General features: G+C 47.4%; 1 protein-coding gene across 3 annotated transcripts; it reads right to left on the bottom strand.

Moving 5' to 3' along the window:
- Positions 1–20,543: 20,543 nt before the first annotated feature.
- OTX2 (orthodenticle homeobox 2) lies at positions 20,544–41,754 on the bottom strand. 3 transcript variants are annotated; one of them, XM_082222978.1, is made up of 5 exons: positions 41,512–41,754; positions 41,276–41,375; positions 32,619–32,870; positions 30,997–31,148; positions 20,544–22,584 (listed from the first exon to the last, which is right to left on the bottom strand). In XM_082222978.1, exons 3-5 carry the CDS (start codon positions 32,713–32,715, stop codon positions 21,964–21,966), a joined length of 870 nt encoding a protein of 289 aa, XP_082079104.1. In that variant the 5' UTR covers positions 32,716–32,870; positions 41,276–41,375; positions 41,512–41,754; the 3' UTR covers positions 20,544–21,963. The 3 variants fall into 3 exon arrangements, with proteins under 3 accessions (XP_082079104.1, XP_082079105.1, XP_082079106.1); XM_082222979.1 differs by having other exon boundaries at positions 41,280–41,375; XM_082222980.1 differs by having other exon boundaries at positions 32,619–32,867; positions 41,280–41,375.
- Between the last annotated feature and the right edge of the window lie 29,662 nt (positions 41,755–71,416).

The following is a 71,416-nucleotide window of genomic DNA, read 5'->3' as shown; positions in this document are numbered from 1 at the left end:
TTGGGACTACAACTCCCATGATCCCTAACTAACAGGACCAGTGGTCAGGGATGATGGGAATTGTAGTCCCAAAACATCTGGAGGGCAGATTTTGCCTATGCCTGATCTATACACATCCCTACAACTCTAAAATGATGCAGAACAAGGTGGCCCATCACTCTGGGGCCGGTTGTGAAGCGCTGGAGGACCCTCTGAGCTAAGTGGAGTGGGGGGGGCATTTCTTCTCCCAAGCATTAACCCTAAGAGAGACCCCTGCCTGAAATCCTGGAGAACTGCTGACAGACAGTTCAGGCAATATTGAGGTACATCATCTAGATCATGGGTAGGCAAACTAAGGCCCGGGGGGCCGGATGCAGCCCAATCGCCTTCTCAATGCGGCCCATGGATGGTCCAAAAATCAGAGTTTTTTTACATGAGTAGAATGTGTCCTTTTATTTAAGATGCATCTCTGAGTTATTTGTGAGGCATAGGAATTCATTCATTTCCACCCCCACCCCCCAAATATAGTCTGGCCCTCCACAAGGTCTGAGGGACAGTGGACCGGCCCCCCGCTTAAAAGTTTGCTGACCCCTCCTCTAGATAATCTCTAGGCAGGGCTGAGAGACAACCCCTGTCTGAAACCCTGCCAATTAATATCGATAATACAGAACTAGATGGACTCAGTATAATGCAGTTTCCTATGTTCCTAAATTATATTATGTTGCCTATTTATGAGCATTTATTCCTTTTATATAATATAATAATAATATATTTTTATTTATACCCCACCCAGCCACTCTGGGGGGCTCCCAATAGAATATTAAAAACATGATAAAACACCAAACATTAAAAACTTCCCTAAACAGGGCTGCCTTCGGATATCTTCTAAAAGTCAGGGAGTTGTTAATTTCCTTGACATCTGGTGGGAGGGCGTTCCACAGGGCGGGCGCCACTACCGAGAAGGCCCTCTGCCTGGTTCCCTGTAACCTCATTTCTCGCAATGAGGGAACCGCCAGAAGGCCCTCGGCGCTGGACCTCAGTGTCCAGGCTGAACGATGGGGGTGGAGACGCTCCTTCAGGTATACTGGGCTGAGGCCGTTTAAGGGCTTTAAAGGTCAGCACCAACACTTTGAATTGTGCTCCCAAATGTACTAGGAGCCAATGAAGGTCTTTCAGGACTGGTGTTATATGGTCTCAGCAGCCGCTCCCAGTCACTAGTCTAGCTGCTGCATTCTGGATTAGTTGTAGTTTCCGGGTCACCTTCAAAGGTAGCCCCACGTACAATGCATTGCATGGAGGTTCTGCAGTGTCATGTCAAGCAAATGTTATCCCACACTTTCCAGTACATCTCTCTATCACTTTCCTTACAGCAAAGAGTTCAATTTTGTAGAGGAAGCAGGTTTGCTGCACATGAGTACCAAATCCCCATTAATACCGCAATCTGAATTTGCCAGTATGTGCTTGAATTCCACCTGAAAATAGCAGCATTCTGAAAGCACCTTTGCGTTTAATATGGAACTTTTGCTATGTTCACTCGCTGTTCATAGGGTGTGCACACGACACAAATCATGGCCATCGTGCATTTCCCCTGTGGCTCTTACTTCTTTTTTTCAAGTTGCAGAAAGTCCTCCCCCCCCCCGAAGAATGGAAGAATAGCTCAAACTCCACAGGTGCAGGAGTCCCTTGGAGCTATTTTCCTGTTTCGTTTTGTTTAAAATCTTTATTTATTGTCAACACTGATCTAGGAACATGTACAGAAATGAAAGAAAAAAGAACCAGAAGAGTCGACGACCAGAAGGAGGAGGAATATCAGGAAGAATGGAATAAATTTAATGATTATTTAGTTAAATTTGTTAAACTAACTGAAAATAGCTTGCAGATACCTAATGGGCTAAGGATTTTATTTATGTTAAGTGATGAATTTATATGTTTAATTCCATAAGGTGAAGAACTAAGGATGTTAATGCTTAAGTTAAATTTTATAAAAATTGGGATTTGGAAAACCATTAAAAGGACATGCAATGAAATTCAACCAAAGGGAAGTGAGGAAGTCACTTAACAAAGTTAATAGCTGTAATTTTCAATAAGGCTATGATTTATGTTTGTTTGTCTTGTGTGTGTGTGTGTGTGTGTGTGTGTGTGTTTGTTTATAATATTGTGAAAACTAAAAAAAAATTGGGGGGGAATGAAATGAAAGAAAAAAGAAAACCACAGTATAAAATGTGTGACGTTCTTGGACACACTTCGCATTCCCGTCAGTATACCTGGATATGCAATAAGGATAATTAAAGACTCTATATTTGTTCCTTAAGGAGGTTCTACGGGAATATATTCACTAGATACAATTTCATACGTCAAAAGGACTTAAGAAGGGCGCTGCTCGAACAGGCCAAAGAAAAATCAACCACCCTACAAATTAGCACACGCAACATTTAATTACCTAGCACATACAGATGACCTATGAGACATCCCCATTTGGCAGAATCTTGCCAGATGACCCTTCCAGCCATTCCCAACGGCTTGTGCTTAGGGCTGCAGCTAAAAGACTTCCCTTTCTGCAATTGCGGGGGCTGCACATAAACTTTGCACAGCTTTAGAAAAGTGTGAATCAATACATGAGTTTAGGACTGAAGCTCCAGGTTTAAATCCAGCTGTTTGGCTTTTCTGGGTTGTTGTGAATAGAGTTTTGTAAAAAATAAAATAAAATAAAGGAGGTGGGGAGGGAGGAAGAATAACACGAGCACACACCTGAAAGCAGGTCCACAATTGAACTCGCCTAGCAAAAGAAAGGTAACGAAATGGCAGAAAATGCCTGTGATTTCCCACCAAATAGCTCTGATTCAATTCTGGAATTGAGGGCAGGTGATCAAAGTCAGTTTGTGTTGCTGAAGGTGGAAGAGACACGGTGTGTGTGTGTGTAGGTCTGTGTCGATATAGGTTTGTGTGTGCCCTATGGAGGGGCTATTTTTTAAAAAATAAAAAATAAAAAATCTTCCCCATCGCTACATCTACTGCCCTAAACAACATGGCCCAATTATGATGAATTTCCTCTCTGTATTAACCCCTTCCACCCCGCTATGAACCATATGCTGCTGTTTTGCACATCTGTTTGGATAAAAGACGGGGACACCTTTCTGTTCGCCTGCTTCTCTCAAAGGCTTTTCCTTTAGAAATCTGCCCCAGGAGAAGTGCTTAGCAGCAGACAAGCAAAGTCAGAAGCAGCTACCCCTGCCCTCCGCTGCTCCCCTCCTTGAACCTTTCCTTGCTGGAAACACTATTTGATCAAACGAGGCGTCCGTAAAGAGGTTGCTGTGGTCTCCCTCTTGAGAGTGTTTGAGAACCATATGGTGAATCTCACCCTACCATGCAAGCTTGGTGTGAGGTTAAAATGGATGGGGAGAGGAACACTGCTCTGAGCTCCTTGAGGGGTGACAAAATTATTATTGTTATTATTAATTATTATTATTATATATTGTTATTGTTATTATATTCTGCCATTTATCCAAAGATCCCAGGGCTGTGTACAACATTAGAAACATAATTTACATAGCACATAATAAACGACAATCAAACAATCACAGAAAAGCCATAATAACTGTCCCCCTACATCAGGGGTCTGCAACCCGCGGCTCTGGAGCCACATGTGGCTCTTTTACACCTTTGCCGCGGCTCCGGGGCGGATACTAGTGAGGGGAGGAGGCGCATTGTGTGCCCCGACACTCCCCACTGTGGCGGGCGCTGTACTGGCTGTGACACCACATGGGGGCGGTGCGTGCGTCAGTCACGCACCGTCCCGACGTCACCTTCCCGCCCGCCCGCTACATTGTAAGGGGCATGTACGCTGGTCACTGCATTGAAAGGGGGCATGTACGCTGGTCACTGTTTTGAAGGGGAGTGAAGAACACACATACACAAAAAGGTAACTTGTTAATTTAACGTTTATTTCTATGAGGAGGAGTAATTCTGAGGGGTCAAACAAAGAAATAATTTAAAAAGTGACAAAAAATTTATTTTTATAATGACGAGTTTTGCGGCTCTTTTTTTTCCTTCGGAAACGGGTCCAAGTGGCTCTTTTTGTCTTAAAGGTTGCAGACCCCTGCCCTACATAGATTGGATAATGGCCTAAGGCCTGGGTAAAGCGGAACGTTTTCATCTGGCACCTAAAGACATGTAAGGAAGGCACCAGGTGAGCCTCTCTGTGGACAGCATTCCACAAACAGGGGGCCACCACAGAAAAGGCCCTCCCCTTTTGGTGTTGTAACAATACCATTTTTTAAATTATCAATTTTTAAAATACCAAATATGTAACAATAGCATTTAAAAAAAATTACTCCTGCATGCTCTAGTGATTAGTGTTGGACTAGGACCTGGGAGGTAAAGGTAAAGGTAAAGCGACCCCTGACCATTGAGTCCAGTCACAGACGACTCTGGGGTTGCAGTGCTCATCTCGCTTTACTGGCCAAAGGAGCCGATGTTTGTCTGCAGACAGCTTCTGGGTCAGCGCACGGAAACGCCGTTTACCTTCCCGCCAGAGTGGTACCTATTTATCTACTTGCACTATGACGTGCTTTCAAACTGCTAGGTTGGCAGGAGCAGGGACCGAGCAACAGGAGCTCAACCCATTGTGGGGATTCGAACCGCCGACCTTCTGATAGGCAAGCCCTAGGCTCTGTGGTTTAGACCACAGCACCACCCGCATCCTGGGAGACCCGGGTTCAAATCCTTGCTCTGCCATGACACTCTCTAGGGCGGGTCACCATCTCTCAGCCTAACCTCCCTCACAGGGTAGCAACAAAATGGGGAGAAAAGGGACAAAATGGGGAGGAAGACAAAGATGGAGCCAACCTTGAGGTCCTTGGAGGAAAGATGGAGATTGAATGGATGGATAGTCCAATCCCTAAAGGGGAAATAACTCCAGCAGCGTTGGAACGTCCGCCTTTGTTTGCCGCGTTTGGGTTCCAGGGGTCCCCCCCATTCTATTCGCAGCATTCCGGGCACGTCGCGCATCAGCCGCAATGTTCCCCCACCCAAGAAAATACCTTGTGCTTCTTGACTATAGACCAAGGTCCTGAGAGGGGGGGGGTGGACTGCAAAAAAAGGAAGGTGGTGGCAGTGGCGTAGCGTGGGGGGTGCAGGGGGGGCGGCCGCACCAGGCGCAACATCTGGGGGTTAGGGTTAGGGGGCGCAAATCCACGGGTTAGGGGGCGCAAATTACTTGCCTTGCCCCGGGTGCTGACAACCCACGCTACGCCACTGGGTGGTGGCGGTAGAAACTATTGCAGCGCCCCGGGACAGCGTGGAGCCAGTGTGATCAGTGTCCGACGAAGATTTGGGTTCGAATCCAGCCTCCGCAACCGAGCTCCCTGGGTGATCTTGGCCAGTCCCTGTCTCTCAGCGTTACTTTTCAGGGTTTTTGTGGGGTTCAATTGAGGGGGGGAGATAAGAACCGTGGAGCCCACTTTTTGAGCTCCTGGGAGAAAAAAACATTGGGATATAAATTCAATCAATCAATCAATCAATCAATCAATCAATAAGACAGGACCTCCTCGCTGGCGTCTGATGAGGCACGAAAGCCCCGCGCGTCCCTTTGAGGCGCCTCCCGCGAGGCGTTTCGTGGGGAGATTCGCGAAACCGGAGCGCGGCTTTCGGTGACCTCATTGCCAGCTTTTGTTGCCGCGGCTGGGACCAAAGCGCGGCGCCTCCTTTCTTCTCGGTCGGTACTTTTGAAAAGAACTTTCATCCTCTGACAGGGGGGCGATGACAAAGCCGCGACCAGTAATCCCCTCCTCTCTTGCCCAGCCAGCTGCCCTCCCCCGCCCACCCACCCCCCACAACCCAGAGATCTTTAGGCTGGGGGGAGTCCCCGGATTCCGGCCTCCCTGACGCACGTAGTGGGTAGAGGAGAAAGGAGAGACGGAGGGGACGATTCTGCAGAACACTCTGAGCACAACTGCCAATCTGACTCCGGTTCTGTTTTGACTCCAGGGGGTCACCAAGCTGAGGGAGCAACGAGAAGAGTTCATTGAAAAATGCAAAGCCGAATATTAGTAGATTTGTCTCAGCCGAGTGTATTTTTTCAGACAGTCTGTAGATGAGCACACATTTCATTAGATCTACTGATATTTTTTAGCAGACCTGGCAATACAGTGGTACCTCGGGTTACATACGCTTCAGGTTACAGACTCCGCTAACCCAGAAATAGTGCTTCAGGTTAAGAACTTTGCTTCAGGATGAAAACAGAAATGGTGGTCCGGCGGCGCGGCAGCAGCAGGAGGCCCCATTAGCTAAAGTGGTGCTTCAGGTTAAGAACAGTTTCAGGTTAAGTACGGATCTCCGGAACGAATTAAGTACTTAACCCGAGGTACCACTGTACTGGAATAATTGCAGGGCACAAACTGTCCTTCAGTGTATCTGGAGGCCTCGTGTGCCTCAGTTTACCTAGTTCAGACTGTTCAGGGCCTAATAGCTGTCAGCCTGGGAGCATCCTGTCTTCCACTGCCTCCCGCAGTTTGGCCAGACTCATGCTGGTAGCTTCGAGAACACTGTCCAACCATCTCATCCTCTGTCATCCCCTTCTCCTTGTGCCCTCCATCTTTCCCAACATCAGGGTCTTTTCTAGGGAGTCTTCTCTTCTCATGAGGTGGCCAAAGTCTTGGAGCCTCAGCTTCAGGATCTGTCCTTCCAGTGAGAACTCAGGGCTGATTTCCTTCAGAATGGAGAGGTTGGATCTTCTCAAGGGCATCCTGATCAAATTTGCAGATGACACCAAACTAGGAGGGGTGGCTAACACCCCAGAGGACAGGATCACACTTCAAAACGACCTTGACAGATTAGAGAACTGGGCCAAAACAAACAAGATGAATTTTAACAGGGAGAAATGTAAAGTATTGCACTTGGGCAAAAAAAATGAGAGGCACAAATACAAGATGGGTGACACCTGGCTTGAGAGCAGTACATGTGAAAAGGATCTAGGAGTCTTGGTTGACCACAAACTTGACATGAGCCAACAGTGTGACGCGGCAGCTAAAAAAGCCAATGCAATTCTGGGCTGCATCAATAGGAGTATAGCATCTAGATCAAGGGAAGTAATAGTGCCACTGTATTCTGCTCTGGTCAGACCTCACCTGGAGTACTGTGTCCAGTTCTGGGCACCACAATTCAAGAAGGACACTGACAAACTGGAACGTGTCCAGAGGAGGGCAACCAAAATGGTCAAAGGCCTGGAAACGATGCCTTATGAGGAACGGCTAAGGGAGCTGGGCATGTTTAGCCTGGAGAAGAGGAGGTTAAGGGGTGATATGATAGCCATGTTCAAATATATAAAAGGATGTCACATAGAGGAGGGAGAAAGGTTGTTTTCTGCTGCTCCAGAGAAGCGGACACGGAGCAATGGATCCAAACTACAAGAAAGAAGATTCCACCTAAACATTCGGAAGAACTTCCTGACAGTAAGAGCTGTTCGACAGTGGAATTTGCTGCCAAGGAGTGTGGTGGAGTCTCCTACTTTGGAGGTCTTTAAGCAGAGGCTTGACAACCATATGTCAGGAGTGCTCTGATGGTGTTTCCTGCTTGGCAGGGGGTTGGACTCGATGGCCCTTGTGGTCTCTTCCAACTCTATGATTCTATGATTCTATGATTCTATGATTCTTGCAGTCCATGGGACTCTCCAGAGTCTCCTCCAGCACCATAATTCAAAAGCATCAATTCTTCGGTGATCAGCCTTCTTTATGGTCCAGCTCTCACGTCCATACATCACTACTGGGAAAGGACGACAAACCTAGAAGCCGTGAATGAAGACCTGGAGCCTGTCCTGTGATATTTTTCTAAACTAAGGCAACTAACAGAATCAAGGAATTGTAGAGTTGGAAGTGACCACGAGAATCATCTAGTAGTCCAACTCCCTGGAATGCAGGAATCTTTTGCCCAACATGGAGCTCAAACCCACAACCTTAAGATTACGATAATGTTCTACCAATTAAGCTATGGAGAATAGTGAATCCTCACTGTAAGAACTTAGCAGAACCTGAACTGAAGAGCTGAGCAGTTGCCAATGGCAGGGGCAACTGTAGCTGCTGGAGACAGTTTTTGGGGTTCCTTGCTGGCTGGGATAAGCACATGCCAAAGTCTGGATCTGACACTGTACAGGGCTTGTTTTTAATTAGCAACCAGGGTGGGGGACAGTGGGAGAGAGTGGTTTTCCTTCTTGCTTGCTTTTTTAACTGATATATATGCCCCTCATCCCTGAGCCCACAAACACCCAAATCATATGGTGCCAGCAGTTGTCCTGTTTCCACTTTGAGCCAACAGCAGCCAGTACTGAATTGTACTCTACTGACTCCAGTGTAGGATAGGCCAACTTAAGCTACCAGCGGAGTGGTGCTTAAAATTCATTTTGGCTGCACTTGTTTGATAAGGCAATAGGAATAATGAAATAACTTTCAGGATGACCCAATGGCTCTTGCACAGGGGCTAATAATAATAATAATAATAATAATTTTATTATTAATACCCCACCCTCTGGCTGTGTTTCCCCAGCCACTCTGGGAGGCTTACAGCACATACAAATGGTAAAACATTAGACATTAACAATTTCCCAGTACAGGGCTGCCTTCAGATGTCTTCTAAAAGTCAGATATTTGTTTATTTCCTTGACATCTGGTGGGAGGGCGTTCCACAGGGTGGGTACCACTACCAAGAAGGCCCTCTGCCTGCTTACCTGTAACCTCACTTCTTGCAGTGAGGGAACTGCCAGAAGGCCCTCAGAGCTGGACCTCAGTGTCTGGGATAGACGATGGGGGTGGAGACGCTCCTTCAGGTATACTGGGCCGAGGCCGTTTAGGGTCACTGAATTAGGATTTTTATCTTTCTGCAAAGGCCATTGGATTCTCTTCTTAGTAACTGTATAAAAAGGTAAAGGTAAAGGGACCCCTGACCATTAGGTCCAGTCATGGCCGACTCTGGGGTTGCGGCGCTCATTTCGCTTTATTGGCCGAGGGAGCCGGCGTACAGCTTCCGGGTCATGTGGCCAGCATAACTAAGCCACTTCTGGCAAACCAGAGCAATGCATGGAAACGCCGTTTACCTTCCCGCCGGAGTGGTACCTATTTATCTACTTGCACTTTGACGTGCTTTCGAACTGCTAGGTTGGCAGGAGCAGGGACTGAACAACAGGAGCTCACTCCATCACGGGGATTCAAACCACCAACCTTCTGATCGGCAAGTCCTAGGCTCTGTGGTTTAACCCACAGCACCACCCGCGTCCCTTAGTATCTGTATAGCAGACAAGAACTAGGGACTCCTGTGGAGAAACCAACATGGATACTTGGCGTAAGGAAAGCAGCATAGCATACTTGGTGCTCATTTGACTTCTTTTCTTTGTATTGTGGTGTTTCTGGTGGGGAATATGTACAGTTGGGAAATCTGCTTTAAAAAACAACAAAAAATAACCTGTCAGGGAACCTGAGCTCAGGTGAAAGTGATTTTTTTGGGGGGGGGGGCCCTGTGAGGTGGAAGGAACTTGGGAAGCTATGCTATATTGAGCTAGAACATTGGGTCTGTCTAGCTCAACAATGCCCACCCTGGCTGGCAGCAGCTCTCCAGGATTTGAGGGTCTGTCTCAGCCCTACCTAGAGATGCTGGGGATCTTCTGCAAGCAAAGCAAATGCCTTTCTACTGGGCCACATCCCTTCCCATAAAAGTAAGAATCATTAAGCTGGGAGGTACCCAAAGGCCATCTAGTCCAACCCCCTGTGATTCAGGAATCTCGGTTGAAAGTATCCATGGCATCTAGTTCAGAATTGCCAGGCAGTGAGTCTCTCTCTGAGTTCTACCTGGAGATACTAGGGATTGAACTTGAGACCCTCTGCATGGAAAGCAGACTTTCAACCACTGAACTACGGCCCTTCCGCTCATTTCTAACTGCGTCCAAGAACTTTCATTTCATGCCTCTTTCCTCTCTCTCACCCCCCCCTCTCCCTTCCTTCCTTCTTGCAAGCAATTCTAAGCCCTGCCCCGACGTGCCTCTGCTCTGAGCCAGGCATATCAGGATCCCAGTGTATATATACATTTCAAGGGTATTTCTCTTTCTCTCAAGTTGTTTGAGAACTGGGCTGGATGGTTTTCACGCACACACATTTTAACACACAAGCACGCTCTCCTTGAACCTGACAGAGGCAACAGCGACGGAGAATTATCACGACCTCTAACACTCAGTGACTTGGGTCTCAGTGAACAGCAGAGAACGTTCCTAACCAGTTTACATAAATAAATGTTTTCAGGAAAAGGGGACCCGCTTGTTTTCCGCTCTCGTAGCGCTTGTGAGAGCAGCCTTGCTGCGTAAGAACTCCACGGGAGAACCCCATGTCTAAATGTCATCCGGGAAAGCGCGCGCGTGTTTAAACACCCGTGCCAGACATTTACCTATCTAGATCAGGTCTCGATTCCCCATTTTCACTTCCGGAAACAAGAGAGATCTCCCACGGCTTGCCCGTGGAATGCAGGATCGGGCTCCTGCCCAAACACGTGTGTGCGGCAGGTTGGTCACGCCACACATTTAAAACATTCAAGGCGCATTTAAAGCTTCCCCCAATAGAATCACTGAAACTATAGTTTCCATCCCTTCAACACAGCTATAGCACCTAGCACCCTTGATAGACTACAGTTCCCAAGGTTCTTAGAGGGAGCCTTCAAATGCGCGTTGGATGTGCTTTAAAAATATTGTGTGGATCGGGGCCCTCTTTTTGCATTCCAGCGTGTGCGCGTGTTTGAAATAACTGGGTTTGTCTACTCGGCCTTCCAAACACGCCACACCCAACGGAGTATTCTGGGCTTGACTGACAAGCTTCCCTTCTCCTTCTGGAAGACTTGGCCGTCGCGTGTTTTGGAGAGAGCGGCTGGACTTCTTGCCAGGAGCTGCGCGCAGCGCGCCGGAGCCCAAATTATTTATCCCAGTAAATAAGTGGACTTTGCGTGCGTGGATATTTCACCCGCCTGTAACCCGTTTTCAGTGCCTGGGGAATAGATACCGTTAGAAATGTGGATTTTCTCGAGATATTATTATTACTATTAAATAACAACAACAAACAAACAAACAAACAAACAAACAAACATCAACGTCATTTCCCGTTGGCTAGATGTCCTGCAGAGAGGAAGCCTTTTTTAAAAAAATAGTAGTATTAAAAAATGTCATCTTGTGGAGATCAGATCTCTCTTGGTAGATCTCTGGCTAGGATCTGCAGTTAGGATTTCTGTGACTCCCAAACCGCAGCAGTGAAATGACTTATCTCTCTTCTCCAAATGCTGAAACGAAGAAGGTTTGGGGGTAAGCCAGTAGCTGTTTGAAGGGAAAGACAGGGAACCGGTACCCCCCAAACCTTTCCAAGTTTGCCCCAGCCTTCCGCTGGTGGATCTCGGGGAAATAAAGCGGATCCCTTGCTGCTTAAGACGATGAGTGGGTTGAAAAATAAGGCAATGTAGATAAATTGCCGAGGAAGCAAAGTCAGCTCCCAAAACGAGCAAGCGTGCCCGCTTCATTAACGTCTAACAGCTGCCGTCGATTAATCAACTGTAACTTTTTATTTAGAAAAAAGTTGATTCACTCCAGTCCCAGCTAGCAAAGCGATCCACGTGGCGCAGAATAAAGCTGGAATTAAGACAGGGTGGACGTTTTGTGGCTCAGCCAGCAGAGGGTAAAAGTGGGCCGGCGACGGAGGCGAGATTTAGAGACACAGCCCTATAGGGCCGGGTGATGAGCCATCCCTCTTGCTCCGTCGGAATCCGCGAAACTCAGCGGTGCCGGCAAGCGCGAAACGCTTCGCAGATACTCCGTCCAGCTCCGCGTGGGCGGAGCAGGAACACCCAGGAACAAAAGAAACGGCCTTATACGGGGTCAGACGGCTGGTTCATCTAGCTCAGTACTGTCCACACGGACTGGCAGCAGCACTCCAAGGTTTCAGGCAAAGGAGATTCCCAGCAGGAGCTGGAGATGATGGGGCTTGAACGCAGAACTTTCTGCGGGCGAAGCAAGTGGTCTATCGCTGAGCTATCCCCTTGCTTTAAAAACAAGATTCTGAAGAAACTTCTCATTTAAAAACGAAATGGGGGAGCCGCCCTAACCAAGACAGACGCTTGGTCCATCTAGCTCAATATTGTCTACACGGGATGGCAGCAGCTTTCCAGGGTTTCACACAGGGATCTCGAATCCCCAGCCCTACATGGGAGGTCCGGGTCATGCTCTGAGTCACAGCCCTTCCCCTTGTTTTTATGCTGTTATTTGAATTATTTTTTCTTGAGCGCCCAGTCATTCTAATCATTGTTTTATATTGCTTTTAATAGTTCCTTTAAAAATAAACCCAAAAGTATTTGTTTTGCTGTGGAGTCTTGGTATTTTGTGAAAGGGGGGTACTTGAATACTTTTAATTAATAAATAAATAAGATTTATTGTGCGGTCGCTGGGGTTGATTTCCACGAGGAGCGGTTTGTAAATTGAATACAATATTGGGGTGACTGGTTCGTGGGCATCATCGGCCAAGGACATCCATACCCGTGTGCGCATGAGAATTGCTTCTTTGCAAATGAATCGTGTTGTTGTTGTTTAGTCGTTTAGTCGTGTCTGCCTCTTCGTGACTCCCTGGACCAGAGCACGCCAGGCACTCCTGTCTTCCACTGCCTCCCGCAGTTTGGTCAAACTCATGCTGGTAGCTTCGAGAACACTGTCCAACCATCTCATCCTCTGTCGTCCCCTTCTCCTTGTGCCCTCCATCTTTCCCAACATCAGGGTCATTTCCAGGGAGTCTTCTCTTCTCAGGAGGTGGCCAAAGTCTTGGAGCCTCAGCTTCAGGATCTGTCCTTCCAGTGAGCACTCAGGGCTGATTTCCTTCAGAATGGAGAGGTTGGATCTTCTTGCAGTCCATGGGACTCCCAAGAGTCTCCTCCAGCACCATAATTCAAAAGCATCAATTCTTCAGCGATCAGCCTTCTTTATGGTCCAGCTCTCACTTCCATACATCACTACTGGGATGTTTCTAAAGAACAGAAGAGGCCACCTTATACTGATTCAGACTCCATCTGATTCAGTATTGTCTACACTGACTGGCAGTGACTCCCCAGGGCTTCAAGCAGGGGGCCTCCTCCTCCCAGACCTACCTGGAGATGCCGAAAATTAAACGTGGGACTTTGTGTGGGACTTTGTGTGTTCAAAGCGGATACTCTACCATAGAATTGCAGTCCTTCCCGGAAAAACCCCCCCAACACATTTCCACCCAACATGGAACTCGAACCCACGATCTTGGGATTAAGTGTCCGACGTTTTACTGACTGAGGAACGGCTAAGGGCATGTTTAGCCTGGAGAAGAGGAGGTTAAGGGGTGATATGATAGCCATGTTCAAATATATAAAAGGATGTCACATAGAGGAGGGAGAAAGGTTGTTTTCTGCTGCTCCAGAGAAGCGGACACGGAGCAATGGATCCAAACTACAAGAAAGAAGATTCCACCTAAACATTAGGAAGAACTTCCTGACAGTAAGAGCTGTTCGACAGTGGAATTTGCTGCCAAGGAGTGTGGTGGAGTCTCCTACTTTGGAGGTCTTTAAGCAGAGGCTTGACAGCCATATGTCAGGAGTGCTCTGATGGTGTTTCCTGCTTGGCAGGGGGTTGGACTCGATGGCCCTTGTGGTCTCTCCCAACTCTAGGATTCTATGATTCTATGATTCTATGATCTAGCCAGGCACTGGAAAAGCACCTTCGGAGAAATGCTTTAACTGTATTCAGGACCAAATCCACTAGATTTCATTGTTCAGATACCATATACAGGAGCGGGAGAAGTCTTGGACGCTCTTATTGTTGGGTGTGGCTGTGGCTGCGGGTTTGAGAATCCTAAAATTGTGGAGTTGGAAGGGGACTCCAAGGGTCATCTAGTCCAACCCCCTGCGATGCAGGAATCTTTGGCTGAACAGGGGACTCGAACCCATAACCCTGAGATTAAGAGCCTACCGACAGAGTTACCGAGCGCCCAAGAGCCCCCACTGTTTTCCTGCTCCATAAACAAAAATGTATGGACCCATTGCAAGCATACCTGTGCTGGGCTGTGTGTGACCTTGAATTGGGGAGGAGGGCTTTGTAATGTTGCCATCCTGGGGGGAGGGGACAGTAGGAAAGGACCTCAGGTCTTCGATATTGACCCAACACCCCTCCATTCTGCGCACAGTCTCTGGTTCCAGTCTTTCTTCCTGGCGTTCTGCCACCCTCAGTTTCTTTGCCCCACTCTGTATAATGGGCACAAAACAGGCCTTGCTGCTTTTCAGAGTTTTTTTGCCATGGGCGGGTATGGAAAGTGGAAAGACCTGAAAAGTAAGATTCAGGAGCCAGAGTCAGATACCAGTGAAAGGTCCCGAAAGATCTTGCCGCGCCTCTGTCCCTGTTGGAAACAAGGGTGTGCACCGATGCGGGTTTGCAATGGCTGCAACTCCCTCCGCTGAACCCTTCGGGAGCGGATCGAACGATTGCGGGTTCCCTTCGCCAGGAAAGGAGCAGCGGAACCTGCAACAAATTGTTGCAGTGGTTCCTCCCGCCTTAGAGGAGCGCTCCTGCAAAGGGCTCCAGGCAAGCGGTTTTCTCCGAGCAGGATCATCCCCTCTTCTCTCCCCTTCCTTTTCTGCCTCACCCCCAACAGTCAGCCAACATGCATAACTTGTCCAGCTGGAAGGGACCCCAGGGGTCATGTAGCCTAACCCCCCTACAATTCCCATGACCATTGAACACAGTCAGTCCTCACTGTGTATGTGTGGGGCATGTTTTATGGCTTCCCTCCTAAACTGCGATTCTGCAAACCCTGGTCTTCCTCGAAGATGCTGCCCCGCCCGCCCCGTCTTGTTTTTCAGGTTATGGCTATACAGCCATCAACACTCAGCACCTGTTCGCTCTTAGAAGGCTTTTCTCGCTGGGGGTTTATCCTAGATTTGTGTTCCCTTTAAGGTCGTGGTGCTTAAAGCGTGGAGATGTTGGGAAAGCAAAGGAATATAATAATCTCCATTGCTGTATAGTATAGTATAGTATAGTATAGTATAGTATAGTATAGTATAGTATAGTATAGTATAGTATAGTATAGTATAGTATAGTATAGTATAGTATAGTATAGTATAGTATAGTATAGTATAGTATAGTATAGATTGCATTGCATTACATTACATTATCTTCGCCTAAATTAATTTATTTGCTTCTTTATAACTTTGTATGTCGCCTTTCTGGCTTACTTGACTCTCCAGGCGGCTTACCAAACCCTCGGAATGACACCAGCCGCTCCCCACCCCTGCCAAAAACAGCTTGCGATCCTAAACACGGAGCAAGCCCTGATGTGCTTAGGATGGCACCAAGTACGGTGTACTTGGGAAGAATATGCGCTCCTTAGCAACAGCCCGCTGATCTTCACAGCACCGAAGCGTGTGTGCGCCTGTGCGTAAAAGCAGCCTGCAATAACCACCCTTGGTCTATTTGAGCTCTGTCGTCCTACCTTTCCCAAGCTTTTAATTTTCTCGTTTTTATAATCCACCAGTCCGGGCCTCCCCCCAGCTCTTTTCTCAGCAACCACATGCACGAGAGCGTGGTGTAGTCTCAGGGGGTCGCCCCATCACCACCTCCCCACAAGGGTGGGCTCAGAGATGACACCATACCAGGGGCGAGACGCTGCGGGGAGATGGAGTGAGCGAGAAATTCAGCACTTAGGCGTCTTCCACTGTTTCCCAGCGACTTCTTCCAGGGAGAAGGAGACCGGAGTCCTCGAACTACGGTGGTGCAAGTGGCAAAGCCTCTCCTGCAGACTAAAGACTGCGGGCAGTCAGGAACCTTGGAATCCGGGTTGCGCTTTCAAATAATCCAAAGCGCTTTCCCGCAGCCCGTACAACAATCGTGTAATGTAGACAGTGGCGTAGCGTGGGGGGTGCAGGGGGGGGGGGCGGCCGCACCGGGCGCAACATCTGGGGGTTAGGGTTAGGGGGCGCAAATCCACGGGTTAGGGGGCGCAAATCCACGGGTTAGGGGGCGCAAATTACTTGCCTTGCCCCGGGTGCTGACAACCCACGCTACGCCACTGAATGTAGATCAGTCGCATGATTCCCATATGCTGCGCCTTAGCTAAGGTCCCCTACGGAACACAAGTCAGAGGCTAAATCCGAAGGGCTCTGGGTGGGTGTTCCTGACTCCCTGTGTGTCAACTTTTCCTCCCAGGAGCTCAAGGCGGTGCGCATGGGTGTCCCCTCCCCATGTTATTCCTCTCAACACCCCTGTTAGGGGGCTAGTCGGAGACGCAGGGACTGGTCACCCGGTGAGGATTCGATCTATCTAAATTAACAAATGGAAGAGTCGGACACGACTAAACAACAACGTAATATAGTTTGAGCGTGTGCGCGTGTGTGCACCTCTATGCTTCACACAGACTTATTTTGTATTGCATCGTATGTATCCTATGAAACTTCTTGGAAAATAAGATGTTGTGCCATTTCTGCAAAAAGGCTCATCCGTAGGACATCCATTCCCTATTGCTTTAGGCGCCACTCTGTTTTATTTCTTCTGCCGGCTCTCTGGAATTCTTTCCGATGCCTGCTTCTTTCATTTCACAGATTTCTCTCCTCCGTCCTAGTCCGCTATCTAAGAAAGAAAGAAAGAAAGAAAGAAAGAAAGAAAGAAAGAAAGAAAGAAAGAAAGAAAGAAAGAAAGAAATTCTCTTGGAGAGAAAGCGAATGTGCGTGGAATCAAACTCGCGTCGCTTTACTGATTCAGGAATGCCCTGAACTCAAATTTCTGAAATCAGAAGGATAAATACAAGAAGGCAACAGCAGCGAGGAGTAAATAATACCGGATTTAAAATAAATAAATAGCTGTTCTTTGCGTCTCCTTGGAAACGGGCAATACTCCTTAGCGCTTGGTGGGGAGAAGGGATTTATGTCTCTTTTGTTTCAAACGAAAACAAATGATATTAAGGAACTGGAGAGAGAAAGAGAGGGAGTCGGCGAGGGGGCTGGGGGCAGGGAAATCCCTCCACAGGCTCTAGCAGAGCTTAGAGAGGGGGGTATTTCTCTTCTGCCGCCTCCCCCCCTCCACACACTTTTCGCCCAACGGATTTAAAGGCAATCCCCTTTTTAGATTTGAAAAGCTAGCCTGCAGTTTGAAATTGACCAGGCTGAAGGTGAATTTCACGTTTCCGCATTAGCTTGCGCAAAAAGAGAAAAAAGTTATTCTGGCCAAGTTTTTTTTGGGGGGGGGGCTGGGAGGCGGGGGAAGAGAGCAATGCAAGGGGGTAGATTTTAATAAAACACAGGTGGCGTGTGGTATTTGTTTGGATGGTTTCTTTAAAAAAATAATAATACAAAAATAAAGTGCCCAGAGGAGGCGCGTTTCAAAGAGAGACCATTTGCTTTACACTTCAATTCTTCTACTCGATCTTATTATCCCTGTTTACAGAGGAAATGCATGCTTATAACAGTATGAGATCGCTCATGTAACTACTCAAATAATGATGGTGATTCAGAAATGAAATATCTCTTCAGCCACAAACATATGAAAGCTTGCTCGGGAGGAACTCACGCTGTATTTCATGGGGTTTTACTCCCAAGTAATCATGGGGCCGCGTGATCCAGCGGGCCTTTCCACGCGCCCCCCTCCCCAAATCCACCTTTCCCCCCTTCTTTTTCCAGCAGAAACCTAATACAATCGTGTGTGTATATATATGCGCGTGTTTTAAAATCAACTCTCCGCGTTCGGCAACTTGTCATTTTGGAATCCAAGGGAAAAGGCAAAGAAACGTGGAACAAGGAAACGTGCCGAAGTGAGCGGGAATCAATAGCCTAATCCCCAGGCTCAAACTCCTTCGAATCTCTCTCGCTCCCCCAACTATTCAGATGATATATTTTACCAAATTTCAGCCGTCGAATCCGCAGGAGGGTTGACTATAATATACATTATACACGAAGGATGAGGGGGGGGGGAGAGAAAGGGGATATAGCCTTTTCCTGGGGGTCTGGGCAGGGTGGAGAGAAGGGAAATAACCCTAAAAATGAAATTAATTACCAAGACACACACACACACACACACACACACACACACACAAAGGCAATTGATGGTCACCTGTTCGATTCTATTTCCAGAGGGGCTAGAATTCTGCAGCAAAAGCAAGAAAAAGACTTAAGAGGTTAATCAGGGCAGCTTTCCGGAGCCAAAAAAGTCTGCTGGGTGTATTTGGCGCTCCATCTATTTCCCTGGCATTTAGCACTTCCCTTCCAAGTAAGTGGCCGTGGCCTAGGGTTACTCGGAAGTAAATCTCACGGAATTCACTGAGCGCCACTGTCCAAGATTATAGCCTTAAATTCAGACAGGTTAACCCGAGGCTAATTTACTGTTGCTAACTGCAAACTTTTGCTTTAAATCGTTAAAAACAAAACAGAAATTACAAGCGAGATGCCGAACCAGTCTTCCTTTAATCCGGTATGCGCAACTATTTGGGGAAATAAACCCCTTTGGTGAGAAATGCAAGTAGTAAAATATTCGGGGTGGCTGCGGATCGCCTATAGCGCGGGTTCTTTGGATAACTTTTGCTAAGCAGCACTGAATTCTTCATCTTTTAGACTTTAAAAATAAATTCTCTCTCTCTCTCTCTCTCTTTTTCCCAGCAACCGTTCTTAAATTGCTAGAGAACTCCACCCGACGTCTTCCTCGCGCGTTAAAATCTAACCGAACTGGTTAGCGAAAAGGAAAAATTAAAAAGGGATTTCGAGCTGCGCCAACTGACGTACGTTTTCTATCTTTTACGTTTTCCAGATAGATAATATCGAAAGGGACGCTTTCCTCCCCAGCCAGTGCCATCAACTAACATCCACACACACCCTCGACTGGGGGAGGGAAGCCCTCGCGCACCTCCGTTTATTTGCGATCTGATTGTTGGGGCTTTGTTTATTTGGAAAGGATAATCTGACTTGGGATGCACGGGGCACGCACCAGCCCAAAGGATAAATTCCTATTGCTTGGAAGAAAAGGAATCGTTTCCAATGCCTGCCTCTCTCTCTCTCTCTCTCAACCCCCCACATTTCCCAAAAATCTACCCACCTAATAAGTCGGGATTCTAGGAATATAAAATGGTTGCAAGAGTTTTTCCTGGGGCGCGCGCGCGGAATGCAATGGGTACGGTGGGTGTGGTGTAGGAATAGCAAATAAACAATTTGATAAATAACTTCGGCAAGAGGTTAGTCCCTACTGAAATTAATAATAATGGATTGAAAGAGATCAGGAAGTCTAAACTCATGTTAACTTGGAAGCCAGTTGTTGTTTTTAAAAAAGGGGAATCCACGGGAACTCTGCCTCGTGTGAACGCATTTAGGAGCAGCGCATCACGCCACTGGGCCCTTTCTGTGGATTTTCTCTTTTCTTTCTTTCTCTCTCTCTCTCTCTTCTCTTTTTGAAGGCATTAAAATGAGCTAACTCTTTAAATGTATTATATATCCCAGCGCAATCCACAGCCCATAATAAAAAGCTAACCTGCTCGGATTTCAACCTATTCATTCGGTGCCCTCCCTGCTTAGCAGCTCATTTGCCCTTTAATAAAAATCAAAATAAAAGATCAAAACTCGGCATTGATTCCATCGCCATCACTTTGCCCTCTTAATAAATTGCACTGGGTGTCCACCCCGGAAACAGGACGCGGCTGAAAGATGGCGAGAAGATCGCGGTCCTTAGGGTGGAGGTGGGGGACATTTTTGAAGGGTTCTCTCTCTCTCCCCCCCCCGTCTTTTTTAAGCAAACAAGAAAGGAAAGCTGGAAACTCGTTGAAACTTAATTTAAATGAGAAACCCGGGAAGACAATTTCTCAGCCCTGAAGAGGAAACGATTTTCCTAGCAGTTTGGGGGGGGGGGAGGAGGCGGGGAGCGGCGGTGGGGAGCGCTGGAGGGTCTTTTGTGTCCAGCTGTAGAAATCATAGCTTTCAAAAACTTTTCCCAAACTCCTTTGTCCGGACATCACTTCTGCGTGACTGGTTCTCCTGTTCCGAGTACATCCTATCCCTTCTTAGAAAGTTTATAGGAGCTGCTCAAACACCCTCTTCGCCCCCCTCCTCCCCTCCCCAGGATCTCTCCCACCCTCCTTTATCTCCCCTCCTCTCCCTTTCAACCCCCTAAATTAATCTACAAAAAAGTCCCACTCGCACATACACCACAGCTTTCTATTCTGCCCTAACAAATATCACCCCACCACAAAAAAGAGACATTTACAGAAGTCCAGTTCATTTCCTAACCTAACCACAAAAAATACCCAATAGCCCCGAATCAAAGATCTGGCTCCTGTGTCCGGTGCGGAGAGATCAGTTTGTTGGTTTGGCAACCACCAAATGTTCCCAAAACGAATCACAGGGAGCTTATCTGAATATATATATATATAACTTTCCTGGCATTACAGCATAGCAAGAGATACCCTGACCTACCTAACCCATCACCCAATTCTCTCCCTTCCTGGATCCCCTCCTTCCCCTCCCAAAAAAAGTGAATCCAGATTTCAAAAAGTGCCTTTGCAAGGAAACCGGAAGACACGACCATTGCTTGTGCTAGAACCATTTTAATATAATTATACATATCTGCCAAATCCAGAAAAGAAAAGGTTTATGCATATATTTCTCTTTTTTTTTTTTAATTGCACATCTGCAAGCATTAAAAACAACAATGAATTTCTCCTTTTGGAAATTCAAGGTCAGAGCAATTGACCAATGTCTTAAATATTTGTCTCCTTACCCCCTCCCCCAACAGTAAGCTATTGTTAAGCAGATGAATTTTAAAAGTCCTTGTGTATTTTTGATCTATTGACAGGGTTTGTTTTCCAAATCTCGTGGTTCATTCATTCATTCAGAGACAGTTTGTTGTAAAAAGGTTTTTGTTTTGTTTTTTTTTTCAGTGCAGTTTACCTCTGGTGAAAGGCAATTTTTTTAAAAAAAGAGAGAGAGAAAGGAAGAAAGAAAGAAAAGAGAGAGAAAGAGAAGTGGTCATATGTAATTCACTTGCTCAAATTTCACTGTTAATTATAACCTATTTAAAATCACAGCAGAACCCCCTGCTGGCATGGGGTCTATGGTTGCATACAATACAGGAGATCACAGTTTTAAAGTCTAGCACAGATTAAAAACCACATATGTACCATTTATATAAGACACACACTGATTGTCTCTTAAAAACTACATATTGACTCCTTATGGACATTATTCTTATTTTTTCCCCCTCTTAAATAAAGTAGTGCAGCTAAGACAATCAGACTCACAACCCCACATTGCTCTGAACCGAGTTCTTTCTTTGTGTTGTTTCCTGGATTCTCCTGTGGCCAACTTTGCCAAATGCTGGCTCGGAAGCAATTAAAGGAGCTCGAGAGAGAGATATAGACATTGTCCATTTTTTTTGTTGTTTTTTTAAAAAAATGTTTTGAACCAAAGGGTTGGATGACAAACTGGGGAGGAGGAGAGAGGAAGGGGTGCGTTTTCTTCCCCATACACACACAAAAAGAAAGAAGAAAAAAAATCTAGACATTTTCCTTTAAAAAAACAAACCACACACACACACAACCAATCCAGCCCACCCCACGGAAAACTTGGCCCATAGTTGGAAAGATCTTCCATCCCATTCAGACAAAGGAACTCAACAAATAGGCTAAAACTATCAAGAACAGAGTGGGCTGTGAGTCTGCCCCCATAAGGTGTCCTTCCTTCTTCTCTTCCTTTCCAGAGCTTCTGAGCGAAAGATTAAATCGGCAGAATAGATCACGGCACACTGTCTTTCTTGTCTTTTAAGTTGTTTATTTACTTTCGTCCTTCTCGCGTTTCTCTTTTAATTTAAAACCAAAAGACCTGACTACAAGTTGGAATGTTCGACCTGCCATGGGCACTGTCTCGTCTGTCCTGACAACATCTTCACGATCCTTATTGTTATCAACCGTCATCATCAAGCACAAAAGGGTTCCTAACAGGTCTTCACAAAACCTGGAACTTCCAGGAGGACGTCTGGTCTTTATAATCCAAGCAGTCAGCATTGAAGTTTAGCTTCCAGGAGGCTGTTTGGTCCTTATAATCCAAGCAATCGGTGGTCGAGTTAAACCCCAAACTTGAAGCCCCATAGCCCTGGGTGGAGAGTGAAGCCGGAGACTGGTTGAGATGGCTGGCAACGGCATTGGTGCCCATGGGGCTAAGGGCAGCCCCCGGTCCGGGGAGCTGGTGGTGCATAGGGGTTAGATAAGATCCACAGTCCATCCCTCCAAAATAGGAAGTTGAGCCAGCGTACCCTTGGCTGTAGCCAGAAGCCTGAGTGTAGGTCATAGGGTAAGACCTCTGCATGCATGAAGAAGAGGTGGACAGGGGGTCAGAGAGTGGGGAGATGGAGGCAGGGCTCCAGATGGACACTGGGGCACTGCTGCTGGAGATGGTAGGGACTGAGGTGCTGGTTGGAGGCGTGAATTGCCCACTGGTCCCACTCTCTGAACTCACTTCTCGGGCTGGAGAGCTCTTCTTCTTCGCGGGCCTCACTTTGTTCTGGCCCCCATTCTGCTGCTGCTGCTGCTGTTGGCGACACTTGGCGCGCCGGTTTTTGAACCACACCTGGAAAACCAATAGGAAAAAGCGGGAACAGAAGAAGAACGCTCGTTAGTCATGTAAATCGCAGCAAAGTCGTACGCAACAATGGCTCTGATTTCAAGGTAGAATTTAAGGGCAGGAGGAATTCCATGGATAAAGACCACCGCTCTTTTCAAATCTTTTTCCTTCCTTCAAAATTCCTTGTGTGCTTTCTTCAAGCAGGTCAAGAGTCAACGTTGGCTCACCACAACGCAGTGCGTGGTTTGAACGGCAGGTTTTAGGGAGCAAGGAGCCTATTTGTTTCAAAACTTTGCTTTTCATGACAACTCTAATCCTATATCTGATCAGCTTTGCTCATTGAATGGAAATATTACCTTTAGCACACCCTGGACTCCCCAAAGCACAGCAGGCTCTGGTGAGAGACAGACAACACCTACAATTCAACCCGACGAATAACCTGCCTTAATATTTTTTTTTAGTGAACTTCTCAGTTAGTCTTCCCAATTTCTTTGCTCCCATCAAAATTCCTTGGGTATTTTTTTGTTTTTACCTAAGAAGGATATTCATTCATTCATTCATTCATCTGAAGGAGAAAAATATGGTGATAGCTCTGATGGGGCTGTGGCATCATGGAAGCAAAGCCAACACATGTCTAGATTGGAGGCTTCTCAGCCTGCAATTTGAGATTCTGTGATGGTTTATCACCTGCGACTGGTCAATGGGAGCCAAGAGCTGCGGTTTGAGTCAAGGTGACCAAGGTTGATGATCATGAGATGTGAGCCCTCAGCAGCCAGATATGATTTGACTGTTCCATTGTACTCCCCTCCTTCTCTCAGCTTCCTCATATTTGAGACTCCCCGATTACTGGTTTTCTGTACCCAGCAAGAGAGACTCCACAGCCTTCATAAAGCAAGGGATCATCACCAACGCTTGTGTCTCAGACCACTAAAAGGAATGTAAGAGTTGGAAGCTCCTTTATGGCGCCAGCTTGACCTCAGGGGATTCCGACCAGTGATTTCACATGTAGAACTAAGCAAACCCAATTGCTTAAGAAGGCCACTTTGGGGAAAGGGTGGGTGGGTGGGGGAGAGGAGAGAGGCCCCTCCCAAGCCCGTGAGCTTGCCAGCTTAGGGTACCCCAAGGACCTCCACTTAAGTCCTATTGAAGTCAAGCCCTTAATTAAAAAGAACAGAGTATTAGAAAGGGAGGGGTTTTTTAACAATTAAGGGAGCAATAGGGTGGGAGGGAAGCAGGCTTGTTCTTTTAAATGAGCTGCGTATTCTTTCCTCTTCCAGCCCACCTACAGGACCAGGTCTTTGAATGGGGAGCAGTCAGCTAGGAAGTCTCCCTGCTACCCCTTCAGAGTCACAGTAGGGTTGGACTGACATTAAAGGCCTCCATCCGAGGCGCATGCAAGGGAGAGCATTCTCCAGTGGAATCAATGGGATTTGCTTTCAAACAGCCTGGTTTCAAATGGGGCGTGTGCTTGTGTGTGTGTGCCAGTTCCAGCTTTTCCTCCCTCGAACACAACACCCTTGCACCATCCAAGAGGCGCAGTCCTCTGAAAGGCCACCCTGAGTCTCCATGATGTTCTGGACTCCTTGACTTCCCAAGGCTAGGTCTACCGCCCTAAATTTATGCGATGGAGGCTAGGTTTGTGCAGGGCAGCTGTGAGTGGTTGGACAGGATTGTACCATTTTAGACTACGGGGAGAGGGGTGCTCTTTTTAAATGTACCCCAAGTTAATAGAACTTACTGCAAATAGGATAGTTTACATAGGGAAAACTTCAGGGAAGTTTTTAATGTGTGATATTTTAGTGTATTTTTGATCTTTGTTGGAAGCTGCCCAGAGTGGCTGGGGAAACCCAGCCAGATGGGCGGGGTACAAATAAATTATTATTATTATTATTATTATTATTATTATTATTATTATTAGTGATGGGCAGTAGAGTAACCCATTTTTTGATGTAAGAATTCTAACACTTTCCCCTATATAATGAGAAGCTCTCTCTCTCTCTCTCTCTCTCTCACACACACACACACACACACACACACACACACACAACTTCCTTCTTTCCCTCCCCAGTTAATTCCACCCTTCATCGTAACCTGATTAAAGGGTCATGGTCACGAGGTATAACTCCACATCACTAACAGCCATTAACACACCCACCCCAGCAAATAAAAAAATTCAGAACTCAGTTTCGTATATAACGTTCCTCCATCTGTCCTTCCCAATCCTAGGCCAGTATTAGGCCAGCTCAAAAGGCCTAGTGGAAGGCTTTTAAAGGTAAAGGTAAAGGGTCCTTGACAGTTTACCTAGCTCCAAAAGCTAACCCTTGTGGGTACCTGCCTATGTTCAGTGGGAAAAATATTCCACAGCCAGGGTGTCCTATTCATTGTAAGTTGCAGAGTCACAGATTTTGTTTAGTAATGGCAGAACCAAAAGGGTTCTATGGTAGAATCCAAATCATAGGCAAGATGGTTCAACACAACCACTGTTTCATGCTGCCATTTTGGTACCTGGGGGAAGAGGGATGCTTCTGCCTGACACCTAAGATATGTAACAAAGGCGTCAGAAGAGCCTTGCTGAGAAGAGCATTCCACAAATGGGGTGCCACCACAGAAAAGGCCCAATTTCGTATTCCCACCCTCCAGACCTCTCACAGAGGAAGCCCACAAAGCAGGGCCTCAGGTGATGATCACGGGGTCTGGGTCGGGTCATGGTACCCCAGGTCATTGCCCACCAGCTGCTTCACAGTGGTTTCTGCTTGTTTTAATTTTGAATACTAAAAGTTTTGCTTATCAGGAAAAAGAGGAGGAGGAGGAGGAGGAGGAGGAAAAAAAGAGAGGAAGGAAAGAAGCAGCTGAGGAATGTGTTATATCCTTTCTGATTTTTCCTCTGCTAAATATTGCTTTTGAATAGCAAACTAAATGCTGCTTCTTAATATTGCTCTGGGCTGCAAGCATTTTAAATGTCTACTGAGGCACTGCTGCTTTTTAAAAATGAAATCATTTTGGTGGTGCATAATCATGCTTAGTTCGCTTTACTCTTCATGTGATTTATATTGTCATCCACATTGATCAGTTCTAAATAGAAAGCGGGAAAGAAAACCCCCAAATAAATAAATGAATACACGCATTTGCTGTGGGCCCGAACCTTTTGCTTACACCAAAGTCCTACTAATGTTGCAAATGTTAGGCAGATTTGTCTTTAAAGAAAGCAGCCACATCCCATTAATCTCTTTGATTGCTCAGCCAACTAATACAAAAATAGTATCTGGGCAAAAATACACAGAGTTAAAAGCGTGCTGATTTGTGGTCAACCCTTCGGAGCAGATGATATTCTACAGCCACTAGACCACAGTGGCTTCAGAGCTACAGTACTAAGGAGAGATGCCTATCTGCTTGGCCACCTCACTCCCCAAATTTCACACTAAGGGCTCATCCTCTGCCCCCCCCTTTCTCCCAGGAAACCCGAACTTCAGAGCTGAATTAGAATAAATGGCAATTTATTCTGCAGATTGCCATCCGTTCTGATCTAGTGCTAAAAAACAGAAGCGTAGACAAGCTCAGAGTGTAACAGGACTGCTCTTTGCTGCTTCATCTATGAGAGAGCATTGAAGAGAAGGCTCCTCTGTTGCAAGAGATCACCTCTCTTAGCAGTGAAACTTCCGCAAGGCATGGAGAACAGCCATTTGCAGAAAGGAGCTTCCCTCTGCAGTCAGTAGAAACCGAATTGTGCGCACAGACATCTCCCTTCCCCTCCAGCAGGGAAGAAGTGGGTCTTTCTCTGATCCTACAGTACAGATGGTGGGGGAAGACTTCTACAAGTTATGTCTGTATCATGTTGTGGGTGGCAAGCACACGTTTCGAAGGCAATGCGTTTTACGAACATGTGTGCCAAAAAGCTGTCACGGCTCCTAGCTCTCCGTCTCAGGTGCCCATGAGGTTTGTTGCGCATAATGTGAAAAGACCCCCAAGTCTGGCTAATCCCAGTGAGGACTAGTGGCCTCTTCATATTAATCACCATATTTTTCACTCTATAAGACGCACCAGACCACAAGACTGACCTAGTTTTTGAAGGAGGAAAACAAAAAAAAAATTCTGAATCTCAGAAGCCAGAACAGCAAGAGGGATCGTTGCGCAGTGAAAGCAGCAATCCTTCTTGCTGTTCTGGCTTCTGGGATAGCTGCACAGCCTGCATTCGCTCCATAAGACGCACATACATTTCCCCTTACTTTTTAGGAGGGAAAAAGTGAGTCTTACAGAGCAAAAAATATGGTAAACCTTTGGCACATTATTTAAAAATGTAAAACAGAATTGCAGCATGCACGTCACTCATACAGGCAGAGTTGTTGGAAAGCTACAACTAGCTGCAGTTTCGGTTGGAGGTCACATGTGTGAAAGTGAAGCGGCCATCAAATATATTCCAAGAAATATATTTTGAAAAGGTCAACCTGGACGACAATTCCCATCAATGATGCGCTGGCTGGGGCTGATGGGAGTTGTAGCTCAAAACATTTGGAGGGCACCGGCTTACGAAGGCTGGAATAGGTGTTAAAAATGAAAGCATGAATAAAGGTAACTGATTCCTCTACCTCCCAGTATGGGCAGATTTCTACTACAAACATATTGTTTATCCACCTGTTTAACGTGATAGTTAACTGTGTTTAATAAGGATACTAAGGGTCCTTTTTCAGGCATATCTGTATTCCAGTTCCCAGGCTTTCCCAGAGAGAGTGAAAGGCTATTAAACCAGTTTAAGTCTATGGTGTAAATTCGCCTTGCTGATTCCTGTTGCTTAGAATACACTATTAGTGAGAGAGGTGATGTCATCAAGTGTCTCTTAGGGATGAAAGCACATATCTTTTGACATGTCTACCACACACCCTTTCTTGCAAACATCTAGGCAGCTCAGCCCATAACTACTGAAAAACAAGCTTCATTGAACTAAGTGGTCTTTGCTTCAAAATTCAGAGCCCTTTCAAAGGGTAAAAATGTATACACGAAAGTCACGGGAAACTTGTATCTAACTTGAATCATGTTATGATCCAGGGGCTTGGAGACGGCTGGAGGAGGGATTTTTTGGGGGGTGTATGTTTCCTTACAGCTCTCTCTATATATTGCACATAGACCCTATGCACAAGTATGTCACCGCAGACAAAAATGCATCTTCAAAGCATGCATACAGAAAGTGAGCGCACATGTGATAGGCTTGCCAGATTTTGAAAAGCAAAAAAGAGGAGGCTATGACGACTCTCATTTTACATACCCCCTACTATATGTGGGATATAGAAGCTGTGATATGTTGCTGAGCAGGGGGCAGGAGAAGAGAAGAGGAAAGCAAGTCTTCAACCACCAGTTGTGTCTATGTCTCATCCAGAAAGCAGAGCCATAAACGTTTTGGCAAATTTGAAAAATCAACTCGGACAGACATTTTATCCCTGAAAAGGAGGACTTGTCCTGGATAAAGAGGACACATGGCAACCCCAGCTATAGTAACTGTGATCTGGATTTGGACTTAAATTTCTTCTTCATATAACATTTCGTTATGTGTGAATCATTTTTGCATTTATGGTCAACTGCAGGGAGAAAGCTTTCCTACATTACAGAGTTTGCATTTCTCCCAGGACAGCTTTCCAAACGACACATGCCACATAATTCAGCTTTGGGGTCAGACTACCACAGATCCATGGTTGCACCTATTTCATCCAGCGGCAGACACACTCCACTGTAACCAATGACAAAACATCCCCCCCCCCAAATTTGGTTTTAATAGAGCTGAATTTCACCTGGTTTCAATCAACCCTGTGAGGTGGACAGTGGAGGGAGATATTTTCTGCTCTCTCTCTCTCTCTCAAGACGGTTCTAGAATCTGGTGTGAACTCAAAGCGGAATACACAATGTGTGTAGTTATTTGGGGTGGAAGCCAATAATTTAGCATTAGGGTCTCCTTCTTTTATTTGACGGAACAGATACAGAGGCCTGTCACCTCAAGGACCAATGGGTTGAGGGACTACAGGCAATTGGGCTCAGTTCTGATCAAAAACAGCTGGCGAGGCCAACTAGAGAGTCGAGGGCATGTGTTGCAGCTGCCACCTGGGTCCAGTCTGTACCTGGGTGGGAGAACTACCTGGGAACCACTCGCTCCATGATGGAAGAAAGGAGAGGCATAACCATAAGATGAAAATAAAATATAGAAAGCCACAGAGGGCCTAGGAAATGCCTCCCACATCCGCTCAGTGTAATCCAGCATTTATCACTCTATGATTTAAACATCTTTGCCAGCCTATTTGGTGTTAAATACCACCTGTGGACCATCTATAGATGGTTTTCCTTTAAAGTATAGCATGCCATGAATTTGAAGTTGTTTGTCCATAGATGTTCCCATAAGTTTAAATCAATATTGTGTGCCCTAGCCCTAGCCCACCTAAATCATTGATGACTTGACCAACTCCTCCTTCATTTCCTATCCAATAATAGTTTGTACATTTTAGAAAGAATTTTAACCTTGCAACCTAATAACTGTGATCTCTGGTCTGCAAACCCCACCCCCCCGTCGCCATCTCCGAAGGACCTGCATATCCCACTGTCCAGAGCACATGGTGGCAGAAGTGGACCACCAGATTTAGTACTGAGTGCCCTGGACATGGCCAGACCCAAGAAATTTTGGACCTCAAAGCAAAGGACCAAAGCATGGATCTCCCTTCAGCAGTCTCCAAGGTGCCAACAGACTGTATGGAACACACAGCTCTGTCCTCCAACAGAAGAAAATGACCCTGATCTAGTCATAGGCAAACTCAACCCTCCAGATGCTTTGGGACTACAACTCCCATCATCCCTAGCTAACAGGACCAGCGGTCAGGGATGATGGGAATTGTAGTCTCAAAACATCTGGAGGGCGAGTTTGCCTATGCCTGCCCTGATCCCTAGGGCTTAGGAGGAACAGCCAGGAGGCTGCTCTCACTGCCCCAAGCCCACCAGAACCTGCCACCTGTAGCAGTTGCCTCTCCTTGTCTCACGGTAGGGCCAGCCCCTGGCTCTGGACAGAGAGCACAGAACCAGCCCTGGCTCCTGCTGCAACAACAAGTTCATTTATAGGTGATATACATTTGCAGTCATTTGCAAATCACTTCAACCCACTACTCCTTTCAATACGTGCAGAAATCATCCTAGATTTAAGCTCTTTTCTTTTTTTTAATGTAGTGTCTTAAGAGGTGGGAATAAAATCAGGAGCTTTGGGGGGGCGGGCGGAGGGGGGAGGGAGAGCATGCTAGGTTTGTACTTTCAAGGTCTACATTTCAGGGGCATCATCTGGGGAGACTTGATGGGTGCCCCTCCCCACCCTGTGTTTCAGGAGTTAGCTGGATTAATGGCTACTTAGCTCCCTTCTCTTATAATCAATTAAATGCATGAGTTTTCTTTTTCTAAAAATAGGCAGGTTCCAAAACGTGAATGAGTAACCCTGCTGTAAGTTGTATGAGGTTTGGGAAAGGAATCAAAGATTCCAAAAATTTATTTATTTATTGTTGCTGTATTTTAACTTTTATATCCTGCTTTCCCTTCGTTGTGGAACACAAGGTGGCATCTTGATGTGGTTCCCAGGCAGGCACTGACCAGCCCCAGATCTTATTAATAACAGCAAAGCAAAACCGTGACCTCGTGTGCCTTCAGATTGTGTGCATATCTGGTTAAAGCCTTTGCTGAGACTCTTCCACCTCACCCTCCTGGAAGTCAGACACCGCTCCCTGGTACGTCAAACTCAAGCCACCCTGAAGACCCACACAAGTTCTCCTGAATGGTAACCACATGTCCTGCTGCACAGGACTGTTGTATGTGAGGAGGTAGAGGCAGGAAGAGAGACGAAGGCCTATCAAATTTACCTCTCCCCTATTCAAACCTCTTGACTGCTGCCCACCACACTAATCTGAAATGTGTGTATGTGTGTCCCCTGTTTAATCTGCCTTCACTTTTTTGGAGTGTGTGTGGTACACTGGAAGCAAGGACTATTGGGGATGTCCAGAGCCACGTGGTACAGCATCTGATCTATATGCAGGAGGTCCCAGGTTCAGGCATCCCCAGGCAGGGAGTATCTCCTGCCTGAAACCCTGGGGAGCTGCTGCCAGTCCGTGTAGACAATATGGAGCTAGATGGACCAGTGGTCTGATTCAGTATAAGACGACATCCTATGCTTCCTGGCTTTGTTCTACCCATGCCTTTGGGGTGCTAGAGAAGCGGAACATTGTCTACTGCACTGACCGGTGGAGGCAGTTGCAGGCAGGAGTCTCTCTCCCCCCCCGGAGATGCCGGGATTTGAACCTGGGACTTCTCACAAGCAAGGCAGATGCTCTACCTCTGAGCTACGGCCCTTCAGACAGGGAGAGCCCTAACCCCACAAGCAGCAGTACCGCCGCCGCCACCTCCTCGGCTTACCTGGACTCTGGACTCGGGGAGATTGATTTTGAGCGCAACCTCCTCTCGCATGAAGATGTCCGGGTAGCGGGTCTTGGCGAAGAGGGCCTCCAGGACGTCCAGCTGCGCCCGGGTGAAAGTGGTGCGCTCCCTCCGCTGCTTCCGAGGGGTGGCTGGGGAAAGAAAAGGACCGCAGGGGTTCAGGGGAAGAAGCTCGCGAGACCACCACCACCACGCCACCCGACTGGCAAACTCGCCTCGTGCGCGTGCCCATCCACAAGACCGTTAAGACGGAGGCTTTGGGCAATCCCGAGGCCAAACACGTTTCCCACGTGAACGAGTCCCCAACCCGAATGCCAGGAGGCTTCTTCTAGAGTAAACACAACGCTCGCGGCAGGGCTCCGAGAGCACGTCTACTCAGGGGTACGCTCCAGGGAATTCACTAGGATTTCCTAACAAGGAAGGGCGCATCATGCCGTCGCGATCCTTACGCATGTCCCCCTGGCTTTCAAGGGGAGGCGCTCGGCTTCTTCCAGATCTGCGCGCACAGAGAGGAAAACTACGTTCCCCGGGGTGGGTGGGAATCCTTGGAGAAAAGTAGGGACTCTCCTCCGCTTAATAGGATCGGGCTGCGCGGCCAACCCGGGGAGAAAAAGCCCTACTCAAGGGAACGGGACTTACTCCCGAGTAAACATGCCCGGGAGATGGGGCTCTAGCACAAGTCTAACCTTAACTCCTAAGGTCCTGTTAAGTGGGCCTGGTGAACAGAGGAGGTGCGCGTCTACTCAGAAGTATGCCCTGTTGAGTTTAATGAGAATTACTACCAGGTAAGTGTGTACGGGATTGCACCCTGATTTCGGCAGACCCGAGAAGCCTCAATGAGCGACGCCGAGCGCCTTAGCCGCGCGGATTTCAGTGGAGCCCAAAGCAGTCTTGGAGCGAAGGAAAGGGGAAAAAATCCCAGCAATCATTGGAATCAGGGCAACCTCCGGCCTTGCGCCAGAGCTCAGAACTTAGGCTACGATCCTCCCGCCCTGAGAATAAACAAACTTGAGCACAAGACGGGACTCGCATTTGGAAGAAGCCCGCTTCCATTCGGGCTGAGAGGCATTCGCGGATGACGGATCCTATCACCGCGGCTGCAGATTCTCTTAAGCCCTTCTCTACCCGAAACAAGCCCTCAGCCCTTCTCCATCCAAATAGAAGACCCCCACCCCGCGCAGGTCCTTAAGTTTGGAGCCCCCTTCCTCCCCAAGCAAGCCGTCAGAGTCAAAATAAAAAACATAAATAAAATAAATCCTTGATAAGTCTCCGGGGACGCGCCGTCCAGGGAACCCGCAAAGTTACGCAAAAGTTTCCTCACCTAGGGGAAATGAAACGCTAATTTTGGGGAGATGGGATGGAGAGAGTGGGGCGATTCTCCTTTGGGCGCTTAAACATATGTGCCGTCGGAAGTAATTTCGGACGCCTGGAAAGTATCCATCGAAGATTGCAGGCAGCCACAACTCCAGAACCTAGCCGGGATCCCCCCGCCCAAAGCACCCTCTGGAAACTCCGACATGCTCTCCAGAATTTCTCTCCATCATTCCCTGGCCCGATTCCCTGAATGGAAGCCCCCCGGTTTGGTTTGGTTTTTTGCTTACCTGGGTACCCGACGGACGGATGCAGAAGATCCATCCCGGAGGTGGTGAGGCTCAGCCCGTTGACAGCGTAAGGTGGTTGCTTAAGATAAGACATCATGCTAAAGTTGGGGCGGGGTGGAGGAAAGATGGCCAAAATTCCGGGGTGGGGGTGGGAAGAGGGGACCGGATCCTCCTCTCCCGCCTTCTGGGTTTCCTTCAGGAGCCTGGAGGGCGGAGAAGTCCTCGGAAGGAAGACTGGAGCTCCTGGGTCTACTGGTTTTCAAAAAGAGGGGGAAGAGGGGAGAAGGAAAGAAAGAAAGAACGAAATAAATAAAGAGAAAGTGTGAAAGAGATGAAGGGGCTGCTAGCGCGGGGAGGAAAGAAAAGGTCCCTTTAAGGATCTCTTGCAAAATGGATTGAAAGGAGGCGCCGTCGAGGAGAACTGCCTGCAAAACCGCCAGATGCGCACTGCGGGCGCATCCCTCGGCGTGGCTGCCCAGCGGTCCTCCCCGCGCCCCCTCCCGCGCAAATGTTACAGTGCATATATACAGTAATTGCCTCCCTCTTTAGGAACACCCCCTACACACCACACACACACACACAAAACTCATGGCTACACCGGATTGCTATCCGGGGGGGGGGGGGGGCATTCGCCTGCGTTTCCCCAGTCTTAGCAAGTAGTTCATTGTCTCCGACCAAACTTGATTGGGGCCCATTTCGCAGACACAAAGAACTCCTTGGCTAAATAAATAAGGCCGCTAACAAAGCCTCTCTCCAGCCCCCACCCCTTCCACGTTTTCCTCGACGACAAAAGAGCGTATCTGTTGTCCGGCCCCCACCTCCCCCCCCCACAAGCTTTTTAATTACCCCGGATTTTGCAATTGCAAGGGAAGAAGCAACCCCCCAAAAAAGTTTAGAATTAAAATGCCCACTTTAGAGAAGATCTAAGCTGGGGTTGAAAAGCAGGGGGGGGGCGCCTCCCTTGCACCACCAGCCCCTCTATCATTGCATGCCTGAAGTGATTTCTTTCAGCAATTTCCCCCTAATTAGCACTTGGGCTAATTAGATTTAGAGGCAAAAAGAAAGAAAGAAAAAAAGACCCCCAGTTTTCGAAGACCTTTGGAAATACTGGGGGGGGGAGCTTGTTGCAAGCTAAACAAACAAGTAATTAACTTTTGCAAGAAGTGGGAAAATCTTTTTCTTTTCTTCCCCCTCCGGTTATCTTTGGCGAAGGGGGTTACCTTAATTGGGAGGATTAGAACCTGTGTGTGAGAAGCAGGAAATCAGAGATCCCGGGCTCCCTCCCTCTTCCCAATTTTGGTTTGGAGACCAATCCACAAAGATAAGGGAACTTGCACCGTTGCATTGTCCGTTCCTTCCCCCCCACCCCCTTCTCTCCCCGCCCTCCAGCGGCCTTTCGGAGGTGTGTGTGTTTGTTCGTTTTAACACCTATTTGGATGTCAGCCGCCCTTTGAACCGCCCTCCCCCTCAAAGTCCGATTGATTCCGTCCCCCCGCCGCTAAAGCGTCTCAGTATTCCGAAAGGTGATGCTAACCATTCCTGACAGATCCAGTCCTTGAGCATTTGAAGGAAGGAGATCGGTGACTCCAAGGATCTAATGAGCTCGAAATTTGAGGAGGAGGAGGAGGTTGGACCGGTTGCCCCCCCCCCCCGCTCCTCGCTTGTCCAGGAAATAAAGAATTTTGTGGACAGCTTACTGTTTATAAATCGTTCTTATCCAATTTCTGTATTTTCGTTTCTCCGTGGAGGAAAGGCGAGGTTATTTCATTCTCACTTGCACAGCCCTCCGAGGTTAGGCGGAGAGAGTTGAGTTTTGAACTCAGAGCTCCCCAAATTATCACCACAATCTCTCCCACCCCCACCCCAAGTTTAGCAGACTTGATGAACTTGCTCCAACCCTTCCCAAGACAATCTTATAAAAACCGCTTCCATTACTGGGAGTTTACAGCCACCCTAAATTGTTCCCACTTTAACAGGATGTCCAGATTCCAAATGGAAAACCTACTTAGTTTCTGTCCCCACCCCAAGCCCGTTTCGAGTTATGTAGGCCAGCCATAAGGAACGTTTACTCGGGAGCAAAAGCCCTTTGACCTCAATGACATTGATCGCCAAGTTAAGCGTGACTAGAATAGCAGGAGTTTACGCCTAAGATGAGTTTAATGCATTTCATAAAACTTCCTTGCAAGGGAAAGCTACATTCCTTACCTCCGCCCGAAGTTTACGGGACTTACTTCGGAGTAAGGATGCAGAGGCTTGGACTGCACATCTATTCGAGTCTGCCACCGCCCTTCCTTACAGCCCCGATCCATTTATACAGAGGCAAATCCTTCCCAGGCGGATGACTCGCAAAAGCCTCATTAGAATCAAACGAAACCCCCGCGAGGAACTGGATAATGACGCCATCCCTGGGAAAGCGAAGCCTGGAACTTAGGCCGATGACGTCACGAAACGCGCATGCACGCGCGCGCGCGCGCACACACACACACACACACACCCAAGCCACAGAATCAACGCCCCAACTTGCGCGTCGTTCTGAACATGCACCGGACCCGAGTCCACGCGTGTTTATTCGAACGGACGCGGGCCCATACAGACGACCACAAAAATCCCTAAGGAAATTCTCTCTGGGGGAACGTGCACGTCCGTATGTTCCGGCCCACAAACCAAAGGGGTCTTTTGCGGCAGCCGCACATCAGACGCGTGAGGCGCTAAAATGGTTTCCCGCATCCACGCTGTGGCGGGGCTGATTCTCACGTAGGGAGGGGCAAGATATCGCAGCCTTACTTGGAAGGAATGCGCCCCAATATCCAAGGAAGGTTATTCCGAGATCCGGGCGCAACGCGGTCCTCCACACACACTCCTGTGGCTAGGAGTCCCCATTCATCCACCAGAGGTTTCATCAGGTTAAACGCGTGAGGGACCCATTCAGTCGACCAACTCTGCACTGGAGAACCCAGGCTGGAGGGGAACCGTCGTTTAAGTAATTGCCTCCCCGCCCCCTCAAGTTGCATTAATGGAGGAGATGTTAAGCAATTCGCTCAAATTTAAAGTGAAAAAGATCGCTGCGAGCCCTGAAAGAAGTATTAATTGGAAGCTCAGGTCTCAGGGAGCCAGGATGTGGGGAAATGCGGCTTAGAGTCCTGCAGGAATATATATAGGGAAATGCTTAGCATCCGATTGCCTGCGGTGTATTAATTTTACCAGAACCTATTAAGCTAGCATAGGCAAACTGTTGGCCCATTTTAAAAAATCCAAAAGCCATATTAGACACTGCTTTGTGATATTTTGGTCGACCTAATAAAGGCATTAGCCTATAATGTGGATTTTAAAATATATACCTAAACATAAAGGAAGACGCGCATTTTCTTTTTGTCTTAAGAATAAAAAATGAGAGAGAGGGGGGATAAATGGCAATTGTTTCTAAATATATATGGGCCAAGCCAGATAAAACTAAGAGTCCTCCAATCAGTGGGAAAGAATTCGGCAGGCGTTTAAGTTTCCCCACTGAAACCAAAAGGGCAAGTTTTTGGGCGGGGGAGGGGGAGAGAAAGTTCCCAGCTTAATTTTGCAACAATTTTGCCTGGCCGAGCAACTGCATTTGCCTTAATACGCATTTTACAAATTCTACTTCTGTTATTCAGAAGCTCCACAATGCCCAATGGAGATATCTGAGCTTACTAGGGAGTCCAATCCCATACTTGTTATATAATTTAAATTCATTTGGAAGTTAGTATTATTTATAAGTAAGGAAAATGTCTTTAGGGTGGTAAAGTGCTTGTAAAATCAACTTCTTTCCCCCCCTTTTAAATTAAACACATAATCAACTTCTCCCCCCTCCCCCCTTTAAATTAAACACACACACACACACACATATATATATATACACACACACACAAACACTTGAGAAAGTTAAGGTATTTAACGCTGATCTCCAAAGAACATTAGAGCACATATATAGGACACCTGCGCTGTTGTTCATTTATTTTATAGCTCTCCAGAGCCATTTAAGTCAATCTCAGTTTTACAATTAATTTCAGTGATTTAACACCTTAGTACACGTACCCGGGAGTAAACCCTACTGAACGGAGTAAACCTCTGAGTAAACATGCCCAGAGATCGGGGTGCAATACTTTATTAATATTATTATTACTGTATTATTATTAGCGACAGTCAGTCAGCAGCATCTCAGCCTGTGTCAGCTACACGCGTTTATTACAGCGCCCAGGATCAGTTCAAAGGAAGCGCGTTGAAGCCGCTTTAATCGTTACTAATTATGGGCGCAATCCTCTCAGTGTTTACTCGGAAATCTGTCCCACCCAGTCCAACTGCGTTTACTCCCTTGTAAGTGCGTCTTAGGGGTGCAGTTTAAGGCTGCGATTCTGTGCACACTTGACGAGCACAGCAGGACTTACTTCTGAGTAAGCATGGATACGTTTGCGCTGCAATCCTAGCCGCGCTTGCTCGGGAGTAAGCCCCATTGATCTAGGTGGGGCTAACTTCTGAGTAAATATGCATCGGGTGGTGATCTCCTTTGGGTCTTTCGGGTCCGCCGCTCCCCAAACCCAATACTTTTTTTTAACCAAAGGCTGGTTAGAGAGAGAGAGATACAGGATAAGTTTTGAAGCGCCCATCATGTTGCATCGCTATTTTTTTTTAAAAAAGTCAGATTCTGTTTTCACTGCCTCCAAACTCTCCTCAAGTTTCCTTTAGAAACAGCATGCAAACCTTCTTGCTCTGGACCCGATCCAGCCCCCAGTCAAGCGTGTCGAAGCACCATTTATTTCACCGGGGGTGGGGGGAGAACCACGTGCTCCAGAAATCCACTAGATTTCACCTAAAGAAGTGATTTCCTTTTAAAGAGGAATCCTTTCCTCTGGTAACCAGACACGCGCATACATTTTCCCCACGGAGTGGAAACAAGACACTTGCTTTTGCGCGCCGAGGCTGCGACCCCCAAGTACACCTTACTCTCGAGCAAGCCTCCTTGACACCCATGATTCTTACTTCTAAGTAATCACCCTTCGGCGGGCGCAGCTAAAACTAATGGAGACAAAGAGACGCTCTCAGTTTTGCAAAGCTTTCGGGAGGGAAAACTTTTCCCTCGCCTTCCCTACCTGATCCGAAGTCAAGCCCGTTTAAGCAAAGGACGAGTGAGCTGGCTTGTCTGGCCTTGTCCACTGAAGACGTGGGTCTAACGGCTGTTCCGTGCAATCTGTCGCTTCAGCCTCTCCCTCTCCTCACCCCCCCTCTCCAGACCCCCCCTCAAGGACCCCATGTACCAGTTGCTCTGTCCCTGCTCAATTATAATTACCCCGTCCAAGAATTAATTATAATAAATGTTTTCTTGATAAACTAACGAGATAATCCGGGCGGCACACGTTCCTTAATTACGGGACGCCTGCAACAGCTCTCAGGATCATTTGGGTAGATTAATTTTCTGCATGGTGACGATGAAAGAAAACATTATATAGACTGGCAGAGGGGCGAGCCGAGAGCGCACCAGGGCCGTAAGCAGTTGGAGACCCCGCGTTCCACTCCATGCTTCTTTGCAGACACAAATACTCCCCAAAAGGAAAACAACAACAAAACAAAAAACAGCATATGAATGCAAAGTCCTCTCTCCCCCTCCCCCACTTCTCTTCACTCCTTTCACAAACGCATACACCGATCTTTTCCTCAAAACCGAATTGCAACGGCGCGAATATTCCTAACCCTGGGCCTTCCCATAGTTCTGGATTCCGCGCAACCACTTTCGCACTTCTTTCCTGGGGTGGGGAGGAAGAGGAAGAAGGCGTCAGAAGTTCCCTACCCGCCAAGAAAAAATGTTTGGGGACTTCGAAAGCCCGTCGGGCTGAAAATCTGGGAAACCCCAAGCGGGAGGGTGGGCGCTCTGACCTACACAGAGCGTCGTTCCGAATTAGTCAATTCGGTTTTTCTCTAGGGCGTTCCTCCTATTTGCTAAAGGAGGCTTATTTCGGCGTAGGCTGCAAAGCTCTGTTTATCCACTTTCTTGGGAGTAAACTCCACTGAACTCCGAGCGAGAAGATGCACACCTTAGATCCTTCGGTCCTCAAACAATCCCAAGATCCGTTTGTTGATGGGAACAGAGGAGACGTGGATCGAACCCGAAAGTGGGTCTCTCTGCTCGCTTAACTAGGACGTGGGTTTCGGAGGACGTGGCTGACCCACGCTCTCACAACGAGAGGAAGTCCCATTGCTTTTACCTCCGAGTAAACGTGAGTAGGCTCGGCCTCCCTCGGGCCCTTTGCATTAAGACTTAAAACACCACCCAAGATTTGGAAAGTCGAATCCCACTAGGGCGTAGAAGGCACGGGCCACGATCCCAAACGCCTCTCATGCTCTCCCTGCAATAAGAACCAAGCTGAAATGGGCGGGCTCTCCAGGGAATGATGCTTAGAACCGCGGTAGTTTCCAATAGGATATACTGCTTTTTAAAAAAAGTTGAAGCACCTAAGAGCACAGAGAATGTTTTATTTTTCCTATACAAAAGAGAGAAGTTTATCTGCCCAATCCATGTATTTATATTCAACCTTATAGCTGTGCCAATGAACGCGAGAATTCACAAGGCAAACCGATTATAATAAATAAGCTTTCATTGAAGGTAAACATACACGACTCCGATATTTTTGCATAGATGCGTGCGTCCGATTCCACACATCCAACACAAGCCTGAAATACTTTCTAGCCCAATCCTCTGGACGCTGACTCAGAAGGAAGCCCAACTGAATTCAGTGGGAGTTACTCCCAGGGAAGCGCTCATTGGGATTGCAAACCCAAGACTTACGTGGAAGGCAACGGAGCTGCGCGCTTAAGAGCGTGTTTGCTTTAAAATATAAAACACAAATAAGCCTTCGGGCAACAAAAATATTTTGCCCATTCCATACTCTAAAGTTCTTATTTTTTTTAATTAAAAAGAAGGAGGAGGAACTATCTCCCTGCTCACACGTTCAGGAGCTACTTCTAGGAAAACATTTAGACCTATTCGGTGATTTTTTAAAGGAAATGCTGGATCGCCTGCCTGTGTCTCAAAAGCGCGTTACGCGCGCGTGTATTGCTCGGAGACAAATGGCAGGCCCAGGTCAAACAGGGCAGGAGGCGCCCGCGATCCTTCGCGCGTTTACTCCGCCGCAGCGCCTCCCCAGCCCCACACAAGGGAGACGATCCCCGGGACTCCACCCCACTGACGCCAAGGGGGCTTCTTTCTAAGCAAACCAAACTGGATCCGGGTGGGATGAGGAACGGTTGCCTGAGGTTCCCCAGGAGAAAGAATCTGGGTCCGTTATCACGAGCGCTTTCTCAGGGTCAAACCAGGAGCAGCGAAGGGTGTTGTTGTTTTTTTGCACAAGCGAAATCAAAACGGCTTTTCTGGTCCGCATGGAATATCTTTCCCCACCCACCATAAGAGAGAGAAAGAGTCAGGCTTAGGGAGTCTCCATTTCTCCCATGCGCGCCTTGTCTTGTCTGCTTCAGAGAGTTGTGCGCCCCCAAAGCTTGCTACCTTAGCAACACCCGTAGCCCATGAAACCAACGAAGGCACGAAAGAGAAAACGGGGAGGGGGGAGTCTCTCCACCACGTTGGTTCCTACCTGGCCAGCCCCCACCTCTCTAAACTTTACCCGCCCCCTCCCCAGCTACCACTTTCTAGCTCAACTCTCTCCCATTTTAACCCAACTCTCCATTCTTAGAATCTCCTTCACGCGTTTCGAAGACCCAGCGCCGAGTTTGCCAAACGACCCCCGCTCCTCCCACCCCCGGCTAGCGATCGGAGTCTCAGGGAGAAACCGCCTTCTCAGTAACCCGGGAACCGGGTGGATTAAATTCCCAAAGAAAGGAAGAAAAATAAATATTGGATTCACAACATGCCAGCTAAGCCGCAAACTTTACAGCGAAACCGTTTTCGCACCCCACCCCTTACTCCGGAGGGACGGTGGTCGCAAATCTATTTTGTGTACACTGACTGGGAGAGAAGCCTATTGAATTCAGGGGGGTTTACTTCTGGGTAAACAAGGGCAGCATTGGTTTGAGGCGTGAGTAAACCTAAGTGCTTGCTGAGAAGTTGCCTTTGGATTAACAGTCCGCCCCGCGCCCCCCTCCACCCCCCAAAAAATCCCCGCTTTGTATCTCTTGCATTTTTATTCGGAATGAAAATTCTGGTTTATTTTTTCGTTTCCACCGCCCCCGAGACAAGAAAAGCAATTAACCCAGAAGGCCCAGGCAGAGCCGAAGAGGCTTAAAAAAGAAAACAAAAATAGAATAAACACGACGTGCTCGTTTCAAGTCGTTCTGCAAAACGGAATCGAAATAATAAGGTGACATTTTAACGATTTTTAAGGAAAACAAACAAAATATCTCTAGAACTCTATAGCCGAGATACGTTTGGTACTGTTGTAATTCCAGGGAAAAGAGCTAACCGCTTCTTTAAAAAAACGAACAAACATATGCACATGTCCTTTTCTCTAAGGAATGATAAAGTCCCACTAAATTAAAATGCAACTTACTTTTTTAACGCTTCGAGGTTTTAAAAGGGAGGAAGCTCTTAACGTTCCGGTTAAAGCGTTTTTTAAAAATGAAATTAACAAGATATAAAACATCAATCCTTTTTTTTAAAAAAGGTAACAGATAGATAGATTTCTCACTTACCTTAAAGCTTCAAGAAAATCTGCACGTTAAAAAAAAGCAGGGGCAAAACAACGCGGCCGAGTTATCCGAGTTCGTCAAAGCCAGAGTTCGTTCCTCCTACAAAAGAGACCACAAGGAAGAGCGTTAGACACCTTCCGCCTTCTTCAAGAAGTAAAAAAGCTGTATTTTAAATTTAGTTATTATTGTGATTATTGGGGGGGGGAGGAAGGGGAGGGTTTGCAAAATATGCTACCTGATTCTTAAACAATATTTTTTTTGGGAAAAAATTAAAAAGCACCCCAAGCACCCCCACAACCCCCCCTCTGGACAGTGGAGGGGCGTCGTGGCAGGTTGCGCTGGAGTAAGATTTGACTTTTTGAATAATGGTGGCGGAACGCTGGAAGGGCTCTCTCTCTCTCTCTCTCTCCCTTGCTCTCTCTCTCTTTCTCTTTCTCTCTCTCTCCCTCGTTCCCTCTCCCGGGTTGGTTTGCTGCGAAAGCGCCTGTCGGGCAACTTTTTTGACGCGGGCTCTCCAACCAATGGCAAGCAGGGAATGATTGACACATCTAAGCCAGAGGGAAGAGAATAAAAACAGACAACAGGGGGAAGAGGAAAAACAGGGCACAGCGTCGCCAGGGGGGCAATCAGACAACAAATAGCAGCTACTTTTAAAAAAGACACACACACACACAATATATATATGTGTGTGTGTGTGTGTGTGTGATATATATATATATATGAGAAATGCTCCCCCCCATTCTAAAACACACATGCACATATTCTGGGGAGAAGAAGTCAAGGGACCCTGCAGTTCCCAGGGTGGGCGAGCCAGGCTCGAGTTACCCTATTGCAATGGGGCAGAGAAAGGGAAGGGGGCGAGCGAGGGAGATGGGGACTATTAGCACCTTGGTAATGTAAGTCAATATCAGAAAGTGAGGTGTGTGGGAAGGAATCTAGCTGGCAAAAAACCCCAAAAGGCAGAAGAAAGTGCAACATCGAAAACCACCAAAATAATCGTATCGGTTTATTCGCATGCATTTGTTTATTCTTTGTGAACCGCCTTGGGGCCTTTTGGGGGGAAAGGCGGCATACAAAGAAACAGTAACATAAGGGATGTGAAGGTAGAAGGAAGGAAGGAAGGAAGGAAGGAAGGAAGGAAGGAAGGAAGGAAGGAAGGAAGGAAAGAAAGAAAGAAAGAAAGAAAGAAAGAAAGAAAGAAAGAAAGAAAGAAAGAAGGGGTCTGTGCATATCAGGAAGACTTTCGTGTGTGTGTGTGTGTGTGTGTGTGGACACGGAGTTTAGGCCCTGCAAGTATTTCCAGAGTCGAGAGAGGCCGAAAGAGTGGCTGGGGAAATCCAGTCAGATGGTTCAGGGTAGAAATAATAAAATTATTAAAATTATTAAAGGCCCCACAGGTCCGAGTCAAGCCGCAGTTCCATTTGACTTCATTACAGTGGTAGGATATTTCCTTTTGAAGGAGATATATGGTCCAAATTGGTCTGGGTTAAGAACTTAATTCGTTCTGGAAGTCCGTTCTTAACCTGAAACTGTTTTTAACCTGAAGCACCACTGTAGCTAATGGGGCCTCCCGCTGCCACCACACCACCGCCGCACGATTTCTGTTCTCATCCTGAAGCAAAGTTCTTAACCCGAGGTACTATTTCTGGGTTAGCAGAGTCTGTAACCTGAAGCGTCTGTAACCCGAGGTACCACTGTATTCTAAAGCTGCAGTTTTCCATGGATACCAATATTGATGGGGGACACTTGGCTTAGTAGCAGCGCGTGTGAAAAGGATCTGGGGGTCTTGGTGGACCACTAGCTGAACATGAGTCCACAGTGTGATGCAGCAGCAAAAAAGGCCAACGCTATTCTGGGCTGCATCAAAAGAAGTATAGTGCTCAAGGGAAGTAATAGTACCACTCCATTCTGCCTTAGTTGGACTCAGTGGCGTAGCGTGGGGGGTGCAGGGGGGGCTGGCCGCACCGGGCGCAACATCTAGGGGTTAGGGTTAGGGGGCGCAAATTACTTGCCTTGCCCCGGGTGCTGACAACCCACGCTACGCCACTGGTTGGACTACACCTGGAATACCGTGGTGGAGTCTCCTTCCTTGGGGGTTTTTAAGCAGAGGTTGGATGGCCATCAATCATAGATGCTTTAGCTGAGATTCCTGCCTTGCAGGGGGTTGGAAGAGATGACCTTGGGGGTCCCTTCCAACTCTAAGATTCTATGATTTTATGATCGGCTTTCTCTCAGTTCCCACCCCACGCAGACACATATCTCTACTTTGCAAGGAACTGTCCAGGAACTGTTCACATTATTTGGGGGATGGGGGTGGGAGTGGGTTTCCCCCTCCCCCGGTGGACCTTCTTGGAAAAGTCCACCAAGCGAAAGAGGAAGATCACCCGCCGCATTCCGAAGTCTGGAGCCGGGCAGCAAAGCAGTACGATTTATTTTATTTTTAAAGGCCTTCGAAAGCCCGGCCTCCCATCCAATATGCCGCTGGAACAGGATGAAACGGAATCAGATTAAACTGAAATTTTTCGTCACAAACCGCTTCACGTCAGGGCTGGGGAACAGGGGCGATCTCTTCCAACTGCCTCACCGATGTATGCTCGGCGCTGCACAAAATAATTTGGCTGCTCCCCCTTGGACAGCCGCCGTCGGTTTTGCGGGCGATCCTGAAGCTAGCAAACCGAATGTCTCATCAACAGGATGTGCATATTTGCACGCAAGAAATAATAATAATAATTAATAATAATAATAATTAATAAAAACTTTTCGATCTCTGTCACGCTAGTGGAATGTGGCATTTTGCGCTATTGATGTCCTTCCAATTAAATCGCCTCTTTATGTCGCTTTCTGACGGGGGATGTGTTGCAATCAAATGCGTTTCCCACTGCAATTAACGAATTATTGCAAAGCATACCAGCCAACGATTTTCAACCCATGACTTTCCTCTCCCTCCTCTTCTATTTGTAAAGGGGAAGCCACCAATCTCTGACTGGGTTGCCTTTGGAAACCCATTTCTATTTCTTATTTTATTTTATTTTTGTTGGTGGTGGGTTTATTTCAACTTTATTCATTTCTACCCAACGTTGTCCTTTCCGATGGGGGCGAGGTGGCCTGGCTGTACACAGGGAGCAGTCTGGAAGGAGACAATCCGGACACCCTCTCTCGATTGTGTTCAAGAGTTGTCGCCCTTTGGTGGCTGGGGAAATCTGGAAAGGACTCAGAAGCTGGTGTGTGTGGGTCTGGCTGCCTCCTACTTTTGAGTTCCGCGGGGCCCTGTTCAAGCAGAGAGGAGATAAAAAGCCTCCAGTCCTTCTCTCGCCACCCTTGTCGCCCCCACAGAACTCCTTTTAACGAGCCAGCAAAGAATTAATATCCACAACCATCCCTCGACAGTTCTTTGCAAATACGTGCGCCTGTGCGTTGCTGCTGCGTATGTGTAAGACCTTCGACACCGGTGCAGCAGTTAGGCAATTTTAGACTCTGGACTTAATGGTCTTATTGTGGGTGGGGTGGGGGCCCTGCGTGACCCCCCCGCTCTTTAGATGGCAATGTGCATTATGGTAGAACAATCCTGGCATATGGGCGCCCTCCCCCTCTCTTTCTCCGGACTCCTTCGCCGCAGCCCTGACCGGATTGCACCCCTGCGCCCCAATCCTACTTACAACAAACACTCCATCCTATTCCCAGGCTCTTCCTGGAAAGGAATGCCTGCTCTGTTGAAACCAAAATGGGATTTAAGCAAACAAACAAACCAAAACACAAGACAATACAACACTATCCAAATCGTGCGAACCTCAGGACAAAGTTTGGGCAGGTTAGCGGACAGCGGGGAATTTTGGGAGTTGGGGAAAGAGGACTGGGAAGAAGATCTGGACAATGAACAAACCAAGCAGGGAAATAGAGAAGGCTCCCACTTCACATCGCTAGTGTGGGAGAGCATTATCCCCAGCCTGGTAATGAGCAGTTTTCGGGGGTCGAAGATGCGCTTCTGAAATGGACCTGCTTTTTGGAACTGGCTCGGTCTTCTCTTGTCGCCGGCTCGGTCTTCTCTTGTGTTCAGAGCGAGCTGGCTAGCTCGGGAGAATCGACGCTCTCCCTGCCTTCTCCCTGCTCCCAGTCTCTCTTTTCTCCCTCTCCGCCCCCCTCTCCCCTCCACTGCTTTGCCCCCTTTGCCCCCTGGTCCAATAACTTTGGCATAATCTCGCGGCCATTAATAAAATCAACTGGCCAGAAATGGGCACTGACTGCTGTGTGTTGGGCGCCTTAAATAAACAGCCCGCTCTCCCTCGCTCTTTAAAATTCTCCATCCACTTCAGATGTCTAAAAAAGCAAGATCGCCGTGATTTTGTCACGGTTTGGTAAATTTACCCCTTTAAGAGGCTTTCATAAATCCCAGAACACACCTTCAGCCAGATTTGAATATAGATTTAGGTTTTAAAACCGGGTCGCTGAGAGAACACTGCTTTATCAAAAGAGAATTTCAGCCCTTTCCTTTAGGCTTAGCTATACGGATGCCCAGACGACTCTGACAAAAAATAAATAAATTAAGGAGTGCAGGAGAGAGGAAAGGAAAAGGGAAAAGGGAAAGATTGGATCGGAAAAGGGGGGGAGAAGGGGGAAGCGAGGGGGGATTTTAGTGTGTGGAATAGAATCTGCACAGGGTTTGGGGAGATCAGCGCCTGGTACCGGCAAGGCTTTTTTTGCAACTGATGAAAAAGTTGGGGGAAAGGTTGGGGGGGTGCAGGTCTTCCTCATCTGGAAAAAAAAGTGGGTCGCGCTTTTTTTTTGTTTGTTTTAGTGGGGGAAGAAAAAGCCAGCGTTTCCTCCTCCTTTCTCCGCAAGTTTCTCTATTTTTTTTCCTGGTCCAGTTGGGAATCTTTACAGCCCCAAAGCCGGGATCAGCTCAGGATAAGGCGCCGTGGAAACTTGGCTGTTCCAGCTCCTTCTAGGAGGCGAGAGAAAAGCTCACTCCTAGCGCGCAGTAAGTTACTTTTGCGAGTCTCTGTTTTAAGATCCGGATTCCTCCCCCCACCCTCTCTCTTTCTCCCTACCCCCCCCCCATCCCATCTTACCCAGCCCCACCCCGGTTTGGACTTTTCAGCGCTCCTCCAAATGATGCCCCGGTCTTTGTTTTCTTTTATTGTAAGTTTAACTGACTTAACCTGTCAAGTGCTGCTCATATTGGCGAAGGAAAAAGTGGTCCAGTAGGAAAGGGTGTGTGTGTTTTTTATTTGGAGGAGGGCAGGAAGGTAGCTCTCAAGCCAGCTCCTCTAGCACATAGCCGCCACCACATTCCGCCCCCCCCCCAGCCACAGGAGCCGTTTCCACCACCCCAGACCCCTTTCTGAGCGCACCCTCCTCCGAAAGGCATCTCGACCAGGTTTCCCTTCCGCAGTTCAGAGCCTCGCTCCGCGCCTCGTCCTCCCAAACTCTCCCCAAACTTTCTTTGAAGATGAGCAGAGATTTTCTCACTTCTTCTTTTTAACCCTTGACTCTCTCGGCTTGCCTTCCGACCACAGTAAATTGAGGTTAAGGTGGTGGAGAGAGAGAGAGGAGGCGGCGTCTAGTCAATTTCCCAGGAGATCTAGTCCAGCTTTAGCGCGCATCGAATGTTCTAATTTTATTTGTTAATAATAATAATAATAATAATAATAATAATAATAATAATATCTTCTGCAGGGAAAATGGGGGAGGTGGGTGAATGGGGCCAGTGTGTGGGTATGTGTTTGAGTGTTTGAATTTAGTGTGCGAAAGATGATGTCCAGATTTGCACAGATTTCCTCTTCCTAAGCACATATATGTAGACAAGACTAGAGGCATTATTTTAGATTCACACCGTCTCTTTTCCGGAGCGCCTGCTCCTAACGCTTCAGCCATGAACTCCGAAGCAACTGTGAAAGTTGTCGCGATCTTTCGCTTCGCTTTTAATATCAGAAAATCGCTTTGCGTTGGCCGAGGGTGCAAAAGTCTTCCCGCAGAAGCACGTGCGCGCCTCGCATGCTCCAGGCACACTGGAGGGGAGTGTGCAAAACCTGTGAGGAATAGCTGAGGCAAAGCAGTGACTGGCACACACACACACACCGCTGACCCCCCCCCCACAAACCCCCTCAGCTCAAGCGATGGGATGTGCGCTCATGCGCTCCTCATCAAGTACCCTTGTTTTTTAACTCGACCCGGCAAATCCTCAGCCCTCCTAAAACACCCCGAGATCCTAAGCACAACAAACCGAAGTTCTCAGCTGAATCCTATTCTCCTGCTTCCTCTTGGGATCTGAGAGCAGCGCGCTTCGCTTCCAAGCCTAGTGCCTCGACGGGCGCCGCTCGGACCGAATTAAGGAAGCCCCTTTGGCTGGAGACGGGAGCGCGCCCCGCTGAGCGCATCCTTCCGCTGCACACCTCTGAAGTGAGATGTGGATCGGGCGGAGGCTGCGCGCGGGACTTGGAGGGGCGCGCGGGAGGTGGCAATTCCCCTTATTCTATTTTATTTTAGCCACTCCCGCCTCGCCTGATTCCTCTGCCCGTCTGGCTCCGCGCAGCCACCGCCTTCAATAATCCAGTCTCCATATAAAACAACCATTACAGTCCAATATATTTGCGTGTGTTGGCAAACTTGATAGAAAAGAGAGGGAGAGGAAGCGGGTGGGGGGAGGGGAGAGAAGGATCTAACCAGCCCAAAGCGAGAGGGGGGTGGGGGTGGGGAGGCTGTGAGGAAGAAGAAAAGGCTACCCCGGAGAGGCTTTTAAAGCAGTTCGAGACAATCTCTAATCTTTTTCGTTTGTAACCTCCCCTCCCCGCCAAAACAGAACCTTTATTTCCACGTCTAAGAAAAGTTTCTTTATAAGGCGCGTCTCCCACAAACGCCCCCCCCCAACTTTCTCTCTCTATCTTTGGATTTATTTATTTTTCTAATTACAACCCATCATTTATTTGGAGAATCGATGCCATATAATGTCGATGAGGAAGAGTTTAATCGGAGGGAAACAGAAAACTAAATTGGGGGGGGGACACAAAACTTTTTTCTAGCCCCTGCTTGATAGCATAGGGGACTGTTCAGTTTAGGTTTCTTTTTATTTTTAATCTAACAAAACACTGTTTTATAGAAGTAAACGAAGGAGGGAGAGCTGTTTGTAAAAAGCAACAACCCCAAAACAAAATGAATTTCTATATCTATCTAATTAATTTTCCCTTTTTCTTTTTTTGCCAGAAGAGAGGTTTTATTTTTCTTCACCTTTTCCATCCGGGCTGCTATTCCGAGCTGACCTCTTGCCTATTTCCAAATCCTCTCCCAACCACCAACAAATGTAAATTATTTGAAACACTCTCCCACCCCGTCGAAAATAATATCTGACTTGTAAAAGTCGAGAGGTGAATTTTGAATTAAATATTTACAGTGCCGGCTCCCGGGGAAAAGCTAAAACTCTTTCCAACATACGTTCCTTCTCCTATCCTTCAAGACCTTAAAATGGAAAAGAAAGCAAAGAGGAATGCTTAGAGGTCTTTCGAAGCTCCTTAAATCCCATGCGAAGAAATGTCTCGACTTTTAGGAGTTTTCCCCCCTTTCCCATCACGCAGGGTCCGCTGCTTCCAAAACCGCAAGACTGGGAAGGGAATTCAGGATGCTGGCGAAGTCGGCCAAAAACGGACTTTCTCCCCAAAATGCTTCAACCTGGGGTGGTTGAGCGAAAATCAAAACAACAACAACAATCGCCTCTCCCCGAACCCCTAATGTGTAAATCTAGATCGCTCTCCCCATTTATCCCGCGTTTCTGGCTGATTAAACCGGTTTATTTGTTCTCCAAAGCTGAGCATTCTCCAAAAGTGAGAGGCCATTTCAAAACTTGATCTCCGCGCTTTTAATGTATGCGAACTAAATCAGGGTTTGGGGAAGGAGAAGGGAGGGATTTATTTTATTTTTTTTAAAAAAGTTTTACCCGAATAATTGCAGCTAAGAGTGGAGGGAAGTTGGTTTAAAAAAAATAATCATAATCATTCTCTCGCCCAATTCCCTCGCACCTCACCCCCCAACACAGGATCTGATCAGGTCGGTTAAATGACCATCGCTGTGCAATAGATGCAATGCAATATTCTGCATTTAATCTGAAGCGAGCCACAACGGCCAGCCTCCCCGCCCTTCCGGCTTTCTGTACGAAATCCCAATTTATTTAAAAGCGTGGTGGTTTAATAATAATAATACACAAGAAGAAGGCCCCGGTATTTAGTTCAGACAAGAACCCCCCCTTAAAAAAAAATCATCTCCCTCCCTCTTGGACTTTCTCGCTAATCACATCTAATGAAAACGTAGGATTTCCCATTCTTTCGGAGTTGGGGGTTGTGTGTGTAGTTGGGGGTGGGGGGGGAGAGAGAGAACAGTGAAAATATAATGTATTGTCATTAGGAGAATTGACTGTGGGGCTGAAGGCAGCTCTTAATTGAAAAAGGCAACCTGTTTTTAATGGTGCGGCGGAGGAGAAGATTACAGACTTTAGCCAAACACGGAGTCAATTAATAAGGGCTGGGCGGGGGGGGGGCATTAACCCTAACGCAGATACATCGGTGTCAGCCGTCGGGGGGAGGCAGGAAAGCTCCTACCTGAACCCTCGGGGAAGCGATGCGCACCCCCCCCCGCACTCTGCAATCCACGTCCACTCATTTTAAGCATATGGTCAATCCCTCCCCCGACAAGAAAAGGTTAGCAGGGTCCTTTTATTGTCTCGTTCCATTTCTTTCTTTCTTTCTTTCTTTCTTTCTTCCTTCCTTCCTTCCTTCCTTCCTTCCTTCCTTCCTTCCTTCCTTCCTTCCTTCCTTCCTTCCCTCCCCCCCTTGAGTGAAGTATAGCTCAAGGCGGGGATAAATTTGCTCTTTTCCTCCAAATTTATCCCAGACCCCAAAGGCTATCTCCTCCTCCTCCCCCCCCCCCGCAGGAGGGTACATCAAACTCTGGGGTCAGGTTGGGGAGACATCTAGAGGGTTCTTTTGGAGCCCAAGGCAGGAAGGGCTCGGATCCCTCGCGCCCGGCTTTACTCTGAAGTAAGTCCCACTGGCTTCAACGGAGCTCTTTCCTAGGGCAGTGTAAATGATAAAAGACTGTACTGCCGGCAAGGGGGGGGGGAGCTTGCTTCAGAGTTTTGTTTTGCTCTTGCATTCAAACCTGCTTAGGATCGCGCTGCGCGTGCTTTAAATACACAGGGCACTTTTAATCAACAAGCAACGGGGAATGGTATCCTACATTCGCCCAACGGCACCGACACACTGAGATCGCTCCACTGGGCAAAAGCAATGTGCCTTCTTAAGCCAAATATATAATAATAATAATAATAATAATAATAATAATAATAATAATAATAATAATAATAATTCCCACCTTTGCCGGAGTAAATATAACATCAGTCCCCTGAAACGTTCAGACAAGCGACTACGTGTATCGACATTTTTCACACCAGTGCTCCGCGCAAACTTTAGACCTCAGTAGCGCGCTTGCAGCAGGATCCTGTGTTGCGTTTGTTCTTGATGAAATAAGCCTCAGAGAAGCTGCGCGCTTTAGGATTGCAGGCTCAAGATCCCTTCAGAAAGGACTCCTTGCTCTCCCATCTGCGGGAGTTTCCTTTTGGCTGCAATCCTATGCGCTCCGGAGCTGCGCAAAAATCCCATCGGCTTCAGCCACCAAAGGATGGGTGCTCGGGCAAAGCTTTCGTGTTGGGTCTTAATGCGGGGTAGGGGAGAGGCAACGGGTTGGATCTGAGGACAGATTTAGAAATGGCTCTTTCGACAAGGCGGTTCTGAAAAGCTGGAAAGGAAAAACCCTATAGAAAGCAGCAAAACTCTCTTTGCTGCTCCCGGGTCTGGACTGAACGTGGGTTAAACCAAACCGGATTTGGCACGCTCCGGATTCCCAACTCGGATTACAATAATTTGTGAGTAAGCCCCATTATAAATATTCCAGTAAAACACCCCCCATTCCCCCCCTCAATAAAATGAGTATTGCAATCTGGGGCCTCCTTGGGGCAGAGACCTGTCTTGATAGTGAAAAAGAATTTACACACACGATTTAGGTTGGGGCCGCACATTTCTTAGGAGAAGTCCCATCCTGTGGCGTTTGGAGATTTTGCTTTTACAAATGAGTTGCACCTGTTATTTATTTATTTATTATTTATTTCACAGCCCCATTTTATCCCCCAAACTTTGGCCGACGCTTTTCGCCCTAACACAGCAATGCAACTCATATTTCTGAGAGAATATCTAACTTCTTCCCTGGGGGAGGAATAAAACACAAACCAATGAAACCTCTGTTTCTGGACTCCAAAGACGCTTTCAGAAGGGAACTTGATTTCAAATTTGTTTGGGGATGCTTTGAGCCGATCTGGATCCGGATCACTAGAAGTCGTCCCCCCAAAAAAGCCCCCCAGGCCTTGGGGTCCATTTATACTTCCCCAGAAACCTCGCCGACGCCTTGCCATTTCGCCCTGTGGGTCTTTGCGGCTTCCACTGCGTGTTTATTAGAAATTTCAAGGCGACGAGGTGAAAATCAGTGGAAATCCGGGTCGAGTCAAATCGGCTTTGATACACTCCGGATTCCCCAGCCCAGATAAGCCGAAACCGGGTAACATGCTAGACAGCAGACTTTCCCCGCCCCCCCCCAATAGCAAGCCTTCCCTCTCCACCAAATTTTTAACATTTGCATATTACTGTAAATATGGGCTAATAGAGAATTGGAGGACCAATCCGGTTCAGTCCAATAGGGAGCAATTGACTTTAGACCAAACATCTTGCCTGTGGGTCAGTCACGGGAGAGATTTGTGGGGAAGGTGATATAGAAATTGGGAAGGGGGGAGAGGAAGGAGGGAGGGAGGGAGGGAGAAGCAGAGAGATCTGCTTTCATCCCCCTGCCACTGTACAGGCTTATGAAAACTTATAAGTTATCTAAAATAAAATGAACTTGCAGTGTTCGATTTTACTAGGAAGAAGGTAAGTAAGTTCAACAATGTTCCCGGGAACCTACCTTCTTCTTGAACTTACCTAAAAAACAAGAAAAAAACAAAAACAAAAACTGCAAGCTCATTTTATTTTAGATAGCTTATAAGTTTGCATGGCACTTTGTAAGTAGTTTTATTCTCACAAATTTGATAAATAGTGAAAAATTGTTTTTGAACAGGAATATTAATTGCGTGAATAATTGTTGCCTATGTGCTGTACAGGTTAACAATCATCATCAGCGGTACAGGTTGTATTTCTTCATCACTATATAGGGTTCAGGATGTGGCGCTGTGGGTTAAACCACAGAGCCTAGGACTTGCCAACCACGAGGTTGGCGATTCGAATCCCCGTGACGGGGTGAGCTCCCGTTGCTCAGTCCCTGTTCCTGCCAACCTAGCAGTTTGAAAGCACAAAGTGCAAGTAGATAAATAGGTACCACTCCAGCGGGAAAGTAAACGGCATTTCCGTGCATTGCTCTGGTTCGCCAGAAGCGGCTTAAGTCATGCCGGCCACATGACCCAGAAGCTGTACGCCGACTCCCTCGGCCAATGAAGCGAGATGAGCGCCACAACCCCAGAGTTGTCCATGACTGGACCTAATGGTCAGGGGTCCCTTTACTCTTTATATAGGGTTAGGTTTGCTCATCCTTTGTTTAAAATAGGCCTCAAAATTTTGGCACACGTTCAATAACAATTCAAACAAAGAGAAACACCTTTAGGTCCCACTGGTTTCCATGTGACCTTGAGGTGTTTAATTTTGGATGATGCATTAACTGTTTTTTGTTTTAAAAGGGGGAGGTTCTACTTTAAGTTACTGTAAGGTGGGGGTAGCCAACACCACACCCTTCAGATACTCTGACCTTCACCCCCCCCCCAAAAAAACCATTAGCTTTGCTAGCTGTGGTCAGTAAGAGTCCAACAAGATCTGGAGAGTACAGCATTGAACTACCCTTTCATTGCATGAATCAAGGTTAAATGTAACAAATGAAGAATGTGGTGATGTCAGCCGGCCTTCTGAGAAAGAGCAGGCATGAACTGAGGGGATCAGTTTTGTTGCTCTTCATATGCCCAGTTCCTGTCACTGGGCATATGAAGCCCCATGGAGACGAAGGTGGCATAGCGGTTAGCGTGTTGGACTAAGACCTGGGAGGAGTTGTTGTTTAGTCGTTTAGTCGTGTCCGACTCTTCGTGACCCCCTGGACCAAAGCACGCCAGGCACTCCTGTCTTCCACTGCCTCCCGCAGTTTGGTCAAACTCATGCTGGTAGCTTCGAGAACACTGTCCAACCATCTCTGTCGTCCCCTTCTCCTTGTGTCCTCCATCTTTCCCAACATCAGGGTCTTTCCCAGGGAGTCTTCTCTTCTCATGAGGTGGCCAAAGTTTTGGAGCCTCAGCTTCAGGATCTGTCCTTCCAATGAGCACTCAGGGCTGATTTCCTTCAGAATGGAGAGGTTTGATCTCCTCACAGTCCATGGGACTCTCAAGAGTCTCCTCCAGCACCATAATTCAAAAGCATCCATTATTTGGCGACCAGCCTTCTTTATGGTCCAGCTCTCACTTCCATACATCACTACTGGGAAAACCATAGCTTTAACCATACGGACCTTAATCTCCACTTAGCCCTGAATCTCACTGGATGACCTTGGGCCGCAGTTGCTGCCTCTCAGCCTAACCAACCTCACAGACTTGTTGTGGAGATTAAACAAGGAGGGGGTGGGGAAGAGATCCATGTGACCACCTTGGAGAAAAAAGTGGGAGACAGATGCAATAAAATACATGAATGAGTTGATCCCTCCCTCTTACATGCACACACACCAATTCCATTCCCCAACCAATATTATCTCAGGCAGATATTTTAAGGGGATTAGGAGAGAGTCGGGAGACATTAGCCATTTCTGGCCTTTCTTAAGAGTACAACACACACACTCCAGGAGACTTCTACTTTTGCCTGTGGCACTTTATGGTCTAGAGGGGAGGAGAGAACCCTTCTGAGTCGCCAGGTTTAATTTGAGGAATAGGGGAAAGGGAGAAGGGAAAGGGAGGAAACACCTTCCTGCAGATGTGAAAGGGATTTCCCATGAGAAGCTCTCTTATTGGTTAGTCTAGCCCAGGGTTCCCAAACTTGCTGCTTTTGGACTACACCTCACATTGCCCCTAGTTAGCAGGACCAGTGGTCAGGGGTGATGGGAATTGTAGTCCAAAATCAGCTGGAGCCCCAAATTCGGGAAACCTTGGTCTCGACTGTTGCTACCTGTTCCGATGGGGAAATGGCTTTCAGGAAAATGCTCTCCCTGACCTGGGAACATGAGATCCTGCTAACTAGAGATGGTAGGATTTGAACACAGGACCTTCTGCAAGTGCAACATGTGATCTCCCATTAAGCCATGGGGAGGGACTCCATCAAGCAAGGCCTTCTTCCACCTGCCTTGCCCCACCCTCCAGTCTCTGCTTCTCAATTTGTACTGTATTATTTTATGAACTGCGGCTTGCTGTTGTTTTATTGACTGCAGTTTCGAAATTATTTATTGTAATCGTTAAGAGTGGGTTTCTGTTTAATTTTTATATGCTGATATTATTATTCTATACTATTCTAATGATTGTTGAATGTTACTTTATTTGATGTAGATTGCTTATTTTAAAGTTGTTTTATTATCACATTTTTGTATTGCATGAGATTGTTATAAGGTGTACATTCTTTGTTTCCTCAGCTTGCAAACCGCCTTGAGTATTGTAAGATAGAAAGGCGGTATACAAACGAAAAGTGATGATGATGATGGTGGTGCAATTTCTTTAAAAAAAACCCCAACTTCATTCACCACTTCCAAGCTGATTACTTGAAGGCTACTAAGAGTTTGCCGCATGCCTACTCTACAGCTGTCTCCCCCAACTTGGTTAGGGAAGGCTACTCTAAAGTCTTGGTTCTTAGGCTACAATTGCTTCTGTTCCTCCTCAGCCACAGCCCACACCCCTCTTGCTTTGTTTGGAACCATTTGAAGAAAAGCAATGACAAACCTAGACAGCATCTTAAAAAGCAGAGACATCACCTTGCCAACAAAGGTCTGTATAATTATGGTTTTCCCAGTAGTGATGTATGGAGGTGAGAGCTGGACCATAAAGAAGGCTGGTCACCGAAGAATTGATGCTTTTGAATTATGGTGCTGGAGGAGACTCTTGAGAGTCCCATGGACTTCAAGAAGATCCAACCTCTCCATTCTGAAGGAAATCAGCCCTGAGTGCTCACTGGAAGGACAGATCCTGAAGCTGAGGCTCCAAGACTTTGGCCACCTCATGAGAAGAGAAGACTCCCTGGAAAAGACCCTGATGTTGGGAAAGATGGAGGGCACAAGGAGAAGGGGACGACAGAGGACGAGATGGTTGGACAGTGTTCTCGAAGCTATCAGCATGAGTTTGAGCAAACTGCGGGAGGCAGTGGAAAACAGGAGTGCCTGGAGTGCTCTGGTCCAGGGGGTCACGAAGAGGCGGACACGACTAAACAACAACAACAAGATACCAGGGTTTCCTAAACTTGGGTCTCTAACTGTTGTTGGACTTCAACTCCCATCATCCCTAGCTAGCAGGACCAGTGGTCAGGGATGATAGGAATTGTAGTCCACAAACCGCTGGAGGCCTAAGTTTGAGAAACCCTGGTTTATACAATCAGCAGAATCAAGCGGTCAAACTCTTCCTCGAACTGTACCATTTCAGGCTGCATATATATTCACTCATTCAACCCATTCAACCCATTCCCACCCCACTTTTCCAAGAAGTTCAAGTATACGGTTCTCCCCCTCTCATCCTCACACAACAACCCTGTGAGGGAGGACAGGCTAAGAGCTGATGACTGGGCTACCCAGGAAGCAACATGTGGATTTGACCTCTGGCTTCTGCTGCCCTGTGTGTATGTCCAGCTATTCCTCCAGAAAAGAAACATAGACTAGGAAGGCTGAAATCCTGTCCCTGATATGCTAGCTTTCTGTGGGCAGTCATTTCCGCCCACAGGATAGTATTTACACCTCCTCCAAACTACTGGAGTGTAAACAGTCTGGGGAAAGCATTCTGCCTGATACTGCTGTACACTGTATTTTTCGCTCCATAAGACGCACTTTTTTCCTCCTAAAAAGTAAGGGGAAATATCTGTGCGTCTTATGAAGCGAATGTGTGGTCCCTGGAGCCAAATTCACCATCAGATCACATAGCATGTCTGTGGCTACAGCCTGCACCAAAAAAATCACACATCCACTGTTTCATGGGGCCGCAATGGCACAAAAACGTGGTTACAAAGCACGGATCCACATGGATTCTCAGGATTTTTGCATTGGGGTACCCCAAACTCACCGTCCAATCACATGTCATGTCTGTGGCCACAGCATGAACCAGAAAAATCATACATCCACTGTTTCGTTCAGAATATTTATTTTCTTGTTTTCCTCCTCTAAAAACTAGGTGCGTCTTGTATTCGGATGCGTCTTATGGAGCGAAAAATATTGCATATTAGAGTGGGGAATAAGACACATGAGAGGACTGACTGATATGTTAGCATCCCTCAGGTGCGTTGGCATGTGGGTGTAGAAAGGCTGGTTCTACCTGCATGATTTCAGATGGCAGAGGTTAGAGCATGAAAACAGCCAGGATTTTTGTTAAAGGTAAAGGGACCCCCTGACCATTAGGTCCAGTCGCGGACGACTCTGGAGTTGTGGCGCTCATCTCGCTTTATTAGCCGAGGGAGCCAGTGTACAGCTTCCAAGTCATGTGACCAGCATGACTAAGCTGCTTCTGGTGAACCAGAGCAGCACACGGAAACGCCGTTTACCTTCCCGCTGGAGTGGTACCTATTTATCTACTTGCACTTTGGTGTGCTTTCGAACTGCTAGGTTGGCAGGAGCTGGGACCAAGCAATGGGAGCTCACCCCATTGCAGGGATTCGAACCGCTGACCTTCTGATTGGCAAGCCCTAGGCTCTGTGGTTTAACCCACAGTGCCACCAGTGTCCCATACAGGATTTTTGTTAGGGGAGTGCAAAAAGATGTTGAGCTTTTCGGGAAATCACGGGTAAAAAGGGAACAGGCTTTTGTTGGGGGGTGGGACTGGAGACCTACTTTCTCTTTCTGCTAGATTTTTCTCTCACATTTTCTGTCTTACTTTTTTCTCTCCTTCTGACACCCTTTTCCGCTCCACCCTTTCCCCTCTCTTTCTAACATTCCCTATTCCTCTCTTTCGGCCACCCCCCTCTCCCTCTCTCCCTCCCTTCCACCCCATCTCCCTTTTCCCCATCTTGTTCTCTCTCTTTCTTTTCCTCCATGCTCAGTGAGCTGAGCCTGAACCGATAATGTGCCTGAGGCCTTTTGCAATTAGGCTGAGGACTATTACATTTTGCCAACCCCTTGATAAGAGCCCCTGGAGCAGGCAAACTCGGCCCTCCAGATGCTTTGGGACTACAACTCCCATCATCCCTAGCTAACAGGACCAGTGGTCAGGGATGAAGGGAGTTGTAGTCCCAAAAACATCTAGAGGGCCGAGTCCACCTATGCCTCCTCTGGAGAAATCAGAACACACATCACCCCTGTAATGTAAGAGCCACCTCGAATATGCTTCAATACTAGAGAATCACAATATTGGGGGAAAAAACACCTGGAAGGAGAGCAAGACTTGAATTGTTACCAAAGTTGTCAATAAACATCAGCTCCTCAAAACTCTCTGATGACGGTCCACATTGCCTGCGAAGTATTTCACTTCCTGAAAAGTCACCAGAGGAGGGAAATGCTGAAGTAATAATAATAGTAGTAGTAGTAGTAGTAGTACCCTGTAAAGGGAAAGGGAAAAGGGACCCCTGACCATTAGGTCCAGTCGTGGCCGACTCTGGGGTTGCGGCGCTCATCTCGCTTTATTGGCCGAGGGAGCCGGCGTACAGCTTCCGGGTCACGTGGCCAGCATGACTAAGCCACTTCTGGCGAACCAGAGCAGATTCACTCCCCAAAAACTTTAGTTAGGAGCTGGAATCCTGGAGAGACGCTGTTAGTGCAGACTGTGCAGACAGCACTGAACTGGGTGGACCCAAAATCTTGACTTGGACTCAGAGTTAGAGAGTTAGAGAGCCAGTGTGGTGTAGTCTTGTAATCTGGTGAACCAGGTTCGATTCCCCGCTCCTCCACATGTAGCTGCTGTCTTACTTTTTTCTCTCCTTCTGACACCCTTTTCCGCTCCACCCTTTCCCCTCTCTTTCTAACATTCCCTATTCCTGTCTTTTGGCCACCCCCCTCTCCCTCTCTCCCTCCCTTCCACCCCATCTCCCTTTGGGCTATGACCTGGGAGACCAGGGTTTGACTCTGCACTCAGCCTTGAATCTCACAAGGGTGACCTTGGGCCAGGCCTAGCCTACCTCACAGGGTAGTTGTGAGGATAAAATGTGGAGGAAGAGAACTATATGCACCATCTTGAGGAAAAAGGGGCATATTGATGTTGTGGTTGGCATCTCTCTGTCTCAAGAGACAACGAAATGGACTTCCGAGAGGCACCATGCAACCATCTTAGGGATTCCACTCTGGATTTGTGTAAGGTTTATTCCTGAGCTTTTTCTTCTCTCGAAGGTGTCCCACAAGACAGTGGACTATTTAATTGCTCATCGTCTAACATTGTGTATGCCATCAAATGCCAACAGTGTCCTTCAGCTCTCTATATTGGACAAACAGGCCAAACCTTACGCCAAAGAATAAACGGACATAAATCTGACATCAAGAATCACAAAACAGAGAAACCAGTAGGAGAACACTTCAATCTCCCAGGACATTCTATACAAGATCTCAAAGTAGTTGTTTTACTACAAAGGAATTTCAGAAATAGACTGGAAAGAGAAGCTGCTGAATTGCAACTCATTACTAAACTTAAAACCATGGAGAGACCTGGTCTGAACAGAGACATTGGATTCTTATCTCATTATACATGACTAAGCCATTTCTCACCTTCTCACCCCTTGCCTTTTCCTGTAAGACCTATTGCAGTCGTTAAGAGTCGTCAACAGGCTCATCTCAGCTATCTGCCAATCTCCCATTCCCACCACCCTTCTGAGTAATACTCCTCCCCACCTTCTCACTATATAGAAGGATCTGACAACTTCTGTTTCAGTGTATCTGAAGAAGTGTGCATGCACACGAAAGCTCATACCAAGAACTAACTTAGTTGGTCTTTAAGGTGCTACTGGAAGGAATTTTTTTATTTTGACTATGGCAGACCAACACGGCTACCTATCTGTAACTGAAAGACAATGGAGGTTCAGGATCAGAGTTTTCCTTCTCCTAGATGGGCTCCTAGATGGAGAGCCAGTGTGGCGTAGTGGTTAAGAGCGGTGGACTCGTAATCTGGTGAACCGGGTTCGCTTCCCCGCTCCTCCACATGCAGCTGCTGGGTGACCTTGGGCCAGTCACACTTCTTTGAAGTCTCTCAGCCCCACTCACCCCACAGAATGTTTGTTGTGGGGGAGGAAGGGAAAGGAGATTGTTAGCCGCTCTGAGACTCCCTTAAGGTAGTGATAAAGCAGGATATCAAATCCAAACTCTTCTTCAGTGTCCCTGTGTCTTAAAGGAAAGCTTGTAGCTCAGTAATAGAGCACCTGCTTTGTAGAATATAAATAAACCTGGGAATAATATTCATTTTGAGAGCATTCACCCTTTTCTCCAAAGGGCAAGGTTCAATGACTCCCACCTGTCAATATCCACCTCTTTTTATTAATTTATTTATATTATCTGTGACTAACTCTGTTATATCTCTTGGTATTAACGCACCTATATGTTGAACATATTTGGAACAAATCCAGAATTGATATTCCTTAAATGAATGTGTGATCAGATTTTGATCTATTGGCATCATTTCCAATTTGGACCAATCAATAGATTAATCGGATATTTTACCAAAAGCATTTACTGTTTGCATCAAGGAGGGAATACCAGTCTGAGGTTTCGAAATAAACAAAATGTAGGTGCTTCATGCATTAGGTAAAGGTAAAGGGACCCCTGACCATTAGGTCCAGTCGTGACCGACTCTGGGGTTGCAGCACTCATCTCGCTTTACTGGCCGAGGGAGCTGGCGTACAGCTTCCGGGTCATGTGGCCAGCATGACTAAACCGCTTCTGGCGAACCAGAGCAGCGCACGGAAACGCCGTTTACCTTCCCGCTGGAGCAGTACCTATTTATCTACTTGCACTTTGATGTGCTTTTGAACTGCTAGGTTGGCAGGAGCAGGGACTGAGCAATGGTAGCTCACCCCGTCGCAGGGATTCGAACAGCCGACCTTCTGATCAGCAAGTCCTAGGCTCTGTGGTTTAACCCACAGCGCCACCCGCGTCCCATGCTTCATGCATTACTTTAACCCATTTTATAAACTCTAAAGGAAATCCATCTGCTTTGCACGCAGAATGTCCCAGATGCCAAACTCTGGCAACCCCAGGTAGTGCCAGAAAACATCCCTGCTTAAAACCCCAAAGAGCTGCTGCCTGTCAGTGTTGGTAACCCTGAGAGAAATGTTCTGATGCAAGTCTATGGAAGCGTCCTGTATTCCATGCTATTGCTTTAGCACACTGTGATATGTGCCCACCTTTGGCTATAGAGAATCTGTGCCTTCTTTTCAATGTACCACACCGAATATAGCAAACGGAGGGGGTTCAAGGCTCAGCGGTAGAGCACATAACCATGTACACCTGAAGGAGCGTCTCCACCCCCATCGTTCAGCCCAGACACTGAGATCCAACTCCAAGGGCCTTCTGGCGGTTCCCTCCCTGCGAGAAGTGAGGTTACAGAGAACCAGGGAGAGGGCCTTCTCGGTGGTGGCGCCCGCCCTGTGGAACACCCTCCCATCAGATGTCAAGGAAATAAACAGCTATCTGACTTTTAGAAGACATCTGAAGGCAGCCCTGTATTGGGAAATTGTTAATGTCTAATGTTTTATCGTGTTTTTTAAATTCTGTTGGGAACCGCCCAGAGTGGCTGGGGAAACCCAGCCAGATGGGTGGGGTATAAAAAACTAAATTATTATTATTATTATTATTATATAGGGAGTCTGAGGTTCAACCCTAGGCACCTCCAGTGAAAACATGTAGGTCGGAGGTAATGGAATAGGGTTGCCATATTTCAAATTCCTGACACCCACAAAGTTGTTGAGCTATTTGGGGAAGCTCAACCCCCAAAATAGTGCTTTTAAGCTTTCTGAGCTGTTTCCACTGCTTTTTCCATCACGTTGCCACACATCCGGGTTTCCCCCGACATTTTGCCGATTCAGCAAAATCCCCCCAACGCCATTTTTACGCCCGCAAACCAGGACATGTCAGGAGTTTTCATGACATGGCAAGCCTATAATGGAAGTACCCTCATCACAAATCATGCAGAGCCACTGTCAGCCAGAATGGACAATCCTGGACTTGATGGATAAATGTTGCAGCACCTTGTAGATTCATCAGATTGTAGTAGAGTTGGAGGGGACTTCTAGGGTTATCTAGTCCGACCCCCTGAAATGCAGGAATTATAGCACCGTGAGTCATAGCATTTGAAAGCGAGGCTGTGCCAAAATCACACATCTTTTTTCCCATTGAATAATCTCTCCCCACAAACTGTTTGTTTTTCATTGATTCTTCAGCGAAGCTCCTCTGCCAGTTTTCTAACAGCATCACCCAGATTTATTTCTCGTTGCTTTTCCCCCTCAACAAAAATGTCTTCCCCACAGAAAGGAATATACAACTCTGGTTCTTATAACCACATTGCAGTCACCTTCCATGCACTGTTAACAGTTATGATCATGAGCTACAGAGTTCCTTGGTTGTAGGTGAAGTTTCGCTTCCCTTTTGTGCTACAGCAATCCCCCACTGCTGAAGAGACAAGCCGCCAATTGGCTGAAATGGTGGCTTGGCTTTTTAGCTGTGGGCACTGCCTGGTTGGATACATGGCCCACAAAGATGTTAACCGCACTGGTATGCAAAATTTTAAACAGACAGACATAAAGTTTTCTTTTAAAATATGTGATCTTAGAATTGCAGAGTTGGAAATGACCCAGTGTTATCTGGTTCAACCCTCTGCAATGCAGAATTCTAATTTTTTGCATGACAGTGTAAAACAGATGTTCCATATTCCCCCCTCTATCTGTGTGTGCAAAAGGTAAAGGGACCCCTGACCATTAGGTCCAGCCGTGGCCGACTTGGGTTGTGGCGCTCATCTCGCTTTACTGGCCGAGGGAGCCGTACAGCTTTCAGGTCATGTGGCCAGCATGACTAAGCCCCTTCTGGCGAACCAGAGCAGCGCACGGAAACGCTGTTTACCTTCCCGCTGGAGCGGTACCTATTTATCTATTTGCACTTTGATGTGTTTTTGAACTGCTAGGTTGGCAGGAGCAGAGACCAAGCAACAGGAGCTCACCCCATTGCAGGGATTCGAACCGCCGACCTTCCGATCGGCAAGTCCTAGGCTCTGTGGTGTGTGTGTATGTGGGAGCTAATCCTGTGCGCGAGAGAGTGCTACTGTCTGGTGTGAAACTTGTGGGAGTTGGTGGTCCCCCTGCCACGTACCTCATGCAAGAGGACCGCTGACGCGAGAGATGTTACACCCAAGTCAGTTTTGGGATGGAGTAGGTGAGATATTGTGGGGCGCAGGTGGTGCTGTGGGTTAAACCACAGAGCCTAGGACTTGCCGATCAGAAGGTCGCCAGTTCGAATCCCCGCGATGGGGTGAGCTCCCGTTGCTCGGTCCCTGCTCCTGCCAACCTAGCAGTTCGAAAGCACGTCAAAGTGCAAGTAGATAAATAGGTACCACTCCGGCGGGAAGGTAAACGGTGTTTCCATGCGCTGCTGTGGTTCGCCAGAAGCGGCTTAGTCATGCTGGCCACATGACCCGGAAGCTGTGCGCCGGCTCCCTCAGCCAATAAAGCGAGATGAGTGCTACAACTCCAGAGTTGGCCACGACTGGACCTAATGGTCAGGGGTCCCTTTACCTTTACCTTTAGTTGAGATATTTTAGAGATTCCTTGTGTGAGCAGGTCCTGGGTGCTCCCAGGAGGAGCTAAATGAATGAAAACTAGACAGAGGCATGAAAGGAGGAGTTTGGGTCGGCAGAGCAGGAGTAAGGATGCATTATTTGGCGATCACTCATAGCCGATAAGGTATCACCCATTACAATCTCACTGAAACATCCCTGCCTCTGTTTCTGCAGATCTGCTTTCTCCCCAGTGAGTTCCACAAATGATTTTATGCTTTCCTACTGAATCCAGCACATTTCCATTTGTAACCAGTTGGAGCTGGAGGCAACGATGATTTTGAATACCTTCTTTGGCGATCCCTCATAGCCGAGTAAGATTGTCTTCCATAAACAAAGTATTAACCGTGAGTCCATAAGTGACTGTGGAGGCCAATTCTGGATCCACACGTCCTTCCACAGTGGGGACATAGGTTTCTGGTGGGAGTTGATCACGGTGAGGGTTTGCCAAGTGTGCCTTCCTCTTAGCACGTTTCTCCCTTGCGTCCTGAGTTCGAGTGTCTTCAAAGCCCATGATACCTTTGGTCAAGGCTGTTCTCCAACTGGAGTGCTCGCAGGCCAGTGTTCCCCAGTTGTCGGTGATGCATACCCTCCAACTGTCCCGATTTTCCAGGGACAGTCTGGGAACTACAGAAGCCATCCCGGTTCCATCTCCCCTCCACATCTTGGAAAACAATTATAAACGTGGTGTGTGCGTGCAGTTGTGAAAAACGGAGCTCTGTTTAGACTGAAAATAAAATACCTGCACCAAATGAAGCAAACGGTGAAACTGGTGTACAACGCCCTTTCTATAATTTTGAAGGAAAAGGTCACCAATTCGCTTTAAATTATTTAATTGCAATGCTTCGGCACCTAGCAATTTCTTAGGAAACGTGGGGCGTGTTGATTCTGTTGTTATGTAAATTGAGCCTTACACTGTCTACTCAGAAGTAAGTCTTGCTGTATTCCATGGAGCCCAGGCAACCTTACACTGAAATCCCAAGCATTTTTACTTAGAAGCAAGTCCTACTGAGTTCAATAGGAATTACTCTCTGGTATGTTCTTGATCATTTTCGCAGTATCCATTATTATTATTATTATTATTATTATTATTATTATTATTATTATTATATCCTGCCATTTCCCCTGACAGGGGCTCAAGGCAGCTTACCGCTAAAATTCCATTTCATTCCACTTATCCGTGGAACGTGTTGAGCACAATCACACATTTTCCCTTGACAACAACCTTGCGAGGTAGGAGAGGCGGAAAAGTTGCCCTTGACTCAAGGCGACTGATGTCGATGTGCACATGACGTCCATGTTTGCTGTGAGATCGGGAGAAGCTTCCTGGTGTAGACTAGGATGCCCTTGGTTTCGTCAAAGAAATGTTGGAGGCCATGGAGTTGGGTTCACATCTGAGGCCTATAGATCTAGATCATGGAGTTGGGTTCACATCTGACAATCTAGATCAAGGGAAGTAATAGTGCCACTGTATTCTGCTCTGGTCAGACCTCACCTGGAGTACTGTGTCCAGTTCTGGGCACCACAGTTCAAGAAGGACACTGACAAACTGGAACGTGTCCAGAGGAGGGCAACCAAAATGGTCAGAGGCCTGGAAACAATGCCTTATGAGGAACGGCTAAGGGAGCTGGGCATGTTTAGCCTGGAGAAGAGGAGGTTAAGGGGTGATATGATAGCCATGTTCAAATATATAAAAGGATGTCACATAGAGGAGGGAGAAAGGTTGTTTTCTGCTGCTCCAGAGAAGCGGACACGGAGCAATGGATCCAAACTACAAGAAAGAAGATTCCACCTAAACATTAGGAAGAACTTCCTGACAATAAGAGCTGTTTGACAGTGGAATTTGCTGCCAAGGAGTGTGGTGGAGTCTCCTACTTTGGAGGTCTTTAAGCAGAGGCTTGACAACCATATGTCAGGAGTGCTCTGATGGTGTTTCCTGCTTGGCAGGGGGTTGGACTAGATGGCCCTTGTGGTCTCTTCCAACTCTATGATTCTATGATTCTATGATCCCCAGGGATCTCATTTCCCCTGCTGGGATTGGGACCTAGCTGGCCAGGCTCCTGGGCCTCTCGGCCTCTAGCCCGCCACCGGGATCCCTTGTTCTCATCTTGTTGACGCCAGAGTGAGGGAGGAAGCCATGTGTCGGGTCTGGAGTCGACAATGCTGGCTCCTGAGCTTTCCTCCCCGCCGCTTGCCGCACAAAGGCGACGGCGGCCTCCTCCCAGCCTTTGCCAAGCCAGATTCCAGCCAGGCTAATCTCTGAGGGGAGGCAGGCGCAGAGAGACCTCTGCCCCTGTTTCCCTCCCTCCCTCCTTTCCTCCTTGCCTGCAAACCATGCCCAGCTGCCTGGGCAAGCATCCCTAGAGTAGCAGGCAAGGTCTCTTCCCAGCAGATTTGGATGCCAGGCCCAGCCGCCCGCCTCTCCACCTCTCCCCAGACCCCGGGGCAAAGGCACAGGCAGCCTTGGCCCTCCGGCAAAGCAGAGACGGCCAGCCCTCCTCGCAGACAGAAGGCTAGAACCAGCTTTGTCTCACGGATTAAGTCGGATAGAGACGGAAACGGCGTTATTTTATTCTTCCCGAGCTGTCTTTTCAGACAAGCAGACGGGGCCCCAGCTAGGTGGAATGGCAACTTTTGCCTTTGTGGTTTTTTTTTTTTGCGACGCGGCAGGCAGACATTCAGCCGGTGCAGCTTTGAAGGGTTCACCCGGTGAATTTCCGCCAGTCTATAAAGAATTCCTGCCAGCTGCTGTAAAAGAGATAGGAACCCCGTTTCTTTTTGGAGAGTTGGGGGGCGGGGAGAGGAAAAAAAAGGGGCGACCCTTCCGCCGCCTGGCCACTCACCCTCCAGAAACGGACCGCCAAGCGGGCAGATGTATATTGCCCCAATTAATATCTCTGCCTTTGTCAGGGAAGCAAGCTGTAAGCCACCTGCTCCTCAGAGACAGGGAGAAGGGCTAAGCCGGTTTCCCCGGCACAGACGGACAAACAGACTGAGAATTGTTCCATTATCAGTTTCTTTTCACGTACAGATGGACGCTGCTCTAAGGCAGGACCTTGTCAGAGATGCTCGGGTTGCCATAGTTCTGAAAGTGAAAATCCGGACAGAAATGTTATTTGAGTAAAATCAGACGTATGGCAACCCTAGGAAGAGAGAGGATTGCGGGTCGCCTGCCTCTCAGGCTGTGACAGAAGCCGACACAACGAGGCCGGCTGTGGGTTCAGTCAGACAACCTGCTGGGGAACGGACACCCAAAACTGGTATTTTGGAGTGTGCTTGTGTGAACACAACACCAGAAAGGGGGTGAGATCGCTGTTCTCTAGGTGGTCTGAGCCCTCTTTCAAAGGGGTGCATTTTTAAAAGAAAGAAAGAAATGTAAGCTGGGTACATTTTTATCCCCCCACACGATGTGTGATTACCACACAAGTACCGTATTTTTCGCTCTATAAGACGCACCAGAACACAAGACGCACCTAGTTTTAGGAGGAGAAAAGGAAGAAAAAAAATACAGTGGTACCTCAGGTTACATACGCTTCAGTTTACAGACTCCGCTAACCCAGAAATAGTGCTTCAGGTTAAGAACTTTGCTTCAGGATGAGAATAGAAATCGTGCTCCAGCAGCGTGGCGGCAGTGGGAGGCCCCATTAGCTAAAGTGGTGCTTCAGGTTAAGAACAGTTTCAGGTTAAGAACGGACCTCCAGAACGAATTAAGTACTTAACCCGAGGTACCACTGTATTCTGAATCTCAGAAGCCAGAACAACAAGAGGGATCGCTGCGCAGCGAAAGCAGTGACCCCTCTTGCTGTTCTGGCTTCTGGGATAGATGCGCAGCCTGCATTCGCTTCATAAGACGCACACATATTTCCCCTTACTTTTTAGGAGGGAAAAAGTGAGTCTTATAGAGCAAAAAATACGGCAAATCTTGCCTCAGGTTCAATAGGGCAGGCGGATAATTTGAGCTCACATCCATACGTGCGACCAGTGCAGTGGTTAGAGTGTTGGACCACGACATGGGAGGCTGCAACTTTGGGTTGGTCCCTACCTCTTCACTTAACCTGCTTCACAGGGTTGTTGTTAAAATTAAACGAGGAGCGGGGTTGGGGGAGACCCATGTATGCCAACTTGAGCTCTTTCTTGGAGAAGCGGGTGGGATATAGATGCAGGAAATAAGTACATAAATATTGAAAGCCAATGGGTTCCCTCAAAGAACCCTGGGAATTGTAGTTCACCTCACCCAGTGGCTCGGTCCTGTATACCTGAAGGAGCGTCTCCATCCCAATCGTTCAGCCCGGACACTGAGGTCCAGCTCCGAGGGCCTTCTGGCGGTTCCCTCACTGTGAGAAGCAAAGCTACAGGGAACAAGGCAGAGGGCCTTCTCGGTGGTGGCGCCCGCCCTGTGAAACACCCTCCCACCAGATGTCAAAGAGATAAACAACCACCTGACATTTAGAAGACATCTGAAGGCAGCGCTGTTCAGGGAAGCTTTTAATGTGTGACATTTTAATGTATTTTTAATCTTTGTTGGAAGCTACCCAGAATGGCTGGGGAAACCCAGCCAGATGGGCGGGGTACAAATAATGAATTATTATTATTATTATTATTATTATTATTATTATTATTATTATTATTACCGTCAGCACCCTTAGCAAACTACAGTTCCCAGGATTCTTTTGGAGGAAGAAGCCATGCGGTTAAAATGTATGGTGGGGAGTCTCTGGACTTAATGGCCTGATAGCAGCCCCCCACATTTCAACGTCAATCTGTTTTATTTCAGTTCTGTTAGGCCAGCTCTGCTATGTTTCTGGCCTTTCCTGCTTCTTCCATTTAGTGGGGCCCCAAACCTCTGTCCCAGAGTCCTAACCCAATGGCGCCGCCATTCTGGGCTTTTGCGGTTTTCTGATATTAAAACCGGGAGTTCCATAATTCCACAGCCACTCTCAACTGGATTCTTCAAAGGGGAACACCCGCTCCACGAAGCTGCGCACCTAATTCTCGGCCAGTACTGTTGCTAACCAGAACCACCTCAGCTGGCAGAGCATGAGGCCCTTAATCTCAAGGCTGTGGGTTCGAGACCCACGTTGGGTGAAAGATTCCTGCTTGGCAGGGGGTTGGACTAGATGACCCTTGGAGTCCCCTTCCAACTCCATAATTCTATGATTCTATCTTGGATCAAGATTTAGAGTCCTCAGTCCACATCAAGTGCCCAGGAAATGGTTCAAGAACACCTCAGGATGTCCCTGGAATCAAATGGGGAGGAGATGGGAAAAGTTGTTTTGTCTATTTATTTTCTATTTTAATGTTTCAATATTTTAATCTTGTTTTTAAGTTGTATTCATTCAACTTGTTTTTATTATTGCTTGTTAGCTGCCCTGAGCCTGGCCTTGGCTGGGGAGGACGGGGTATAAATAAAAATTATTATTATTATTATTATTATTATTATTATTATTATTATTATTATTACATTTCTATCATGCCTTCCAGTCATTATGAAACCCAAGGAGGCAGTGGCGTAGCGTGGGGGGTGAAGGGGGGCCCGGCCGCACCGGGCGCAACATCTGGGGGGGGGGCGCTCGCACTCGCAGCTCTCTGCCCCCTGCTAAAATCCACGGGTTAGGGGGCGCAAATTACTTGCCTTGCCCCGGGTGCTGACAACCCACGCTACGCCACTGCAAGGAGGTGAACGTGTGGCTCCATCCAATCACTGACAAGGCCCAGATCTGCATAGCTTCAGCAAGAGAGTGGCCTCATGTGCCTAGAACACATGTGTCCAGACCCCCTTCCCCAAGCACTTTCATGCTGGTGTTAAATGGTATGAGGGACAAAGTGGGGCATCCAACCTCTGCTTAAAAAATCTTCGAGGAAGGAGAGTCCACAACCTCCTAAGGGAGACCGTTCCACTGTCAAACAGCTCTTGCTGTCAGAAAGTTCTTCCTGATGTTGGAATCTCCTTTCTTGTAACTTGAAGCCATTGGTTCAAGTCCAGAGCAGGAGAAAACAAGCTTGTTCACCCTTCCATGTGGCAACTCTTGAGATATTTGAAGATGGCTCTCATATCTCCTCTCAGTTTCCTCTTTTCCAGGCTAAACATGCCCAATTCCTTCAACCGTTCCTCATCAGGCTTGGTTTCCAGACCCTTGATAATCTTGATTGCCCTCCCTTGCACATGCTCCAGCTTGTCATCATTCATCTTCATCATCATAATTAGCAATAGTAGTTTATGAAGTGGTTCACATGAGAAACCCAAAAGCAATTTAACAATACGGAAGAGCTTTATGCAAAATGAGGGCCCATTGTGAGGGGGGTACTGTTATACAGGGCCCATGAATAACAGAGGCCCCAAACCCTGAGCTTTCATTCTTTTTCTTTTTTATAAAAGCAAGTCTCTAGCCCTCCCAGAAAGAAAGTTATGTAGCAAAATGTGGAGGAATCCTTCTAAGTGATTTCTGAGAGATTAGACGGCCATTCAGTGTTTTTAGTCAATGAACAAAGTCCGAGTGAGTTCTTTGGATAACAGGCGATAGAAATCCCTGGGTGCAATTTCCCTGCTTCTGTCTTATTTTTTAGTTGTAGGAATCTAGTTGCTGTTTCCCCTTCCCTAGCAACCAGGATGCCTCTTTCCTATGGTGGGTTCTCTGAGATCGCATACACTCTAGAAGTTATTTGAATGGCCTTCTGCATGGGGGAAAAACCCTCTCTGAAAAGAGCAAACCAGCACCGAAGGCAAAGAGGTGGGCTAGGATCTTTATCACTTATGCACTAGTATTCTACTTGCAGGGATATATTTTGGGGGGTGGGGAAGCCTTCCAAAAACGTATTTCCCCACCTGCATCACAAACTGATACAGCCCATTCTACTACATTGACTTTTCTTGCATTTCAGAGAGTTGGACTAGGGGGCCCTTGAAATTTCTTCAGTTCTATGACTCTGATACCTCATTCCCATACATGTCTAACGGTAAAGGGACCCCTGACCATTAGGTCCAGTTGTGGCCGACTCTGGGGTTGTGGTGCTCTTCTCGCTTTATTGGCCGAGGGAGCCAGCGTACAGCTTCCGGGTCATGTGGCCAGCAGGACTAAGAGCAGCGAACCAGAGCAGCGCACGGAAACACCGTTTACCTTCCCGCCAGAACAGTACCTATTTATCTACTTGCACTTTGACGTGCTTTTGAACTGCTGAGTTGGCAGGAGCAGGGACTGAGCAATGGGAGCTCACCCCGTCGTGGGGATTCGAACCACTGACCTTCTGATCGGCAAGTCCTAGGCTCTGTGGTTTAATCCACAGCACCACCCGCGTCCCTATACATGTCTAAGTCCCACCTAAAATTTGGAAAAGGGAGGGTTGCTGGTGTAGGAAAAAACTATCCCCTTTTGTGAAATATGATTTCTGCATGTGTATCCAGAGGACATTTCAAGAGAGTTTGGGAAACAAAAGAGGGCCCAATTTTTCTAATTTTAATACAGCATTTAACAGTAAACCTCTCTCTCTCTCTCTCTCTCTCTCTCTCTCACACACACACACACACACGAGTACCAAACTATTTGTTTAACTTATTTGTTTACAAATGCATAACCCACACTTTCATAGAAACATAGCAAGGCGGAACACACCAGATCAGTGTGAAAACCACAAATATACCTACAAAAACCTTTGTTTTAAAAGTTTTCATTTTTTAAAAAATTAGAAACATTGAACCAAAGCTTTTCCAAGAGAATTTTTAAAATATATATTTTACCTGATACGTTTCTCTCCTCAAAAGACTCAGGAGCTGGGCCAATAACACAGGTGGCAACACTACAGAGAGGAGGGAGAAATAGACTTGTCACCCGATTGCTGAATCTGGGCTAGACATGGACGTTTTGGTGCCTGCAATCAGCGAGAGCAGAAGACGGATTTTGTGCCACGGGGGTGTGTATGTGTGTGTTCATCAAAAAGAACTGTTTTATTTTTTATATATAAAAACAAAACAAAAAACCAAAAACACCAGCCAAAGCAGTTCAGAGAAGAGCACGGCGTCCAAATTGCATGGCAGCCCCAGAAGCAACGGCAAAATCCAGCACCGCTGCCACCGTCCTCGGCTGCTTGTTGCGGCTTGCCAATAAGCCAGATGCTGCCGGTTGCTCAGGAAGAGTCTTCCACAGCTTGATGTCCAGGCCCTGTGAGCTCCTTCCAAAAA

This window comes from Podarcis vaucheri, assembly GCF_965113315.1.
Source record: "Podarcis vaucheri genome assembly, chromosome: 1".
NCBI lineage: Eukaryota > Metazoa > Chordata > Lepidosauria > Squamata > Lacertidae > Podarcis > Podarcis vaucheri.
This window is presented reverse-complemented; position numbering and strand designations above follow the sequence as displayed.

Coding starts and splice junctions, on each gene's coding strand:
- OTX2 (XM_082222978.1), bottom strand. CDS start 32,715: ATGATGTCTTATCTTAAGCAACCACCTTACGCTGTCAACGGGCTGAGC. Junction 31,149..32,618: donor TCCGTCCGTCGGGTACCCAG/GTAAGCAAAAAA, acceptor TTCTTTCCCCAG/CCACCCCTCGGAAGCAGCGG. Junction 22,585..30,996: donor TCCCCGAGTCCAGAGTCCAG/GTAAGCCGAGGA, acceptor TTGGTTTTCCAG/GTGTGGTTCAAAAACCGGCG.